The sequence below is a fragment of the Podarcis melisellensis genome (assembly GCF_964234715.1).
Source record: "Podarcis melisellensis genome assembly, chromosome: 3".
Taxonomy (NCBI): Eukaryota; Metazoa; Chordata; class Lepidosauria; order Squamata; family Lacertidae; genus Podarcis; species Podarcis melisellensis.
Window position 1 is genome coordinate 76470896 of NC_138530.1, and position 72089 is coordinate 76542984.

General features: G+C 39.7%; 1 protein-coding gene across 2 annotated transcripts; it reads right to left on the minus strand.

Moving 5' to 3' along the window:
- Positions 1 to 7549: 7549 nt before the first annotated feature.
- On the minus strand, positions 7550 to 55369 carry FUT9 (fucosyltransferase 9). 2 transcript variants are annotated; one of them, XM_081907009.1, is made up of 2 exons: positions 54737 to 55369; positions 7550 to 11555 (listed from the first exon to the last, which is right to left on the minus strand). In XM_081907009.1, the coding sequence occupies exons 1-2, from the start codon at positions 54876 to 54878 to the stop codon at positions 10471 to 10473; spliced, it is 1227 nt and encodes a 408-aa protein (XP_081763135.1). In that variant the 5' UTR covers positions 54879 to 55369; the 3' UTR covers positions 7550 to 10470. The 2 variants fall into 2 exon arrangements, with proteins under 2 accessions (XP_081763135.1, XP_081763136.1); XM_081907010.1 differs by lacking the exon at positions 54737 to 55369 and adding an exon at positions 53940 to 54363.
- Between the last annotated feature and the right edge of the window lie 16720 nt (positions 55370 to 72089).

The window sequence follows — 72089 nt, forward strand, 5'->3', positions numbered from 1 at the left end:
TATTGATAATTTAACCAACACATATTTATTAAATGTCAACATTATTCACTATCAGAATGAAAGAACAGCAAGACTAATAGCACCCTTTTTTCATTTTGTAAGACATTTCAAGTAATTTGGCAAGCTAGTGATTGCGTAATTCAAAAGCATCTTGGCTCACAGTTTCAATTGCTGATCTGTATCTTAAGATAGTCTCTAGCAACCTGCTATTCTACATTAATGTTAGCTAAGGGTTATATATTTCACAGACATGGAAAAATACAAAAATAAGTAGAAAAAGTGATTTATGAAAGTAGCTAATATAAAAATTAAAACAATCCATTGGTGTGTTGGGTGTGGTCACTGTTGCTTGAGTCAAAATAGTTAATTATACATCACATTAACACTCAGAAAAACAAGATAATTAGATAAAGTCAGCAAAATATTTTACATACTGTACATTTGGCATGTTTTAGATTTTTAAAGTTTTTTTACAAAGTAGTGCAAAATTACAGTGCATTAATACAAGATATAAGAAGTCCTATATAACAAATATTTTCCCCATTTTTAACCTTTGTGCTCATTCACTGGAAACAAGTTTGCACATTAAGACTAACAGCACAAACCTATGCATGTTTACGAAAAAGTGAATCCGGCTGAGTTCAGTAAGTTATAGGTAAATATGCATAGGTTTACAGCAGTTGTCACAGAGAACATCCATTAATTGGCCCTTGAAAGATTTAAAATGTGTAAAAGGATGTAACATTTCAATACTGACTTTCTGGTTGCATGTTGACATAATACAGAAACGTTGGAATGACCCAGCAATTCCTTCTGCAATCCCTGTCAGAGAAGAACAAAGGAAGTCCCCCCCACCCCATTTGCTATTGAAGGCTTGATGGATTTTCCATTTGGTTTACTAAAGGTGTTGCCTTCACCCATTTGTAAGTGCTCCTGACATTTGCATTCTTTTGCCTCCCTTGGATTAAAAATTGATCATTTTTTTCTTTTATTGTCTAGAAAAGTAAGTTGGAGGTTTAACTTGTAGAATTAATCACAAGAAGCATGATCAACCAGAAATTAAGAACTTTTAAGTCTCTCTCATTTCAGTAGTAGAATTATGCCAGTACTAATATTGGCTCAGTCACTGTCAAAATCCTTTGCGTACATCTAATACATAGTGAATGATTTCACTGACTAAAACTACTTAAACCTCTGCACTTTAAAAATTGCCAGTGCTGCTAATAACATCCTTAGGAAAGCTCATGTTTTCGCAATTCATTCTTACTACACTGTGTTACTCCAGGATGGAAAAATTATGGCTGTGATATAAAAAGACCAGTGTGCATGGACTTGAGAGAAGACTTTTTAGGGTAAGTGAGAGACAAAACGTGGTGTAAAGGGGAAGTGAAAAATCTCCATGAGCAGAAGACCATAGGTAGCTTTTCAGGCGCTAGTTTATAGTCTTCCAAAAATGGGATAATTTGTTGAAAGTAGGAAAGCTGCCAGCAGTATGTTATAGTGCACATCCTCCATTTTTGGCACACATGCTCAGTGTGTATAATATCTATCCCCCATATAAATACATTTTTTTGGCATGTGCAATAGTGATTCTGATATGCTTTAATTAACACTATAATGTTAATTCTGATCTGCTCACTTATATCTGTGCATCCAAAACAAAGGTATGGCCCTTCTGATTGCCCTCAGTGAACGAACAGTTTGCAATCAGATCTTTAGCCACTAAAGACTGAAGTTATATATTTATAGTTCACATGAAACAGCTATCAAAACCATTTTGGTTTCAATTTGATTATCAGCCAAAAAACAAAAGGCTTTGTATAGCTTTGTCACATCACTATGCTGACCGCCTCTCCATGACTACACGCAAATGGTACTTTGAGTTAGCTGTAAAAAAAGAATAAAGGGACACAAGCTCCCAATGAATTTAATATAACATAATGAAAAGAACGTATGAAGGAGGCTGTTTTCCTGAGGAATTATTTCTATAGGAGCATGTATTGTGTAAAGTCATGCTTTAAAATTGTCCTAGTTTGCATGTGAGCATTCAGTACCAGTTGCACCACTTAAAGGCAATTTAGGATTACAGGTTTAAAGGTTGTATGGGGAAAGTAGTCCTCTTGGAAACACAAATTCAAAGCCCGTAATAGAAGGAAAAATTAAGTCGTATGAAGATTTTGTTAGGAAAATAAAAAAAAGAGTGATTCTCTTATTTTGATTGACAAACTAGATAAATTAATGGAGAAGTGCTTGAGGAAAGAAACAGAATTTAAGAATATAAATGATGAGTATAAATAAAGGCATGTTATCTACAGTAAGGGACGCAGGTGGCGCTGTGGGTTAAAGCCTCAGCGCCTAGGACTTGCCGATCAAAAGGTCGGCGGTTCGAATCCCTGCAGCAGGGTGCGCTCCCGCTGCTCGGTCCCAGCGCCTGCCAACCTAGCAGTTCGAAAGCACCTCCGGGTGCAAGTAGATAAATAGGGACCGCTTACCAGCGGGAAGGTAAACGGCGTTTCTGTGTGCAGCTCTGGCTCGCCAGAGCAGCGATGTCACGCTGGCCACGTGACCCGGAAGTGTCTTCGGACAGCGCTGGCCCCTGGCCTCTTGAGTGAGATGGGCGCACAACCCCAGAGTCTGTCAAGACTGGCCCGTACGGGCAGGGGTACCTTTACCTTTACTATCTACAGTATATCAGATACTGATAGAAAGTAGAAGTTTAAAAGAAGAATTGCTCAGGATGGAACAAGAATAGGAATATAATGGATAACATTTTGTGGTATTTATGGACAAAAGGAATGAAAATGTCACACTGCATTAAGCCTAACTGAAGAAGTGTTTATATAATGGCATTTAACTCCATGGCATCTGATTCCATAGAGGCTAAAATAAATGTATTCAAATATATCTGTTACCTGTTGGCACTGTGGTTGTACAGTAGCAAGTATAGTTTGAAAAGTTGTGCTTAGGACAACTGATTTAACATCTCTTAATGGATAGCAGTGTTTTAATAACCCAATATTCGTGGGAAAGGAGGTTTCCATCAATAAAGCAGTAGAAGAAAAATGCTGGTTATTATTAAGTTGTTTAAAACTCATTTATGCATTGCAATACAGTGAAGGTAGAATTTAATATATTGGAAATGTTGAGATGATATACGTTGTTTTTTTCCAAAACAGGAAAAATAATGATTTACAAATGTGTAATTGAGTTAAGATAATGGCATACTGTGGTACCCCAGTGAATACCTGGTTCAGATATAACAACCTAGGATATCAAAGCATGGTTTCATCCCAACTTGTTTTAGCTGCTCGTAATACAACAGATCCTACCTCAGAATAGGGTTTTGATTGAATTAAATGCATGGTCTCTATATCACCATAATATGATATCATTTTACAATTGTAGTTTATGGATTTGTGGTTTATTTCTTGGATGAAAACCTGAAAGGATGAAAGGAAAAGAAAAAGGTGAATATACTAGAAAATATTCCAGGAAAATGCAACTGGCAGATGAAAAAGGTGGAAGTGAAGCAGGAGCCTTCCATATGGAACAGGATTAGCCCTACCATGTAAAGAACCCCTAATGAAGAACCTCCAAACCTTAAAAACAAATCTCTTTAGAATAGTTTTCTTGGGACTGAACTAGATTTTTCAGGAGATCTGCAGCTACCACAACTGTACATCTCTTCCCCCCTCTTGGTCACATGTCATTGTTAACACACCTGTGAGTTCCTAGAAGAGCATGCTGAGTGAAGAGGTGGATTGTTTCATCTGGCAAGCCAAAATGTTTACACTGACAAGAATGATCAAAAGAGCATGCAATTGAATTCCTCCCGCATATGATAATACTGTAATAATAATTATAGTGTTATTTGCTCCCTAGGAAGGGTACTCTGTGGGATTTTTGTTTTCACATAAACTGCCAATATGGGTACTATGCACCTATGGGTGGGGAGGACATTGCCAGTTCTGCTTCAGGTGATAAAGTATTTCGGGCCAGCAGTGCTTATAATTACACAGTGAAATTATGTCACAGCAGGCACTGGATCTAGATAAGGAAGAAAGGGTAGAAGCTGTGTCAGGAAATTATCAACACACTTGAAAAATTGCCTTAGATGCCAGCATCCTTCAGGGTTGAGATTGGTCTGCTGTAGTTTCACGCATTCTAGCAATCAACAGTGTTGAAATTATCATAATTTTAACATGTGTGACCTTGTCCATCATAACTTATGACTGTAGTTTTTTGCTGCGCCTGTTTTTGCTGGTCTTGAGAGAACTAGAGTGACATCACAAACAGGACTTCCATTCCTCTCATCACCCTTGTACCCCACAAATCTGCTCTGGAGAGTTCCCCTAACCCTCTGTAGCAGATTTAGGGGGCATGCAGGGAGAGGGGGATTTGTTCAACCTGTGATATCTGCTCTTAGGCTTTTGCTATTTGTTTTTATTTTATGCTATACACCAGAAAGGTACAGCCTGTACGCAATTATACAATTTCAAACCTACTTTAACGTTTTGAACAAGCAAAAGGAATTCATCTTGTTTATCAATTCAGATATATGTTCTTCAGTACAGAGACAGATTCAGTTGCCATTGAAAACAATACAATGCCAATATGACTCAAAAGAAGAGAGCTCAGGTTCTAAATTACTTTGACATGGTATGCTCTTTTGGATTCATTTCCCCAACACAAAATAACACAGTTTTGATAATACAACCTTCAGTTTGCTTTGCAGCATATTGCTTTCCAAAAAGCAAAACAAAACACATAAAACATACAAACATTGCCCATATATTTGATTACACACATACACATTCAAAGAAAATTTGTCCTAAGGACTGAGAACAATGTTTCACTCACAGGACAGGGCTTTTCAACTCCAACCTCCTCACTCCAGCTTCCAGCACCACTGAAAGCCAATTTTGAGGTTTGTGAATGCTGTAGAATATGGCACAGGGCACAGCGCATGGAACAGGGAATCTACATAAATCATGGGTCTCCCTTATGTGAGCAGAAATGCCATTCAGCTCACAGTAGCTACCTCTGAATCCAAGCCAGGATTTCCCTTTTAGATAACGAAGGTTAAGATTTCATTCTATCACATTCATGCATATTATCAGTTTTCTCTTGTAGTGTAACAGTGTTAATGCTGGTGAACAGCGGAGATTCACAGTTTCCCTGCAATAGAGCTTTTTTGAAACAGTGGTAATACCTACACAGATGATACAAATGTGTGTGTGCATAGGGGAAGTATCAAAGTTTCACTTGGAAATAAAGGTGTCAGCTTTTGTTCTTAAATGTCACATTTTTCAAACCTTTGAAGATACTGTCCCGATAAAGAGTTCCATGCTTCCTGTAGTACAGGAATTCCCAAACTGTGGTCCGTAGACTCCTAGTGGTCTGCGACCTTCACTTGGGTGGTCTGTAGCATGCCCACATTGAATATTCATACTGATTTTTAATTGTATTTTTGTTGCTTCTTTTATTTTTATTGTACGGAATGCAAACTGTAATACAATAAAATACAATAGAAGCAATAAAATGCAATTAAAAATCAAAGAGCACCTAGCACAGCATGGCACAATGGCTACAACAGATTGAAAAATCATTAAGTACCTGTAGTCTGCTAAGACAATCTGCAACTTTTAAGTCTTCTGTGGGAAAACAAGTTTGGGAACTACTGCTGTAGCATACAAACAGAGCTCTAATGAACGGAATACTTCCTCATTCAGAAAAGAACACCAAGATCTGTTTCCTCCATTGAAATAAATGGGGAAGCTGTTGCAGCCATGTCTTATCACTTAGATATTAGGTAAACAATTACCATCTTCTCAAACAAAGAAAATGGAAAAGATCGATGCATTATAGAACCATTTGCCTAAATGCTCTGGGGAACATGCAAATCATTTTGAAAGTCCAAAGTTCACACAAAAATGAGCTCAATTTACATACGATTAACGGACACATTTCATTACAACCCCACGTTATATTTCAGATAACAAAGGTTCATTTGTACAATATCTATCACTTAAAAATTATCCATCATTCATTATCCTTATTGCCCAGAGGTCACATAAGAATAAAGCACTAAGGACATATTTACATAAGTTGCTAGACTGGGTATGGATGAAAATAAAACAAATACAGGGGGAAAGAATTTTGAATCACAGATAGAGTTATCACAATGCATAGTTGTACAAACACTGTAGCCCTATTTGGGTGCTCCAAATACTCGTTTAAAAAGAATGGGGCTATGTCTGCTGATCCTGCCCTTGCTGGCTACGCCCTGATACACTGTAGAAAGGTGCCTGTTCTACGTACAGTATGTAGGGTTCTCCTGCAATGTGGAACCCAGATCTCCCCTCATCATGGGGAGAATCCATGTGTCTAGAGGGTGTGTCCTCTGCAGACATGCTCTCACATGCATGCATGGTAAAGGGCAAGGACACGATAGGAGGATTTGAAGGTAGCTCTCCCTCTCATGATTGCTAATTTTGTTGATGAGCAGACATCAAATAGGGCTTGACAGAAAATGAATTCCAAATGTTTGCCCCAAAACTCTTTTTTTTTGCTGAGAAATATGAGAAAGGTAATGCTTCATTTTGAATTCTACTGACTAGTAAACGTATCACATACTGAAATGTGAGCCTTAGAGTTCCAAGCACAACTTTTGTGCGCAAAGACATATTAGTTCCGTAGATGGGTGCAGGTTCAAATTCAACTGCATCCGTCTCTGGGGCCTGTGGCTGTTGTAAAACATTTTTAAAATTGGATTTAAAATATGTGCCAGCCTTCACTGTTGCACCACTATAAATAATATCCAAGCAGCACTCATTTAAAAGCTACTATTTTCAGGTCATGTATTGAGCTGTTGGATATTATCTATGTTACACTGTATTCTAACACAAGGCTCCCCAGCTTTTTTTTTCTTTCTAAAAAAAGCATATTTGGAAATCTACTAAACTGTTCTGGGCATCACAAAATACCAGGGGTGTGCACGTGCCCCAAGATTCAGCTTGTAACCAGTGGTGGAGCTTCAAGTTCTGGCGGAGGGTGGGGACGGTTCGGCGGAGAGCAGGTGGGGGTGTGGCTGGCATGCCCCCCAGGGCATGGCACGCCTCCTGCGGGGGCGTGGCACGAGTCCTGGGGGCGTGGTGTACTGCCTGCGGAGACATGGTGCCCAGCACGGGGGGTGGGCAGCTGTGATGGCACCCCACCGGGATCGTGCCGCTGGGGACGGTGTGCTCCCCCGGCACCCCTGTTCCTTCGCCAGTGTTTGTATCATCTTGTAGTTGTGCATTTTAAAAAAAAAAAGTTTCTGAGTTGTTCTGTGCACCTTTTCAATCTGATTTCTGAGCAACTTTATATAAAATTGAGCTTTGTGTGCCCCATTCACTATCATGGGGAGTTTAAGAACAGCTATAACATTTTCTCCTTTCTGCCAAAGTAGATGGAATTTACAGGAACAGGAGCCACCCCAACACCCCCCAATGCAAAAAACCTCTTTGTACAATAGGATGGGCAGGGGGTCCTGCTGAGCACCAAGAGAGTGTGTGTCTGAGGGCACCACACCAGGGACCCCAGTTCTAATACCTACAATTTTTACCTTTTTAATAAAATACATTTAAGCAAACAGCTTAGTCCTTCTCTCAGGGGAAGTGTCTACTTTCAGTGCCTAAAAGGCTGTTCTTTTTTTATTGCATTGATTTAGTGTTAACGAAACCCTCGATTCATACATTCATAAAAGGACAGGAATAGATTTTAGCCACAAAGTACTGAGACAATGTAAAACCCTTTGAAACAGAAGGATGGGTGCTTCTCCCCAAACACATTAAGAAACACATGGATTGGACTTGCTATATATAGGTAGATGAATGTATCTTGGGAGCAATAATATTCTGCAAGTAGAAAGCCATCACCTAATATTCAATATCATATGTGCCAATAGTTCACACAATGCGGGGCATTTATAAATGTGATCAAAATAAATCAAAATGTTTTACTGCCATTGCCCATCAAAATAAACCACCATTATAATCAGGTTTCTTCTCACTGACAATAGTGGCCAGTGTGGTGGGGCAGTGCCACAAATTTGCATCCAAACACCAGTGTTGCTACAGGTTACTTGGCTAGTGCTGGGGCAGGGACGGAGCAAGGTTAGGGCTGTGCAGGTGTGCTGGTGGAAGTGCTGGATTGGCTCTGCCAGCCCCTATCTTCCCACTGCTCTGCCCCAGAGCTATTCAGGTAAGCTCCTTCACCTCATTGGCTGCTACTGCTCATTGCTTCTGGAAGTATGGAGAACTGGGAGCACCACATCTTTCATCAGCTCCCAAACTGTATGCACAACCCCTTTGGAAGATAATGAACACTGACAACTCTGAAGACATCAACAGCCTTCTAGTCGCTGTCCTGCTTTCTCTTCTTTCACTTTCCCAGCAGATGAAAGGTTCTGTCAGCCTTCATGATTCATTCTGGAGCCTTCTGTTGTGCTGTGGTCTTGATAATCATGCTTTTATGCTTATTGTTAAAACATGAAGTAATCAAAAGCATTTGTATTCATCAATTTAGAAAGAAATATGAACTGAAATGTTTACTTAGATCTCTCACCTTAAAATATTTGTGCCCCAATAAAAGGCTGCAGTATCATCACAACATAATGACATAGGAGAGGTGCATTAATATCACCACTGAGAAACTCTATTCTATGGGCTTAAATTCAAGCCCCAAACAGCTGTAGCCTGATCCAGCAATTTTCAAACATTTCCCACCAGTAAGTGTCCCAGTGCTGTCTTAATTGTGCACACAGCTCAGGGATCACTTCTGAGACTGAATATTCCTATCATAGCAGCCTGCTAATGGCTGAATCATTGTCAGATGATTACATCTGAGAAGTAGATGATTTGCAACTGTCATAAATACAAGAATTTGTACAATAGAATCCTATGCACCCAGCTACCCAGACGTCCCACTGAGTTCAGTGGTGATTACTCCCAGATATAAGATTGTCACCTAACTGATAAATCATTTACTCTTTTCAAGGCATTAGACAAAATATCTACCTACTGTTGAAACAGTGGTCCTATCAGATAAACAACAACAAAAAAGATTGATTATTGCTTATGGGAGGGACCAAGCTCAGAAGTGGAGCATGAGCTTTGTTATGCAGAAGGCCCCAGACTGAACTGGTGGGATCTCCAGTTAAAAGCATCAGGTAGCAGTTGATGTGGAAATATTTCTGCATCCTGAAATGATGAACAGCCTCTGCTAGATGGACAAATAGTCTTACCTGGTATAAAGCTGCTTCCTTTGTCCCCAAATGGAAACAGACTTTCATTTGCTGCCTTCTGAATCTTCATTTCAACAAAGCACTCAGTTCGCATTTAATTCTAAGCATGCCACTTAATACTTCGCCAAGGATAGAAAATGTTCACTTTGTCAATCAACTAGCATGGAGGAAGATGGAGGAAAATGCACATTTTTTTTAAAAAAATGTATTTGTTTACCAAGGCCAGAGTTCAAATAATTAGGAAACTAGTTCCATGAGCTGAACGGGTCTTTAGACTTATTTTTACTCAGTAGAAGCCTTCCATGCTTCATAGAAAACTGCTTTTGGAACTGTACCTTGTACGCAGTATATAAAATGGCATAGAAGGTCACATGTGTATTTCACTAAAGAGTTGAACTCACAAATATTTTTTCATTGAATCCTATATTGAATCTTAGCTAGAAATTTTAATTTTTTTCTAAGCCTGTTTTCTCCCAGAAAGAAACTATCTGAGCCAATGTAAACACCATTACTCTATGTATTGGCCAGTGACTGCTGTATTACAAACAAATAAAAAATGGGGGGAAGTTTTAAAAAGAAATGGTAAACAATAAATTACTATTCAGTGCACATAACCAGCTATATACATAGCAGGATTTCCAACAAAATATAAATAAGATAGCATGCCAGTGGCTCAGGAGGAATAATTTGTGCAACCATGGTGCACCAGTTTCACATACAGATCTCTAAAAAGTGTCCACATAAGTTACTTCTCAGTTTTTCTCAGTACACATTGCAAAAAATGATATTTGTGTTTGCATTTGATGAAAATATAACAAGAAGTCACCATAGCGCTGATTGCTTTAACAAAATAATTAAACTTCTGTTCAGGCTGCCAGCTCTTAACTCCTTTTCAAAGTCACATCTATATAAAATAAAATGATCACCTCTCCAAATAAGTCAACAACACAGAACATGGCCAATGTCCGTGACATCATTAGTCTTTTTTAATGAGATACCTTTCTGTGGAAAGTAAGGAGAGTTTTGGATGAATGATCCAGAGATAGTGTAACTGGAATATGTTGTATCCAGGAAACAAAGATGTCACATATTCTGGAGGGATTCCCCCCACCATCTTCACTTGGAATAATGGTTTTGTTAGATTTTAAAAATATATATGTAAAGTGCAAGTAAGGGATAGGAGTTTAATTCCAAAACCATTTTTCTAAATTGCCAACCGACCTGTATTCCTGGTGTCTTTTTACATGGTCACAGGCAAGGCATGCATGTGATTCCCAAAATCGAGGAAGGTGCACTGAAAAATCCTTCCTCCAGTCAAAGTAGCTAACATACAGTTTATCATTTTTGTCGAGCAAAAGAAGATACTCTGAGAGGTCCCTTGGAGAGAGAAAATCCTCCACGTGAATGAAAGAACTAGCAGGGATGTAATTCTCATAGTTTTCTCTAGGAGGACCTAGAACGACTGGCACAGATCCAGCAAGAAAAGCATTGTAAAGCTTCTCTGTGATATAGTCTCTGTGGATAGAATTCTCAAAGGAAAGGTAAAACTTACAAGCGGAGATGGTTGGGATCAAATTTTTATCACTCACATAGTCTCCAAATGCTTGCCCATAGGTATGGATCTCAAGGTATTTACTTAGTTCATTATAATATTTGACCCTAGCATGCTCTGGGTTCCAGTTACTCACCACCCAACACACCAGTCTTTCTTTATTTGGCATTTCAAATGGAAAGGAGCTTGTGCTAACTACCATAAAGCCGTAAGGCACTTGAATGTCTGAATCTCGACGATAAGTGAGGGTCAAATTGAATAGATGCTCAATCCCACTCTTTTGTGGAGTATGTGTTGGTGATTCCAAGTTCATCCAGATCCATTTTTGAAATGGCGGCCTAGGTTGCTGAGGTAAATTAGTCAGATCCCAACTGATATCTCTGTGGTGAATAAGAACGGCATGAGACTGGTTATATAGTGTGCGGTCTGTAGTAAGATGGCACCCGTGGATGTTAAATGTTGGGCAGAATTTCAGATCAAATGTCTGGCCAAACGGCCATACCCATATCAGAATAGTTGTCTCATTGATATAATCATTTTTGGTGGAGAAGAAGTTCTTCATTTTTAGAACAGAGCTGGCTGATTCAATAGGACCAGATATCCAGCTGTTTGTCGGTTTGATATAAATAAGCAGACATGCCATGAAGCATCCCAGCACAATGAAGATAAATAGAAATGGCCGGAAAATTCCTTTGGGTGATGATGTCATAATTTGATCTGTGAAGGGAAGATGGAAATAGGAAGTCATCATCAAGCGTTAAATTATTGTAATGTTACCCCATGGTAACAATGTCATACATTATACATTATTGTTCCACTAAGTGGTTGAACAACACCATCTGAGAAAAATCTGCTTCAGGAATCCTATAAGTAAATAAATAGTTCACTGGTAGAGCAATTGTTCTGCATGCAGGATTTCCCAAGTTCAGTCACCAATATTTCCTAATGAGTTGTTGTTTTGTTGGCAAAATTTTTAAAATATCAGGAAAAAATCAGTTGAAATATTTGCTTGAGCTATACTTGCAATTGGTACATCTCTTTCCATAAGTGTAAATCAATACTTCAAGGGACACTGGAATCTAATTTACATCTCATCTAAGTTACTGTTACTTCTTCCCATATTCCCCCTTGGATAGAGAATATGTCAGATGGATGGAGTGATAAGCAAGGAAATCCTTTATCAAACATTATCTCCACAACCCCTCAATATTCCTGCAAGCAGCTGCCTTAGTAGAAATGAATTAAACTCTGCTGAAGTAGATGGGTGGACAACGATAGCATATCATGAAAGGCCAGTGTGCCAACAGTTTTCAGTATGTTGTCTCTCCCCTCCCCACCATAAACAAACTTTGTAAGGGAAGTGCATGCTCTTACATTTTTACATGTATTAAATATAATAGTAATAATAAGTTTAATATAATATTTTATGGAAAGATTTGAAGGAGAGTGAAATGACCTGATAGCAAATAAACAGTCTAATATTCTTTTTTCTTTTATTTATTTATTTTAGCAAAAACAATAGTCTTTCTGGCAGCTTAAAGACACAGTAAATTTTAGTCATAGTAAATTATTTTCCCAGGACACTCAAATCACAGTGATTGGGATTTTTTATTAAAATCTTATTGCTTATGTTTGATACATTTTGTATGTTCTTTTGATACAGAAGATCAATTTAATTAATAAATAAATTCTACAGAAAGGTTTAGTTCAATTTATGGAGATTTCTATCAACAGCTCTTAGCTATGATAGGTACATGGAGTCTTTAATTCAGAATACGAGAGACAAGTCCGGTTGGCTGCTGTTGGAAAGATATACTTGTTGCTTTGTGCAACACTTTGCTCTTTGTTTCTATACCTTACTACCACCCTTAATGTCCCAAACAAATTTTGATTGCTGCAAACTGGGAGCCCCAGTGAATGCTAACTTTGCACACCCACCATCATGTTAAACTGTGAAAATTTCTGCCATTGATGCAGGCCAACACAAGTTCTCATGGTTGTAATCCTCTTGCTAAGAATGAATCTCAATGAATGAAAAAAATGCCAAATTCCTCCACGAAGAGTTTCTGTCTTCTCTCATTCACCCTAACAACATAAACATTTGTGTTTCTTATACAGTGTGAATCATATAAGATATGCTAGTTAAGTTATTGAATATTTATGTTTTCCCAAAAAGATAATACAATCTGAGTAAAAAAAAAAAGGCAGAACTTCATTTTGTTCTGGCTAATTATTTTTAACAAGACACTCTATGAATTTAGTAAAGTGTATTGATTGCTGGAGAAAAGGCAATCCAGAAGAAGAAGAAAGAGAAAGAAAAATGTGTCTTTACATTCAGGAGAGAAGTCCCACAGAGAAAAATCAATAATGTTCTGTTATGAGAATGAGTCACACAAGTCAGATCATTCACTAGTGATTACAGTGAGAGAAATCAAACATTTGATTGAAGTCAATAGCATAGCTCTCATTGAATTTAATGGTGTTTGATTGCACCCAATAATGGTAGATTATGTCCAACAACTGTACATAAAGCTGAGTACCCCAACAGATCAAAGCAAACAAATATAATGAAAAGGTACCGCAGAAACTAGAAAACACGAACATATAATATTAAATGTCTTTACAAACATTTCTAATGAAAACTATAATATGTAAAATCTTCCCTTCCCCCTTAAAAAATACTATGAAAATGTGATCTACATCATTGTTTAATACATAAGGTTTAATTTACAAGCCACCATCATCTGTAAGGAAGCTAACTAAAATTTTCAGCATCGAATTATTTACTGCTCAGTAATACAGCTATTTTTATTGCAGCTCTTGAAAAACAAACAATACATTTATGTTATGAGTGTATAACAGACAATTGCCTTTGATTTGCTTGAGAATGTAGATCTTGCAAATAACATCAATGAATGTTGCAGTGACTGTAAATATGTGCAGAATAATCAAGTCCAAGGTAAGATTTCAATGGAAGCTGGGGCCAAACTAAATGGCTGGTGGTAGATACAGGGACAGGAAACACACATGTTGCGAGAGAAGTTGGGAAGAGGGTCGCAGGAGGAAAGAAGCATGAGAAAAGCTTTTCATGTTCTTAGCATCCATGGCCCAGTGCTACCTGCAGAGCACTCCCTTCTACTTTTACCTAACCCTCCCTCCAACCCGGCCTGAGCATATGGCTTTACCTTCACCTTCAGACTCAAGGGATGTAGCTTCACCTCCAGAAGCATGTAACTACAGAATTAACTATGGGTCCTTTAATGATTGCAGACAGCTATCCATTGTGGTTCTGGAAAAGAGGCTTAGGGATTCTATAGCAGGCAGGGTAATGTGGGAAATGTTTCCTAAAGGAAAAAAGTTTTTGGGGAAAACTCTCCCCTAAACATTTTAAAGAGCATAACAGATGGCTCAGCAGAGCTTCTATACTTCCAGTGTTCCAAAGATAGTAATACCTGACTGGAATTCTACATTATTTCAGATAACAAATAGAACAAAATGCTTTATCATCCAAATACGTTTTTTGGATGGATAATCCTTAGCTGATAAAGTTAAATGAAATGGAATAAATTCCAACTGTTCTGATACCAGCCTTGCAAACTGAACGTGCTTCTGTAGAAAAGTTCTAATACAATTTCAAAACCAGACTAAATATGATCAGTCTCCCATAAGTCAGTTGGAAAGGTACTTTAAATTTGAGTTTTGTGAAAGTCATGAATATGTAATTTGGAAACTGATGTTGTTTTACCACTCTAGCCATTTCTCCTTTTATTCCACCAGGATTACACACTGTTCCTTTCTTAGCTAAAATAGAGGGCTTTTCTTGGAAGGCATGCTGCCAAGGCAAATCTGTCATAAACTGTATTTTGTAATGTCATTTCTACAAATTCTAAGAATAATCAACACATTTCCATGGCAGTTATTTTAAGCACAAAGTTCTGATTAACCATTGTTTATTGAAGCAAGCCTACATCATAAGCAAAGGTTTGAAGTTGGCACGCTTGAGTAAATTGTAGTTAAAACTAACCACACTTTGGATAAACTGAAGTTGTGGCAAAAAGGGAATGGACAGCCTGCAGGCTGCATTTGATATAGTGTATCAGTGCTGTATCTGTGTAGAGGATTTGATAATATGTTTCACATATCAGTTTTACAGCCTCGGTTTTCTTCATATTTGTACTTTTGTCTCACATTTCAATGGCATCGAAGCCAATAAAAAGAGATCAGCAATGGTTTACAGTGGTACCTCGGGTTACATAGCCGTCAGGTTACATACGCTTCAGGTTACAGACTCCACTAACCCAGAAATAGTACCTTGGGTTAAGAACTTTGCTTCGGGATGAGAACAGAAATTGTGCTCCGGCAGCGCAGCAGCAGCAGCAGCAGGAGGCCCCATTAGCTAAAGTGGTGATTCAGGTTAAGAACGGACCTCCAGAATGAATTAAGTACTTAACTTGAGGTACCACTGTATTTAAGGTGTGACCATCAGCAATAAGGGTTGTTTCCTCAGAATGTACCTTATGCCAAAAGAAATCTTGTGATTTTGACACATGAGATCTACAATGGTCAGTGGATAGAGTTCACACTTGGCCATATAGTTTAGATCACCAGTTCAGTTGCTTTGGGAACTTGAGTATCAATCATAGTTTCCATTTTTTCACAGTTTCTGAATACCACTTGCTGGAAACCACAGGAGGGGATATCTCTTCCAGGTCCTACTTTCAGACTCTCTATAGACGTCTGGTTGGCCACTGTGAAAACAGTACACTAGACCAGTGTTTCCCAACCTTGTGCCTCCAGATGTTTTTGGCCTACAACTCCCATCATCCCTAGCTAGCAAGACCAGTGGTCAGGGATGATGGGAATTGTAGTTCAAAAACAGCTGGAGGCACAAGGTTGGGAAACACTGCACTAGACTAGATGAGCCACTGGACTATTCCAGTAGGTTCTTATGATCTTCTATTTATCATGGGAATGGTTCTATTTAATTGCCATCTTCAAATTTTACTTATGTTCATGTTTTCCTTGTCATGCCCACTGGCTTTTATATGTATTCATATTTTTATGTGTTCATCATTATATAGATATTTATTCTGTTTTTATTGTTTTGTAAATCTTATGACATTTTAGCCTCCTTATTGCAAGCCATATTGAAGCTATCTTGTGAAGGGCAAGGTGTAAATAATTTAAATGCAATGAATAAAATCACAAAACAATGGCAGGTTGGATTTTCCGGTCTTTTGCATGTGGTACACAACTGTACTAGCGTGGGTGTGGTGAGGAATTAGTGAGGCCATAAGCAGTGTAGGAGCCAGCTCAAATGAAAATCTTCCTTGCTTTTTTGGAAAATCTTCCTTGTTATTTCTTGCCGCTAAGAACCATTTCATAGTATCCTGCATCAATCCTAATTAATACAATTTTAGGATGAGGCATTCAATATTTTCTTGATTTCTTTCTCCCTTTCTATAAGCCCCGTCTCTCACAAAAGACTGACATTTCCAAATCAATCCTATTCTGCTACTGTGTTATGTGTGCTGCATCACTGATCAGGCATGTAGGTAGCCCATTACCACTGTACATTGTTTTCTTCTATAGCAATTTAGAAATCCTCCATTGTAAAGCTAAGGAAACATACTCTCAGTGGATTCATCATATTGTTTAATGTCCTTTTTTAGAATGACAATATGGAGGAGGCATCTTTGATGAATTTCAGTAAAGGGGTAATTTTCATTTTCCTTCTGAATCCCTCTGGTACTGGAGCTAAAAAAAGAAAAGTACTAAGAAGAAAATATGATGATGTGCAACCAGAAGATTAAATATTAAAGGTCAGCAAGTGCTTGCTTTATACTTCTTGCAGCACAAAATCATACATAAAATTAATTTTTAAAAGCTGCTTATAGAACTGTTGTGCAGTGTATTACGAAGCTACTGAATTTTAGACAGAGATTTGAATTTTAATGTAAAGCCATGGGGAAGCTGTCAACATCTAAAAATCTGCACATCATAATAAAACACACATTTAAATCTTAGGATGGACTCAATTGATTTTTCTTCTTCTTCTTATCACCATGAAGTTGTTCCCCTCCCCATTGCCTTGTAATGAGATCTACTTCACACAAAGGATCATAACAAAAAAGTTTCAGCTGCAAGACTTGCATTTGACAAAGCTTATTCAAGACCCAAACTTGTGTAGAATTTATCTATGACTCAATTCCATCCAGAACACATTGTGTAGGCAGTTAGAAAAGCCCTTCCTAAGCGTTTAGGGCAAACAATTATGTCTATAGTCTCTTTTTTTCATAATCAGGGCTGGTCCTGACATGCAGCAAGGTGAAGTGACATTTTTGAAGTTGGGGGCAGGCAGAGGAGAGTAGATAAAAGCTTAAGCTGGTTTCTGCAGGGTGCAAATAAGACTTTTAAAGCATTGGCTAGGTGGAGAGGCACTTGCATTTCTGCTTGAGGCAGCAGAATGTCTTGGGACAGCAGTATTCAGAAAGCTTGACAGCACTATATATGTCAGCTACCACATTGCTTTATTATCTTTTATTTTAATCAATTTTAGTCAAATTTTCTTCCTCACCTGACTTGACAAGGCTCAGTAGGACAAAATTTGAGAACTTCAGCAACAGAAAAATGTGTCAAATTCAACTTTCCAACTTGTTTAATAGCAAACAGCTTTTACTAGATTCCACAGCTACCTGAGTTCCACAGCTTGGGCAGCTAATGTGGTGCTTTCCTGATATTGTGGACTACAACTCCCATCATCCATAGATAGCACAGTCAAGGGTCAGGGATGGTAAAAAGTAAAAGGTAAAGGACCATTGGATGGTTAAGTCCAGTCAAAGGTGACTATGGGGTGTGGCACTTATATTGTTTCAGGTCGATGGAGCAGGCGTTTGTCCACAGACAACTTCTCTGGAACATGTGGCCAGCATGACTAAACCTCTTTTGGTGCAATGGGACACCGTGACAAGTGCTAGAGTGCACAGAAATGCCGTTTACCTTCCCCCCACTGCAGTACCTATTTATCTACTCAGATTGATATGCTTTCAAACTGCTAGGTTGGCAGAAGCTGGGAAAGAGCAATAGGAGCTCACCCCATCACATGGATTCTAACCACTGACCTTTTGATCGGCAAGCCCAAGAAGCTCAGTTTAGACCACAGCGCCACTTGCTTCCTATAAGTCAAGGAAGATGACATAGAGGAACAGCATATGTAGGAACCATGTTGAATACCCCTGTTCAATAGGAGATCTATATTGTAAATAGGAATCTTTTGTAGCAGCTTTCTCCAAAGCACCACTGTTGCATTTCTAATACAGAAATTTTCAGAATGAGACATAATAAATAAGGATTGTAAGAGGTTTTCCCCTGAAAGACTATGAAAGTAAAGAAAAATGGTTGTATGACAGCTTGGATAGGGTGGCCGCCACAAGCAGCAATAGCACTGCTATTTTTCTAGAAAAAGATCTGCCAAAACTCACCATGAACACATCCTTTGTTTTCTTATAATAGCAATGGCACCCACCTGAGAGGTGCCATAACTGAGTTCTGTTGAGTTCTGGCTGGAAAAACAAGCCCTCAGCAATAGGAACGTGTATGAGAGATGTAGTAAATTAAAATGCCTATGTATTTTAGGAAAGTAGGTATAGCATTATCAACTCCCAGAAAAGAAAAGATGTGCATTTTATATTGATATGACTGCAATTCTAAAAATATGTCAAGTGTATCGGAAGCCTAAGGCTATTTAAAAAAGTATTTGAAACACTATCATACAAATAAATCACAGCAGCAACTACAATCTGAAGATCAATAGATATCTAGAAAAACATTCTGCCTGCTCCAAACAGCTACCCTTCATTAGATGAGTTTGCAGTTTCCTTCAGGAAAGCAGTACTGTTTTCACCTAGCTATGTGTCTGATAAAAGCCAGTCCCAATAAATATGCCAAGTATTGGTTGCTCTTCTTTGGTTAGTTAATTTACGGAAAAACAGTTCATAATTATACACTATGTTCCTCTCTAGTTTTAAATCGCCCCCAAACAATAAAAGCAATTTATATCCTCCTTTTCATTAAGTTTTGCTAGACCAACTCAAAAATTATTATCCTTCAGGAAAAAAATAGTACCTGGTTTTCTTAATTGCCTGGAAATTTTCAACTATAGAAACGCCAACTGGATCATATAATTTGTAGTGTTAAATTCAGTTACTCTTAACAAAGTGTTTAGGATTAGAGTTGAGGCAGTTATGGCTGCTTTAGGATTAGATGTTCTCTTTCAAACTGCCATTTTTGGGAGTCAGTGAAGCAGAAACAAATGGCTATTGTCAGGGATATAAATGTTGAGGCTGCAGGCATATTTCACACAACTCGATTAAAGAGTCTCAATCATTCTTAAAGCCAGCCAATAACAGGTACAACTTTCAATAAAATGCCACTGTATTCTTGATATTAACTGGAACAATGCTTGTTAAATAATCAGAATAGCAAGCTAGGTTGCAATCTGCTCAACATACAGCAGATGAAATCAAGCCATTGAAGCAATCAGGGCCAAAACGATCTGTAAAGAGACTATCCTGAAAGTGGTTCACCTGCTATTTTATTTGTTTATTTAGGATATTTATAGACCACTTGATCAAAAAGCTTTCCATTTATGAGTGATCTGAGGAATAGGGTAATCTCAATCTGTGCACTGGTCGGGTTGCATTGTTTCACAAGCAGCTCTAGAAACAAATGGCTGTTTGTGGTAAAATCAATGTGAAATAACAGTGATTGCATAAAATGTACATGAACCATTTCCCCACAAATCTAATTTAGGTGTGCAGGTCTCACTTTTGCCTTTTGGTTGCTTGGAAGTGCCAGGGCAAAACTGTGGCATGACTGATTGGGGTTAGGCATGTGACACAGAAAGTATAAGCGTGGAAGTAAATTTTGATAGAAAACAAATATTTAAGTAGATCTGCAGTTTATATGTGAACTCTATTTTGAAACATATGGAATATGAAATTTTTGACTCTGGATTCATTTATTTTAATGTTGTGTTGAGGTTGCTGCAGTTTGGGCATTGTGTATCTTTGATATTTCTGTGTTTTATTTTTTCTTATTGTGAGTTTTTAAAGTTCTTTATTTTATTTTTTTAATACAATTTTTAGCCCAGATGCTGCCTTTACAAGGAAGCTTAGAAGACTCTAAAACACATGAAAGTAAAATTACAACACACACACAAAATGGCAGCTACTAAATATTTTATTTCCAAGTAGGTCAAACTTCAGGAAAACACACTTAAAAAAAATGTATCTTCTAATAACTGACATATATTCAGAGGTTTAGAACTTGGTTTACCAATCTCAGAAATAAAACTTCTAAAAACCACAGTCTCATGTTTCGAAAAATTGACTCAATTTCAATTCATGCAACATTTAAATTGTGTTCTGTTCTAGAATTACATGCGGTTTTAAAAATGTAAACCATGGTGCTTAAAGGATTACTGGTAGATTGTTAAAGGACAATGTCAACTTCACTGTAAATGGAAAGAAAATGCTGCAGATACACTTGTGACATAATTTGAAATGTTGGTATACTTTGAATATCCAATTTGCTTATCTCTTCAGTATCATATTCATTCCACTTTCATGGCTGAAGAGATCTCAATCCCCCTTCTTTGTAAAAGCCTGTATTCAATTTAAAAAGTATTTCCTTCTACAACTTTCTATATTGGTTCTTAAAAGATCAAATGCTTTCCTTCATCTCTTGTGTATACACTTGAACCTGCACTCATTGTCCCATCAAGAGTTTCCTTTAATTTGATCTTCAGAAAGATTCTATCCCTCAAAGGATTTTATCAGTGCCAGTTCCTTTGTCTACAGACAAGCCTTTATGAGAATAATGGGCTGTTTCCCCACTCCCTTGGAACAGGGGGTTCTTTTCACTAATTTTAATAACTATTGTAAAAAACACAGGGACACATTTTTATGTTTGATGTCTACATTTTTTTCTATTCCCATTTACAACTACATTTTTATTTCCATAATATTATGTTTTCTGGCAAAAGTCATTATAAAATGCAAAACATTTTGATAGTGCATTATGTTAAAAACAAGGTGAATATGCTTTTGAATATAACCACACAGTTTCCTTTTCCAAAGGAAGAGGAGTTGCCATTATTTCCCTTTATGCTGCAGGCGCCTGAGCCTTATTGAATGCTGCTCCAGAGGCTTCTCAACATAAGGCTGTTGGGTTCTGGTGCTGAAGATGGAGTCTGAAAATTCTTAATGCACTCATGGATGATGAGGTACAGCCTTTCAATCCCAGCCATGCAGTATCAAGTTCCAAGGTCATATTCCACACAGCACATGCCTAGACCCCTAGTGCTGTATCATGTTCTGATATGATCAGCCCCACTTTTTAAATCTTGAAAATATTCTGTATTTCATTCACACAGAGCCCACAGCACATAGCTCCGCACACAGCACTAAGCTATGGTTTTTTTATCATTATATTTGCTTATTTGTTTTAGAATATACTCTACATCTGAATAAAAAAGAGTTTTAAATAATCTTCAATGCATGTACAACAATGAGACCCTTTTATCTTTCCATTGAAATAAGGGTGTACATTAACTGGTCCCATCCTCTGCAACTGAGTATAAATAGTTCTTAAGTGGCACAATTGCAGCCTCATGTAGACCAGTTCAATGTAATATGGAAAGGTAAGTATCTTTACTTAAAGGAGAGCAATAACTGTTCACTTTGCTCATTAAAAAAAAGGTTTAATGAATGTACATCCTTGTGTACTGGAAAAAATATAAGACACCTGAGGATCTAGGAGCATGCAAAGGGAATTCTTAAGACTTTATATACAAAAGTAGTGCGAAACAGGAAAGAAGTGATGCAATCACCACTACTATTGCCGCCGCCACACATGTGTGTGCAGTTTCCAGTGGTTACGAACACACTCTTTCAGTAACAGGCCTGGGCCACTATACATCATTTCGAGTCCTCAGAATCTGGAAATACTATACTTGACTACCTGATTATGCCTTCTACACCAGGAAGATTCATCACACTGCCTCCATGGATATTCAGCGTTACCAATAGTAAACTCCCTCTAGGATGTGCCTAGCAAGAAAGCCAGTCCCTTCCACCCTCACATTCTTCTCTCCTAGACACATACAATTTCACATCTGACATTATGCTCACCACTGGTCCCGATATGCTCCTTCCCTGCTCCAATTTCAAAGCCACGTAAACCATTTGCTTCTCTCACACTCAGCACACACACACACACACACACACACTCTTCCCTAGCCCTTTACAAACTCAAACGTCCTCTGACTTTCTCACCCCGGCAGGCAGGCAAGCCGTGTCCTCCCTCTCCCTGGCTCAGTGTCCCCAGTTATTGACTCTGATCTTCTGCTTGTACCGGTTGGTGAGCACGCTGGTGAGCAAATTGGGCACTGAGCTATGTTCTGATCAAGCAGTTCTCTGATATCAGCATTGCTTTCCAAATCTTAAGGCGGTGCCTTGTATTGCACTCCTTTGAAAGCAGCCACCAATGCATATTTCAGTTTTAAGAAGGGTTTGAAGTGCATCTCATGTACATCCAACTATAGAAGTTACACCATCTGAATTCTCTACCCCCGCCCCAAATGTCTGCTTTGTTGACAGTTATGGGCTCCAAACTAATCTAACCTGTTGTTTTGAAACTGTGACGAGTACATTTGCTACACAGTGGCTTCTGTCCCACTAAAATTAAAGTATCAAAGAAATAGCTCACTGCCCTTTTTACAGAGATGCAATCTGAATTGCAACTACCGGTAATTATCCTTTTATGGGAACATGCAAGTTTTCCTGGCCTTGGTGATGGAGCTATACCTTTTCTTCAAGTCACCAATGCCTCATCCTTCATTATAAACCCACTCAGTTTTCTTCATCTCTCTATTTATTAATACTATTTTGGTTTTCTTGGTGATTTCATTTTAACTATGTAGAGCAGCTCCCCCCCCAAATAGAAATAATTATAAACTGCTAAACATTTAGATAATATCACAGCTGGGTGCAACAATAAAACAAAACGAATAAAATACAGTACTTGAAAAAATAGCAAATGCTATCAGTTAATAGGCTCATCATTCTGAGAAAAACCTCTAAAAATAAATGTGGAGTGCAGGTTGGCATTCACAATCTTGGCGTCTTTCTAATCTCAGTGGGTGGTGTGTTCCACAAGATGGCAGCCAATAAGACATGGAGTGAACCTCTGGTTCAAGTCACACTGTAAGGAAGTCCCCCACTGATGACCATAGTGAGTTATTTGAATTTGCACTTGGCAAATCTGTGATTTTGGATCAAATATGTTTCACACATGCATATTATCTGTATTTTTGATCTTAGTAATTTACGAATAAGAGTTCAAAACATAAAGGTCTTTTTCTAAGGCTGCCTCTTTGCATAAATAGTACATAATCTTCTCTGCAATTTTATGAAAGAGCATAGATAAGTATTGCCCTTCTTCTGAGAGCATTAGTGTCAATGAATTTGGTCCCCTTGGCCAATGTGCTATGCAAATTGTAGCATATTATAATGCTTTCTATGATTAATCCCTCTCACTGTATTCAGAATGTGATGTACAGAATGGAAGTGGGACTGTCAAGAAAATTTTGCAGTATGGAGTACTACAGTTCACTGCTCCAGTTAGTTAGCCAGAATGTTTTTCATCATCTATGAGTCCCCCTTGCCCCCCCATGCAAAAAAATTTTTTTGTACTTCCACAAACCTTTGGGTCCCCCAAAGCAAAATGGTATCTCATGTGGGTGTAGTACCATTTTGGCTACACACGGCAGAACACACATTTAATTTTAGCAGTACTAAAACCCATCAGCTTTGATTTCATGTAATATAGTGATTGTGCTATTGAGAGACTAAAATGACATGTGATGGTCATCTACCAAATTATTACTTATCATTAATCTGCATGTAGCTTTTACTTGAGCAATACATGTTGTTATCGTACTGAGTCATTTGAGAAAGCAAGTAAATTGCACTAAAGCAGCTGATAACACAAAGGAATTGACAAACATCATTTCCTCAGGCTTTATTGTATTTCTAATTCACTTACTTGAAAAGTGCAGCATTGTGCTGCTTCATACAATGTGTGTGTGTGTGTGTGTGTGTGTGTGTGTGTGTAAGAGTTTAAGTGTCCTACCAGTTAGCATATCTTCCTGGTTCAGCTTATGCCAAAGGTAGTAACAGTAACAACAACAACTGCTACTACTTTTTATTCTTCATATTTCACCCATCTGACTGGGTTGCCCCATCCATTCTGGGCAGCTTTAATCAGTATGCCTATACATTCTCCACAGCAGTTCTTTGTTTCTCTGGTTTTTCATAGTAAATTTATGGTTGCATATTCAGTATTGAACTATTGCAACAGCAAGTGTTAGCTTGTATGTGTGAATGAATTTACTAGATCAGTTTACTAGACTCTAGAATTTACTAGACTCACAGAACAAATAGCAGAACTTTCAAAGCCTTTTCCTTTTAGATACAATGTCCATGGATTCAGCTAGTCAATGGATTCAGTTCACATACTCAACTGAGAATTATCAAGCACTGCATAATCAAGAAAGGAGAAATTATGCTGCGTACATGCATTTGTGAATCAGGCTGCCCCTTGCAACTCATTGTGTATTCTCTGTACATATTCTCACACCCTCTTGGTTCGTTGGATGGGCTTGCATTTGAAAAAGGCAGAAGTGCCTGCTGTGGTCTAAAAACAAGCAAACCACAAGCAAAACATTGAGGAAGGGAGGGAGGGAGGAAGGACAGAGACCTTGAAATATCTTTCTGGATTTATCAAGAGTCATGAACTGTGTACATATAGAGTGAACAAGAAAACAAAAAGGTGAAGGAAAGGGAACAATGGCTGATATGAAACTATTGCAAAAATCATTTGTCCAAATGACAACAAAACATAGTGGTAAGATTAGTATCCTTTGTCCCTCAGTCTGAAGCTCAGGGGGGTAGCCATTTTAGAGTGGGCCTTTTCAGTGGTGAATCCCTGGCTATGGAATGCCTAAGGAAGCCTGCCTGGCTCCTGTTTAAGAATTATAAGTTCTGGTTTTAAATCCCTGTGGTATGGTGGGTGGTTTTAATTTACATATTTAATGATATGCGCTAAACATGGTATTTTATTATGCTCATTTTGTATTTGAGTTTTTATGCTGATTGTCTATTAAGCTTATTGTGGTTTTATTATAATATGGTTTTATTCTTATATTTTATTCTTTGATTCTGCATGACAATGAGAAAATGTATTTTATGAGGCATCTCACAAATCTGATTAATAAAAATAAAATGAAATGAAAGCCAGTAGAAGGAGGCATCTAACTAAAAGGGATTCACATCTGTGAAAACCTATGTATGCTTTGGAAAAAAGAAATCCTTTGCATACTTACTTGGATGTTAAGTCCCACTGTATATCTGGGACTGACTTCTGGATAAAGGTGAAGGTGAACAGGTCTGGTTTGCAAATCCAGTTCAAAATAGCCAGAACATTTGCAACAATGCCTAGTTGCTTTTCATCTCTGTCAATAACCACATATTGGCCACAGATATGACAGCTAAGTGGCTGTTCTTTTCTTCAGTTTGTGCTTTTCTGGTCCCTTCCCACTCCTTCTCCTCCTCTCCCGAATATTATGCTGTTGTGTATGGCCCATTCCTCCTTTTAAAAGTGAAAAAAAAATCTTTTCAGACCTCTGCAGTCTATTTTTACACACAATCTAAATTTAGATGGCTTTCCTCTCCCTCTGTTTCTGTCACTGTTTTTCTCCTTCCTACTTCAAACCAGGGTTGATGCATCTTCCCTTTGCACCACTGTGTGTGGGAAGAAAATGTGTTAAAATTTGAAAAGTGCCTTGGAGATAAAAATTCAAGTAAGCACTGCACTGTCTGCCCCTGGCTAAGGATAAAATGGATCTGAAAGAGCACAAGAGATGGGCTGAGGGGTGATGCAGTGTCAAGACAGAGTAGGTCAAGTAAAGAAGCCTGTGTGTCTAGGGTATTAACAATGTGTGCTTAAAGAAAATAAGCTTGATGGGAAATATTGTGGCTTTCCCTACAAATCTTCATTAAGAAGAACCAAGGATGGGAGCTCATTAAAGACATGGCAAGAATACAAGCGAAAGAAAATGGGTCTATAATATAAAATGATAGTCGCTTAAGGGATTACTAATGGGATGTATTATTAAGACATAGAATTACATTCCATATGAGCCCTCATTACAGATGAGATCTTCCAGAGTAGCATTGCTCCATGTCACAGAACCAATTCATGGGCCACTGGAGCAACACAAGAACCATTCTGCCAGGCTGAATCTTACATTGCTCTGTAAAGAAATACCAGATGGCTTGGATAAACAATGTAACCTCTAGTGGGAAAGGGAAAGAAATCCGATTCAATTCACTTTTAAAGGTGGATCAATTGAATTTGCACCCTCCAAAATAATTAACACCTTCTAAAACACAACCATCCTTCAAAATTTGCATGTATCCAAATTTTGAAATGCAGTTTCCCAACCAATGTTTATGAAAGTGCTTATATTAGGTAACACTGTGCATAGAAATGAATACATTGGTGAAAATAACATACAAAATGCAGTCCACTAAGAGAAATTGTTTGCATTCATTCTATTAGATGTATGTATGCATATGAAAGGATAAAGTCTCATGCCACCCCACCTCTCTCTCTGTACCCAGCATCTAGGCCTGATCATGTAATAACTGCTACCGGATTGGGTCCATGCAATGACAATAAGACAGAAATAATGCATGTTATGGATTCATGGAATTGTTGTTTCCAGCTGTGTGGTCCTGTTAGCATAAAACTCCTTTATTGCATTTGAATAAAATTCAGCAAACAAACAGAACAAAACCCAATCCTGTAGCTATCAGCATACTTCAATTTTCACCGAAACATAATTCCTCTCTGCAACAGTCACTTCTGTTGCAAAAGGAACAAAATACTGAATTTATTAAAACTGAAATTAATTGCATATTTTTAAGGGATGGAACTTAGTCTCTTATGACCAAGCTCTAAAGAGCTGTGTAGTTTTGTAATTGCTGCCATAACTTTTGGCTTTTAAGAAATGGTCTGCCAAAGGAATTAATGATAACATGAGGAACTTTATTAAATTAGCTGTATTTCTAGATACTTATTATTAAATGAGTGTTCAGCACTTGAAATAGCATCACAAAATCTTAGTCTCAGGGTGTGTGTGTGTGTGTGTGTGTGCGCGCCCCTATACATAATAAAGACAAATTAATCACTCTGGAATTCATAATATTTCAGCAATTTATAACAGGGTACGGCAATGTCACTTATGAAGTGTCATAAAATTCAGGGAACATTTTTCTTTGAAGATAACATTTTCCTGTATTGGTAAGCTCTTATAATTTCAAGTATCAGGGTAAGTTTTATTTCTAACATTAAATCAAAGACATTGTTACAGTTATTTCCTAGCAGCTATAGTAAACATGGTTGGAATAGATGCTCACTCAGATCCTGAGAAGTTTTGACACAGAATGGCTGTAGAACCATGCAAACATCAAAAAGCAAATAATTTCTGAAATCCAAGCCACTTCATATGTCCATGTTACACTAGATAAAAAGAGACAGAAAGCTGGATTCTTCCCACATCCATTTCTGCGTCTCATGCAACGTATGGGGAAATGTGATTATTATCCCAGCTGCCTACAGCTAATCTCCTAAAGAAGTCAGCATGTCCAAATTTTGCATGGAAGTCAGGAAGGATGTCATATAGGGAAACAACCTTTTCATTCCTCTTATTTGTGGAATGCATGCAAAGTAGATATTTAAAAATATGAATCTTGAAACTACACAGAAAAGTTCAAATGGTCAATTTAATTTTGGCTTCTACTGCAATATACATATTTCCAGCACCCCCAAAGTGATATCATACAACTTTTTGTAAACTGCTTTGAGGTTGTTCCCCACCTCCAGTGATATATAAGTTTATGAAATAAAATAAACAGCACATGTTGAGCAGTTCTCTAGACTTTGTGATCTTTGGGTAGCTTATCCCATTTTTTGTTCCCAAATGAGACTAGTACTTTTTATCCTACATCAAGCTTAAGAAAATTTCAGCTCAACAATGAATAAACAAATAGTACATCAATGGAACACCTATATGGTATTCAGCAGAGAAAGAAACCAATCACCCTGTAAAATTAAATCTAGGTGTAATTTAATGCATTCTATCTATGTCGCTGCTCTCTCCCACCTATTTTTGATGTTTTATTCCAGTGTAGTGAAAAAAAAAGCTCTCAGCACAGCTGATGTTATCTGCTTTTGCTATCTTGAGCGGAACCTATTTTGAAAAGGTTTTTTATTATTATAGATAGCTAGAAACTGCAGTCCAGAGCACATCTAAATAGGTAGACTTCCATTTCATGACGGGGACAGTCATATGTTCACAGATGCCTGAGGATGTCTTGCATAGGACTGCATTGTTTCAAAAGATTCAGCGAAGGACATTCAATTGAAAACAGCCACCACACCATTATTCTTATCTGTGCAAGCTATAGTGTCAATGAGAAGACTATTATCCCTCATGTAGTAGCTGTACATAGGTGTAGAGCTTTCACATGGGGCAGACAGATCCTAATACTGTATAGTTTCCAGAGAGTTTGACAGGGGAACAGCATATGTGAATTGTGAACAGGATAATACCACATGAAATTTTTGAACTTGTCTCTGAAAACACTCCTATTGATTTAAACAAAATTTGCCCAATTGAAATGCCATTGTGCTTCTGTTTAAGTAGTCTGTGAACAGCTGTGAGATATATTTTTAGTAGTAATCATGTTTAACTGCTTGCATAACATAAAACTAATGTACAATTAAATTTATATTTAATTTCAGACTAATTTTAAAGACCATGAATATCCAGTGTTTATGAATGGCAATGGACATGCCAGTATGCCATAATGATGCATCAAAAATTACTATACTGTGCAGTGCAAATTGATGGTTTTTTAAAAAATAAAAATCTAATCAATTTGAGTCCTTTTGAGATGTGGGTATAGGGATGGAAATAAGACAAACAATTATCAGAATGCTTCTTCAGCAAGGTAAGTGATGAAGTCCATTTTCTTGTTTTATGGAATAAGAATAACTGAATAATAATTCTGAATCCTTTTGCTTTCATAAAGTGAAAATCAAAAAATTATAAAATAAAGGTTTGTGTTTAATAACATGGAACACCGAAAGGTCATGTATGTGACTGTTAACGATTTATAGTCATTCTTTGTCTCACTAGAAGCAACTGCAAGTTGTCAGATTTCTATGTCTGATTACCAAACATGCTTCTGAAGACTGAAAATGGAATTTGCTTTCTAGCATGCCACTGCAAGTGAAACATTTGCTAACTTCTCCAGACCACCTAGCAGCAAAATTCACATTGGCAGAGAAACAAGTAATTATTTGTATGGAATTGTCAAATGTAAACTTTTGGTAATCTTTGAGATGCTATTGAAGAATTGCTTTTTGCTAAATCAGCCCTTCCATCCATCTTTCCATTCTGCCCATATCAGGGTTTATTCTAACCTGCAGTGCCTTTTTGTGCACTGTCAAAAATAAAAAATAAAAAATTGCAGTGTGAAATAAGGTTTTTGTGCAGTTGGGCATAAGGATATTAAATAAGGATCTGGGTAGCTTCTAAAAAGAAGAAGAAATAAATGAGAAAATATAAAAAGAAATAGAAAATGTCACCAACTTTGTGCTTGTCCTAGATAGCAAGGAGCACTTTCCAAAAGCAAAGCAGTGTGGTTTAGCGTTCATATGCCTGTGTCCCAGAAGCTACAGTTCTACCCAAGCCTTGAAGCTATGCTTCTTGCTCAACCCTTCAGTAGAACTTAGGCCTTGAACCACAGTTAGTTTTCTCTCTTTCAACAGGCACCTTGGCAAATAACAGGAAAGCCCTCCAACTGTCCTTTCAGCTCTTTGTGCAGGTTTTTTCACCTTCTTCCTCCAGCCTTCCTGCTTTTATTTTGTCAATTGTAACAGCAACTGCAACATAGGACAGGTCTCTGCTATGCAATGCTACAGTTGCCAGGATTCCTGGAGCTTTATTCCTGTTTGAAAGTATTGTTTTTGTCTTTCATCTAACCTGGAAAAGTAATTATTGAAGAAGACTAGTATCAAATAACTAGTCTCCCGGAAAGTTCAGAAGGCCACATCTCAGGGAGACTCTCAGAAAGAGACAAGGCCACTATGCTCAACAGATTGCAAGGCTTTATAAGCCAAACAAGGTAGTCTAAGAAGAATAAGGTCCCCAGATAAACTGAAGGACTAGCATATATATACTGAGGTACTCTATGATACATAGCAATAGAGCTAATAAGAAATAAACTGTTGTTAAATGGAAACTTGTCCTCTCTACAGATTTGCTTCTGCATATCTTTGTGTAAAGGACATTTACACCCTTTATTTGTTTTCACCTATGCATTATTGTAGATGCTTTACTGGGTCAAATTTTGTTTCACACAGAACAACACTGGCTGGACCTCAAAGAATTACATAAATAAGAGCTGCTTACAAGGGTGCTGGGTGAATGTAATGTCTCATCAGCAACCATCAATTGTAAATATATATATATTCCAAGAAAGGAAGAACAATATAAAAAGGAAAAGGCGTTTATTGGTGGCAGACCAAAAAGAAAGAGAAAGAGAGATTTTAAAAGTGCTATCAACTAATTTTTATCTACATTCCCTCTGTTTTCTGCTTAAATTGTCTACAATCCAGGTGCTTAACAACAATTAAAATATTGTAAATATTAAACACACACACGAATAAAGAATAGAAAAATGAAAGGGATAAAATGAATAGAAAAAATGCCTTATCTAAACCCCTACTAGGGAAATTATTGAAAGTTCTTTTTTTAGCCTTTCATTCTATAGGCAAGAATCCTAAGCTCAAGAAGTGTGTCTCTGTTCCAGCCCCTCTCACACCCACAAACCTTACTGAAGTTTCTCCAGGGTCAGCTGGAGTTCTGGAGTCCCAAATTCTATCATATGTTTGATTTTGCTGGCCCTGTGCTGTGATGTTTTTTTCCTGTCTGAAGCAATTTGTGTCCTAAGTTTACATCTTTAGATACACAATGTTGCATCCAACTAAATTTTACTCAGACCTCAATGGACCTAAAATAATCATATTAATTTCAGTGGGTTTACTCTGAGTAGGACTAACAGTAGCTAAAACCCAAATATTTTTGTATTTTGCCTAGGAATCAGATTATACCAGAATTCAGCTAAGTCATGTAGAAGTACCTCTGAGAGGTTAAATTCTATAAATAAAACATGGATGGAATGTCACAATTGATCTAAATATCAGTCTAAAATGTGTTACACACTGTTCCTAAGATAAAGTGACAGTTTGATTAGTGGATTTTGTCAGAAACCTACCTGAAGTATTTTTTTCTTTATCTAAAAATTCTTTAGTTGCTTTTCTAAATACAAAGCATGCCAAACAGCTTACAATTAAATTATGAACAACAATGTAAAATGCATTTTTCTCCATGTTCTTGCTCAGTATTGTAATATCAGCAGAGATCTGCTGCATCAGAACAAAGGTAAGTATCTTGTTACTGTTCATGGAAGGTGTGGATGCCAGGGGTTTTTTTGGGGGGGGGATCCTGCACCATGACTCCTTAATTATGTTACTGTGTGCCCATAGCCTTCATATTTCAGTTCAGGGCCACATTTTATCATGCCCCTTCAGATTAAGAGGCTTTTCATATTGGGTTCCACTGGGCACAGGTGTGGGTGGATATGTCTATCTGCTGCCATTCACTAACCATACATGTGAACTTTCGTCTTCTTTGTGCCTTCATTTACATGAGTCAGGCAGCTTCTCTTAAATTCTAGTTCCTTTTGCAAAGAGACAATTGATCTTATGACTCAACAGAAACCAGATAATTTTTAAAAATATTAGGAAATTTCTATTTTACTGTGTATGTATAAAAGTGTTAATTACCTTAGGAGTTACAATTTATTTCCCCTTGTTCTCTCTTTAAACTTTAAAAATATAATAATTATACATTGTCACAGATGTACCTCTGAGCAGCCTGCTCTGAAAGCATTTAAATGAATTCTTTGCTGGCAAAATCTATTAAGAGGTTCAGCATTCAGTGACATGTCATGAGAAATAAACTGTCTATTTTTATTTTGCTAGAAGGAGCTCAGTATTTTATTTACCAACATTAATATCAAAAACCCTCATGCTTACTTCCACAAAACAAGCTTTTGATCTCCTGCTATGTACCATATGCTCACATGCTCATCCTTTGTTGCAAATTTCCTGCTCAGAATGCTGCCATAAAATTAATCTTATATAAGCAAATACCAAAGCAATGCTTTCATAATGTAGAAGTCAAATATTGTGCCTAAGAAGTTAAATCAAGATCACTTGATTACTGCTGAACCCTTGATAGCGCTCTGCCGAATGTGTCAAATATCAACTCAAGATGTAATTATTTGAGGTGGAAACACTGGCTGATAATGGAAATCCTGTCTGTGCTGATTGATCTTTGATAGCTCATTCACCCATGCAAGTCATCACTTTATGCGATAGGCAGTGAATGATGAACATACACATGGTAACCATACTCTACAGCTCATTGAACTCCACACCATTTGGGAAGGGTAAATAAAAGTGGCAGGTTGTCACAAGGTTACCATTGCTGGACTGGATTTTTTTTCTTTTTCAAAACATAGCTTCTTGAAACATTTTATTTCCACTCCAGATGCAATGGCTACATTGAATAACCCTGTTCAATAACCCGTTCTGCAGAAAAGTCAGAGAATAACAGAGAATAAAATTATTCTACAGAGAATAACCCTGTTCAATAACCAGTTCTGCTGAAATGTCATTTTGAGAGGAAGAAGGGGATGATACATACTTCGTACTAGCCAAGTGGGATTCTTGGAAGGCTAGTTGCCACAGCTGCCACTCCCTTCATATCTTCCCTCCTCTACTTTTGTGGAAGCAACTGGTGGACAAGCAGCACCTCACAGGGAAAGTATAACCCAAGGGCAGCCAGTTGTTGACTCCTTTTGTATATATATTATGAAATACTACACTGAAGGCTTGGACACCATGAATGCAATGCCCATCCTAAACTGTTGACATGAAGCTCCAGTCTTCAATCAAGTATAAACACAGTCGGTCTGGAAATTGGCTGGCATAGTGACAAGACAGGAATGGGTGCATCAGTGCCACCCCAATCAGTAGACAAAGGATAAGGCAAATAGGGAGAGGGAAGCAACAGCCCTATACTTTGGAAGCTCCACAGCTTGCAGAAGCCAACATCTGGAAATTTCACCACCCTGGAGCAGGAAAGCTAAAGAAAAGAAATAAGTATCCTGGACTCTGGGGAAAGAAGCCAGGCAGAGACTGTGATTCACAGAACTCTTCAGATCTATGAAGGGGTGGGAGAGAATAAGACAGAAACTAAACTTAGGGACTGTATAATAACTAATTAAATGAGATGGCCAAACAATAGCACTTCAAGTTTAAGATCTTGATAAGAAGAGCTTAGGGCCTCCATTAGGGATAACAGCCTCACCACGTCTTCTCTTTTTAATTTTTTATGCATTTTTCTGCTTGCAGAATAACTCCTAGTAACTCCCGAGTGGTTTCCCCTTTCTGATTTATTTTCTTTTAAACTTTTTTGCCACTGATAACCACAGCAATGTTAGCAACAGAAGCAGAGGGTTCATTCTGCTGGAGCAGGAAGTTAAGATTTCAAATAATTTCTATAGCTCACTTTTTCACACATACTAAAGGCAAAATATTATCCTGATGTTGCATGCTATGAAGCTTTAAAATGCCATCCCTCCGTACGCAAGAGGGGGATGGATTTATTCTGTTCTGGTTGAAGTCAGGCTGGAGATACATGACTATGGAACATAAGAGCATTAATTCCCTGCCACATGGGGCATACTGGCCAATCAGGTAGGCAGCAGTGATTAGCTATTTAACCCTCTTTAGACCTTCTGGTGTGGTTGGAGCCAACTAGTGCCTCCTTGCCTTGTTTTGCATCATGCAGGTTATGATATGCATGGATCAGAGATGGGTTTGCCCATTAATAGGGCTATCCTACATTACGGTTTCACTTTTAGTCTGCTAGCTCTTTGGTTTTGCTCACTGCTTGTTGCAGACCTTTGTAATATATCAGAGTTACCTTTAGTCCAAAATAATGTTTTGTGTCTATCACCTAAAGCTATTTCTGTCAAATACTGCAAAATGGACTGCCATTGTAATTTGAAGCATATGTTGTGTTTATTGTATTATGGTTTATTTTTTGTAAGCTGCTTTGAATTTAATCTAAATTTAATTTAAATTTAATCTAAAAAGAAAAGCAAGGTATAAAATTTTAAATTATTAGATGGTGGAAATGTTTTAAAATAAGGGTATACCACTGTGAACGCAGACAAAATATTATAGTGTGTATTTAAAATATTTAGTTTTTTTACATTCACTGTAAATTATTATTTCTAATTATAAAGCCCAAACACTATGTAATTACAAAATGTAATTAAGGACTATCTCACTGTCTACATTACAGCCTCCTTAATCAAACTAAGGAAAATGAAAATTGTGTTATTCAGTAAATTAAATTTCACTGTTTTCTTTGGAACTTATCTCTTGTCTGTCCATTATAGTATCAGCTGCTGTTCAGTATATATGTAAAGTTTTGAGATGTGTTCTATCTAAAGAAATGAAAGGCAGTTCAATCACATCATATTTGATCAAAGTGCAGCTGACAGACATCATGGCCCTCAGCCAAACAATTGCTTACTATGTCTGCTGTTGCTTACTATTCTTACAGAGAGCAATCTACCAAGGATTCTTCAGAAGGCAGGGGATGCCAAGAAAAAACGCAACTGGAGGACGGAACACATTGGAAGCAGAACCACAAAGTGAACAGCGCTGAATTTTAAATGTCAATTGACTGCAATTTTGCCAAATGAATGCGTAGTGTGATGATACTACGTAATACTGGCAGCCACAGCAAATGGCATTGATTACAATGTTCCAGAATTTTACAGTGGAATAGAACTGTGCATCATTTATCCTGGAATGAGATGAAAGGTCCATTCTGAAGATGAGTACTGTGTAACTCACATCTATTTCAGATGAATTAACTTTCTCAGTTACTCTATACAACCTACAATGTTTGATGTTGTTTGTGTGAGCAATTGTGGAATGTCAGTGTCTGCTTTAAAAGACCATTGGATATAACATTGTAAATTAGCATAATATTTCCATCTCTGACCTTTTAATATGATATTTAATTCCCAATTAAGAAAGGAAGGACATTCTTAAAACAGTTGTTGGCACACCTGGGTGTTAAATGCAGGCAATGACAACCACCAATGATAATGACTTGGCTGGCATTGTAAGGCTCCAATCATGAACATTTACTTGTTAAGTAGGGTTTATTTATTACATTTATTATCACTCACTTCTGAACAAAGATGTGTAGAATTGGATTCTCACCTGGTTGTGGACTATTACAGTTGTGTACACAATGGAAAATAGTAGAGAAAGAACCAATTTCTGTGAAAAACAACTGACTTGTTGCCTGAATACAATGCTCTCAGAACTGCACCCTAAACACGTCTATAAGTTAGCAGGTTTGCTGGGATAGTAGTCATCAGGTTAAGACGCATGCTACCTTTACAAGAAAAACAATATGCCAGATTGGCATAGGCAGAGGATAATTTGAAAATATAGCACCCTATTTTAGGTTCTTCCAGAAATATTCATTTAAAATATATTTTAAAAAGGAGAAATACAGATTACTCTATTAGTAAATACAAGTTACTACTGGTTTTTCGACATTTACTGCTGCAGTATTTTGTAAGCCAAGCAAATGGCTATGGTCTTCCCAAATAAAATAAAAAAACTCTCAGATGTCTGACTAACATCAATTATTACTCTAATAGACATGATCTTTTCCTTTCAAGGCACTTCCCAAATATTGATGATTAGTTAATCAGGAGGGGTTAAAGCAACAGCTCTGAATTGACGGATGACTTCCTGGTGAGGTTTGAGATGCTGGTGACATTTTCCCTCCTTCACAGTTGAGAAACTGATATAGATGATCTGTCCTTAGAAACTTGTGGAATCTCACTGATGATTTGTTAATTATTCTATATGTTTTATCCTGTATTTGTGATGTTCTATTACAATCTATCATGTTATTGTTATTTATTGTTTGTAAGCTGCTTTGGGATTCATTTGAATGAAAAGTGGCAGAGAAATATAATAAAACAAAATATGCCCATGCCCATGCGATCCATAAAAATGACTCTGGGTGGGGTGGGGTAGGGAGAAACCTTAGAACAGCACATGGCAGGAGGGGGATTGTTCTGTTTGACAAGCTGATATGCTGCAGAAGACAGAACTTTTGTAATAGCATGATGTTGAATGCCTTGGTTTTTGCCTCTTGAACTCTGTTTAGTATCTCCTTTCTATCTTGGCCCATCAAGCCTTTCCTCCTAAGTTTTACCCCCATCCTCCAATAAGTTCATTTATTTTATTTAAATGCAAACTTCTACCCCACTATTCTAATGCATGCACTTCATTCAGGGTGGTTTACAAGTATAATTAAAACCATAACTTCTAATGAAATAGCAATATACAAAGCAAGCACTGAGTTCAGTAGATACAAATAAGAATAAACAGATTCTTCTGACTCTGTCCTCTGAATTGGTGTGTCCTGGCTCTGGTCTGACATAACCATAATTTGACAGTTCCATTATAGTTAGGTGAATAAGGAGCATTTGCATGTTCTAAACAGAAGTGACAGTTTCAACCTGCCTAGGACATAGGGAAATAATTAGCAGTCATTTTCTGATGGACTTAGATGCGTAATAAGAGCAAGTCTTAGTGGCTACTGATTTAACAAAAGCAAGGTACGAAGAAAAATGGATTCAAAATACCACTGTGGGAAACTACATGTCCTAATTTGATGAAATGCAAAAGGCATCTTGCACAATTTTTTGATCTCAGGAAAATGACACTCCAGCCAAATTAACTGAAGGTAACTAGAAGCATAAGCCTTTTGCAAATGTTCTGTTCATGTCAGCTGTACGTGTGGTATGCAGGCCATTGGAGTATATGAATTACAGGCCACTGTGCGGGCAGTCATTAAACACATGGAGGTTTCTGTGTTGCAAAATGGATCTTCAGACTCTGCAAACTAGATGTGCAGAGCAAATTAACATGAATCTTAAAACACGTACTTGTATTGTTAATATATAAAGCAGGGATAGGGGTCTACTCTATACTGCAAAATGAGCATGTGAGAAAACAGAGTTAAATTTGTTCCTTCTTTCACCACACCTTGCTGTGCTGTGTCGATTTATGGCATTTTCTCCTTGCCTGGCTCACTTCCAGTACTGAAGGTAGGCTGGGGAAAATATGACTTAAAAGAGCACAACTTAGCTAGGCAAGACGGAGGAAGGCTGGATTTTGTTTCTTTCCTTGTGAACTCCTTTGATTGTGCAGCAACTAGACCCTCATCTTTGTTTTATACTACATTAATAAGGCAAACTCATACAAAAACGAGACACAACTGCCCCACACATTGAGTTTGACTGTAAAGGCCACTACATGGGGGAAATATACTCAATCCTTTCAATTTCTGCCATTTTTCTACTAAAAGATGAGTTCAAATCACTTAACTTCCCCTAAAATAAACATATATGGGTATCTGAGAACAAAAAGGGTGGGTGGTGACTTCTGCTTTAATCTGCAGTCTCTATATGGTTCAGCACTAAGTGCTGACTCAGAGAACACAGAGCTACTGGGTGACAGGGATTTAAATCCCAATCATGTAAACCTTTATTTCTAAATAAATTATACTATAGCTTTAGGGTGCTAATGAGTCCTTAGCACAAATTATTTCCCCCTCCTTATGACAGTGATATTGTTTTACTTTCTCTTTTAGTTTAATGTAGGAAAGTCCCTGAAACTTTGCACATCATAGGAAAATGTTCTGCAATGTATATTATTCCTCATCATTATATTTATACACCCCACAAAACCAACAAAATATTAGATGTCATACCATTACATTTAGGTTTTCTTTTTTAAAAAAAAAAAAATGTGCCTCCCTTGTATTATATGGAGTTTTTGGTATTGCTGCAGAGCTAGAGAAGATGTATTAATTCAGCCACCAATGTTTTGGACAAAGCGTTGTGCTCCATTGTATTGAATTTAATGTCTATATGTTTGTTACTTGTTCAGTGGAACTTCCATAGTGCTCAATTGCTTTACTCAAAGTAGTTTTGTCCTTTGCTTCAAAGCCTGACCATTTCCCACTATTGCACTTCATGTTATCAAACTTCCAGTGCTCATGAATAGAGTTCTCCTTTCATAACTCTTGTGATTGCTCCTCTCATTTCAGCAAAAGGAAATCCAGCATTTTTACTGAAAATTAAGCTGACATGTTCATTATACCACCCTTTTCACTGAATGAAACATATTCACACAAAAGAAAGCTTGTCTAGGTCATCTGTTCATAAGGAGGTACTGTTTTCCTGGGAACTTGAAAAGTTTTACCTATTGACAAACGGGAGAAGCAAAATGGAACAAAACTGAATGCAACTAAATGTGCCTCAGATTTCCAAAGGTGAAATCAAGGGTGATCAGTTACATTCTCCACTACCACTGACCCTTTAAAGCTATTGAAAAGAATGTTTAAATATTAGACAAATGGGAAGTAAGAACTTCACAATGGAGATCTGACATTTCCTTATCTTCTAATAATAGTTTAGAAGATATTACACAAAGGAGAATTTCTTAATCGCTTCATAGCCAAAAATTTGAAAAGAGATGTGCAAAAAGTCATTGAGGTTTGTATAAGATTGTTGATGCTAAAGATTTGAAAGGTATTGAGGCTACAGACATACCCAGTTCCAGTTACTGGGACTCCATCAGACTGTTAGAGAGCAAAATTAGGAAAGAACTGTTTTTTGCTGTATTGCAGCAAGAGCCACCCAAAAAGGTACAATTTTTAAATTATCACTGCTAAAATATATGTTAGGCTGCATTAATCTAATAACAATTTTCTAATATATTTTTTCTGCTGCATTCATATGCCAAGATTCAAGCCCATAAAAGTGTTGTTTTTTTAAATGAAAGCCTAACTTTAATTCAGTGGTTTAGCTGTCTTCAACGATTATAATTCAACTTGATATAATTAGAATTAAGGATCTGCTTAGAGCCCGACACAGTTGCATGTTATTTACAACAAATCTACTTATTTATGGAATAATTCAGTTTAATATTGCATCTTTTATTATTGTTGTGTAGACAGAAGGCATCTACTTGTGATTTAATGAAATTGCATACAGAGGGGTTTCTGTCGTTTGCTACACTTAGGTTTAATCATCATCCTGTTCTGTATAGTCTAAATAAAACCTTCCACATTCTAGAACCTGCAAGTGAATATGCCGCAGGCTACATACATACAAAATATGTATGACAGAAAGAAACTCATTTGCTGCTTTTCAATTATGTTAGTGTGTAGAACAGTGGGCCACAACCAGCCCAAAGGTCTAATAGCCGCACCAAACCTCAAAGATTGGCCTGTCAAGCTATTGTTAGTGAGCCACACCCACATTTACAGTGCCTGATAACTCCAGGTATGGGCAAGTTCAAACTGCAGGTCCTGCAATGTGCACTCATGATTCAGTGCTTCTTGAGTTTCTGCACATTTTTCTGTTGCCCTGATACTTCTTTTATAGCTGCAACTTGAAGACAAGTCACAGATAAAATTAACAATCTCCTGATGTTATATGATGCTTTGTGATTATCAGGTGGGTGGCCCTTTCCATATGCCAAAGTGATCCGTGAAAGGCTGGTAATTTCTGGCTGGTTGCATTTCCCCACCTCTCACATAAAACACAGGACAAATGCTAAGTATTGCAGGTTTGTAATGTCAAATAATTTTGGAAAAGAAAAAAGAAGGAGCCCTGCAATTATTTATTTTAAATTGGGATGCTCAAATGCTTACCAGCCACCACAGAATATTAAACTCCAACCTTTGCCAGTGGCTTAGCAACAAACTAGATGATTACACAGGAACATGCTGAAAATGAGTACCCCTATGTAAAAAGAGGGAAAAGCCCTTCCCAGTTAGGACAGCAAGCCATGTCAAACAATACGCATCTTTTCCTGTGTCCCTCCATGTACTTTTGGTATGCAAATATTACCAAAATAAGGAAAACAATGACAAGATAATATGTGGTATGAATGGAATTAATGGAATGCCTTCGGTGAGCAACAAACACTCTGACCATGGCTCCCTTAAAGCTCTACAATTTCACATCACAGTTTGCAAATAATAATATGGGCACAGCATATTTTAGAGGGCAAGGAAAACATTAATTGTATAATTAATTATTATGAGGGGAAAATAAATATTTTACAAAGCTGCACAGCAAGGGGAAAAATCATAATTGCTGAGTGCAATAAACACTCAAGGAAAGCAAAAGAAAATTATATCACTGTGACATTTTCAAATTAAAAGCAAAAAAGTCAAAATTGCATCCCCTAGTTCAGTCATGAACCTTTTATTATAATGTAATGTAGAAATGCTGGTTGAGGTGGCCAAGTAGATGACATCCCTTCTAGAAAGCGCTGTCAAAAGTGGGTCTACTTCACATTGCTACATAAGAAGCCATGATAGCCCTATTAAAAAACAAAACAGTCAATGGAGCAAAGGTATATTAGTCTCATGTTCACCTGGATCCTGTCCTAATATATGCTCTCAAAATAATAAAGGTAAAGGGACTCCTGACCATTAGGTCCAGTCATGACCAACTCTGGGGTTGTGGCGCTCATCTCGCTTTATTGGCCAAGGGAGCCAGCATAAAGCTTCTGGGTCATGTGGCCAGCATGACTAAGCAGCTTCTGGAGAACCAGAGCAGCGCACGGAAACGCCATTTGCCTTCCCGCTAGAGCAGTACCTATTTATCTACTTGCACTTTGATGTGCTTTCGAACTGCTAGGTTGGCAGAAGCGGGGACTCAGCAACGGGAGCTCACCCCGTTGCTCTTGTTTAACCCACAGCGCCACCTGCGTCCCCCTCAAAACAATATATCTGCATTAATAGGTTCTCTGAAACTTTCCAAATTCAGACACTATTTGTGGACTGTTATATGGATCCTAATGTCTATAGGTGACTTGCTAGTCTTAGAGTGAAATATAGAGCCCATGATAATAAATACATAATCTATATTTCATTTGCTATACATAATCTATTTCTAATGGGTTAGCCTTTGCTTGTTATACAAGAAAATTTCTGATTTCAACAGAGATTAAAACTGCATGTTATCACTGATTTAAATGCTTCTTTGTGTTAACAATTATCTGCAGCGTATTCTTCTCTGTTCAGAGAACGTCTTATAAATTTTACTTTTAAAATAAATAGATTTTACCCCTACTGTGGGATTTATTTATTTAAAATGTTTCTGCTATAAAGAAGTCTGCATCAGACCAAATAAAATGACAACCATCCTAAACAGTTTATGAAGTAGTTTGAGGAAAAGGTCAAATGCCAGGCATGCTACAGAAAGATGAACTGAAGGGAAGCATGTATGCGAATTAAAGAGCTTCAGTTTCCAATGGATTAAGGACTGCTGAAATGCCCCTGGGGTAATTTACAGATGGTAGTGCTACCACTACCTGTATTTTAATACTTTACTCTGAGCACATAGAATCCAGACCTATAGTATCTCAAAGGGAACAGCCAGAGAACAGCTTTTCTCTTAGTAATTAATTGCCTTGAGGCAGAATAGTCAGTGTGGGCAAGACTGCCCAAGCAAAGGCTCAGTACTCAATCTCAGGTCTCTAAGATAGTTATTAAAGCAAAAGAAATACTAGCTGCATTTAAATAAAACAAACAGTGTTTCTGAACTGGTCCTAACACTGGATATAAATCCTAAAAATCAGTCTCAGTAACTTACACATGAGAGCAAGTCATTCTTCTGCATGCCTAATAGGATGGGTTCTGGAAGATAAGAGGCAGAGCTTCCCCAGACCAAAAAAGCATGTTCAAAACCATTTATTTTTTAACTTGTGATTCAGCAATAGGAAGGTTAGCATGAGAGAAAGCCAGCATTGAAATGGGACTTTGGGTTTCTAAGGTTTAATATGTACATGATATATTGGTCATGGAAAAAAACAACCTTATGAGGTGCAACCTGAGAAGATATTTCATTTTGTAAACCTGACAAGATATTTCATTTTGATCCAGATATTTCATCTGGATCAACTCAGTGAAACCACTTTCTTTTGGATTTATGCACACCTCAGGTGATGTTTCTGTTCCTTGCTGTTATGGAGGAACAAAGCCCCTAGCAAACATAGTGACAAGAGGGTTGAGGCTTTGGGTACTGTTACAATGTTTAAAAGAGTGAAATGTGTAACTTACTCTCTGTGGGTTGTGTGCAACTAAGCGATACTCAGAGTCGATGCATTGAAATCAAAGGACTCAAGTTAGTTGTGACTGCCGTGGTCGCGCTGGTTGATGATCTCCGGCGGGCTAGGGACAAAGGTGAGAGCTGTTTCCTAGTTCTGCTGGATCTCTCAGCGGCCTTTGACACCATCGACCATAACATCCTTCTGGACCGTCTAGAGGGGCTGGGAGCTGGGGGCACTGTTATACAGTGGTTCCACTCCTTCCTCCTGGGCCGTGTCCAGAAGGTGGTGGTGGGGGGTGAGTGTTCAGACCCCTGGGCTCTCACTTGTGGGGTGCCTCAGGGTTCTGTCCTCTCCCCCATGCTTTTTAATATCTATATGAAGCCGCTGGGAGAGATCATCAGGGGGTTTGGACTGGGTGTTCATCAGTATGCAGATGACACCCAGCTCTACCTCTCCTTTAAATCAGAACCAGTGAAGGCGGTGAAGGTCCTGTGTGAGTGCCTGGAGGCGGTTGGAGGTTGGATGGCGGCTAACAGATTGAGGTTGAATCCTGACAAGACAGAAGTACTGTTTTTGGGGGACAGGAGGCGGGCAGGTGTGGAGGATTCCCTGGTCCTGAATGGGGTAACTGTGCCCCTGAAGGACCAGGTGCGCAGCCTGGGAGTCATTTTGGACTCACAGCTGTCCATGGAGGCGCAGATTAACTCTGTGTCCAGGGCAGCTGTCTACCAGCTCCACCTGGTACGCAGGCTTAGACCCTACCTCCCCGCAGACTGTCTCGCCAGAGTGGTGCATGCTCTAGTTATCTCCCGCTTGGACTACTGCAATGCACTCTACGTGGGGCTACCTTTGAAGGTGACCCGGAAACTGCAATTAATCCAGAATGCGGCAGCTAGACTGGTAACTGGGAGTGGCCGCCGGGACCACATAACACCGGTTCTGAGAGATCTGCATTGGCTCCCAGTACGTTTCCGAGCACAATTCAAAGTGTTGGTGCTGACCTTTAAAGCCCTAAACGGCCTCGGTCCTGTATACCTGAAGGAGCGTCTCCACCCCCATCGTTCAGCCCGGACACTGAGATCCAGCGCCGAGGGCCTTCTGGCGGTTCCCTCATTGCGAGAAGTGAGGTTACAGGGAACCAGACAGAGGGCCTTCTCGGTAGTGGCGCCCGCCCTGTGGAACGCCCTCCCATCAGATGTCAAAGAGATAAAGAATTACCTGACGTTCAGAAGACATCTTAAGGCAGCCCTGTTTAGGGATGTTTTTAATATGTAATGCTGTATTGTTTTTAATACTGATTGGGAGCCGCCCAGAGTGGCTGGGGAAACTCAGCCAGATGGGCGGGGTATAAATAATAAATTATTATTATTATAAATTATTATTACTAACAAGGCCATTGATTTTAAAGGGACTTAGTTGGGTATAGCATTGTGTTTGAACATTAACAATAATCAATTCCTTTGGCGAAGATTCCTACCTTGATAGCATCTAGTAGTGCAGATGGAGAAGCAGGAGCTCAGCAAAATATTTTTCAAACTTGTTGCTGCTGTTGTGGCTCTCAAATAATACTGAGTAAACATGTGAAGAATAGTACAGTAGCAAGGCAATTCTACCATGCATGTATGACGTGGAATGGGTGGTGGCAGGTAATCTAACATAGAAATTGCCAGATCCACTGCCGGGCAATTTTGCTTTGGGCAAGGCAGAAGGTGAGTACATAGAATTTTTTTATCCCCTGACACACCTGTGACTCTTCACCAGTCTGACTCATCTTTGCCTCTTGCCTTCCCTCCTACCCTGTTTCAGTTTTTTCCTCGGATTCTGGACTTCTCTGCCACAGACATTCGCAGCTCACTAAGCCCTGTTACCTCTTCAGCTTCCAAAACCTCCTCTTCCAATTCTTCTCCCTCTTCTCCCTCTGCCCACACATCATTGTCCCACCAAGACAACTTGGGTTCTAAGCCATCTTTCCTTCCACCACCTCTCTGCATCCAACTAGTTCATGACAAGCAATGGATATGTTATACTGCTTAATAATAATGCTCTTAAAATATAACAGGTACCCCCCCAAAAAATACTCTTATCGTATAGAATAATGTTAAACAGTGCAATACCAAAAATGATGTGACCTAAACTGTGGCCAATAGTCCATGTGCCAATTTTGGAATTAATTTTAGGAATTTCCTATATTAAATTAGATAAGAGCAGAACAAACTCCCAAAACAAGAAAGAAAGAAAGAAAGAAAGAAAGAAAGAAAGAAAGAGGAATATAAATAGGGAAATCTGCTCATTCTTATCTGAATATGCATATGCTGCAGTCAATGTCTAAATTTGGGTATTCACAAAATTCACCCAGTATTGTCAGTATTTACATGTGCCTGCCAACATTCATAACATTTTGAACGTTTACTATAACATAAATCACAATAATTTCATCAGTATAAATTCCTCTTTTGCATTTTTTATGGCTTCCTGTAACAAGTAATGCAATCCATATATATATATAAACCCAACAACTGCTAATTGTGTGTGAATATGTTAATAAGTATTTAAGAGATTGCAATTTCCTGATTCAAATATTGAAGATCACACTATTATATTTGTGTTGCTAATGCCTATACTGAAAACATTCAATGGCATTTTAAAGAATCAAAGTATATAGATATGTGTTCAAAAATTGTAACTGAGCAAAAAGTTTCTCCAATTATCTTATCCTTAACTGTCTCAACTCCTGAAGCTCAAGGTGATGAAGGCAAAACTCTAGCTCCACTCACATGCTTTCAACAGCACTTAAAAACACTAATGAGGGAAGGAATGCTCTAGAAAGCTGGAAAGAACATACGATGCCCACCAAAATTCTCTTTATTGTGCTGTAGGGGAGAAAAAGCATAACTTGTACCCTCTGATTTGTGTCTTCTCCAAATACTAGAGTGTATATCATGTTTCAAGTAAAGAACTTATATGATATAACTCTGCTTTTGGATAATACCTTGTGCCCAAGGGACACGTAGCTAGACAACTCTCATATTAGGAATACTGTGAGTATTCACAGCCTTGTGAGTCATACCAAGCTGAGAATGGTACCCAAGATTCTACTTGCTCCCAAACTACCATTCCTATTCCCCTAAGGCATAGCAATTTACCTATGGCAACAGGAAAGACAGAAGGTGGTCTTAGAGGTGTCATCTCCAGCTGGGGATGGACTGGAGCCACTAATCTCATAAACCTGTGGTGGGTGGGCATTATTTCTGGCATAAATTGTGCCAATAGGATGGTCTCAGTCCCATCCCTGGCATGAGAATATGCTCTGTCGGTATTTGCTGCTGCCTCCAACACTATCACCAGTAAGTTTCTGGGTCCATGGGGACAGGAAAAAGGGACAGAAGGTGGTTGCTCCATGAACTTGAATTGCACTGACAAATCTTTAATCTTTTTGGGTTGAACCAGCATAAGGAAGAAATTTGGTCCGGTTCACATTTCAGTGCAAAACTCTTTAATTAATATGAAAAAATACACAAACTGAAATGCAGCTATGCTTTGAAATTCACGCTTCTTTCTGAACAAGCAATGTTTAAAAAAAATGTGTATCAGGAGAAATTTGCATTAAAATGCTGGTGAATTTTAATGAGAACTTCTTTTTTTTAACATCACAATGATGTGGGAATGTGGAGAAGCGGACCTAAGATTGGAAATATAACAATGTGAGAGAAACCAAAATTCACAGATTTGTCCTTCCTTAGTTGAACCTTGGCATCCTTATGTAGTACTAGTCAACAGCAAGTGAAAACCTTTTCTACCCGACTACTTCTGTGAGTGTTTTAAATTAGGGGAGGGAGGAGTTTGCTGCTGCTTCTGCTTTTGTGATTGTACTATATTGGCACGTTCTTTTGATGTATTTTTTATTTGATTATTTTCTTGTCTTGTTGAAATTTTAACTTGCTTTTATCTGTGTATTCTAACCTATGTGCAGCTACTTTTTCTGAGACAGTAGAAAATCCTTAACACATCTAAGTAGGCATCTTGCCAGAGCTGCCTGACCATCCTCCAGAAGCAGTTCAAGACATATTTATTAGAACTGGCTTCTGGTGGCCAGGACAATATGGGATGAGGGTTTAATCCTTGGAGACTCCGGATCTAGCATAGGTGGGTCTTGAAACTACATGTTGTAGTAGTTTTCCCCTCAGAACAAGAATGCTCCTGTTCAGGATTTCTGCTAGCCAACCATGAATTCATCCAGGATACTATACGACTGGGTTAAGGAACTGGACTTGGCCAGGAGGTCACATTATTATCTTCCCCAGCCCTCGAAATCCTAGACTGACAGGTGGCTGGAGTCACCCACCCACTGATCACCTGATCTCACAATGGTATCAGGTAGCCCACAGAACCTCCATTCAAAGCACTATTGAGTCTTCAAAAGTCTCTTAAAGTTCTGGGCAAAATAGTGTTCATTTGCTTTGGAATTTGGACAAATTGGTTGCACTGGTCGAGCTGGTACCTTCCCTTTGTTTCCCCATTTGGGTTACAATCCTGTTGGCACTCACTACCTGAGTTCATTATTAAAGCAAGTGACACTCTTACTTATTCTAATTCTGGGAAAAGTTGCTAGAAAGGACTGGAAATGAATCTGTAAACATTAGAAAACTCAGTTTGCAAAAGTTGTTCCTAACTTGCCATTACATTTCCGTAAGAAGTCTGGTTTAATGTTGGGTAACATAGCAGAATAATAAGTCCTGATCAGATCCTGGTTTATTACACGGGTTTGTTAATCAACATTAAGCTAGAGTTCCTAAGTTTGGATGCAATGAAGAATTTGGGGTTAATGTAAGCAATGATCTCTATCCTGAAGCTGATGTACTAGTAGAGGAGGGGAGGGAGGAGTGTGGAGCCATGGCACTAGTTCACAGGCTGCAGATGAAATTGAAATGAATATCTGAACACAGCCAATTAATGCCTATATAATAAAACTGTCACTGCATAACTGGTACATTTATTCTCATAACATTACATCAGTCTGCAGGGCTGCCATATTTTATTCCCCATGATTTTAACAGCTGAACAGGCAGAATTCACAGATGATCATGTCCCCATCAGTGCACTTGTTGAATTTCTGTCTGCCATGCAGAAGGTATAGACACAGAAGCTGTCTTAAGGGAGGCATCAATGCTTTCATGACATCCACATGAATTACTCTAAGGCTGCTCGGCAGTGTGTGAAGTAGACCTCACTTGCAAATTGGGTGGTAGTCTTTAGGGAAAATAAGGGAAGAAACACTAGTGTTGTTCTGCCACACTTGCACATAACTTTGCACAAGAATTCACACAGTGTAAGTTTTTGTTGCAGGTGCCACTTGTTACATTCTATTTTAAAACGCTCAAAATGCAGGTTTTGAATTATTTAACTTATCAATGCATGCTTCAAAGAACTGATTTTTTTATTTCATCATTCTCTGTGAAAACTGGTTATGTAAAAGTACATTCAAAATGAAAAAATACAAAGAGGAAAAAAGGAGAAGCAATGGAAACAGCAAACGTATATTGACCTTGGTAAGGTAAAAGTAAAGGACCCCTGATAGTTAAGTCCAGTTGCAGGGGACTCTGGGGTTGCGGTGCTCGTCTCACTTTACAGGCCAAGGGAGTTGGCGTTTGTTCACAGACAGTTTTTCCGGGTCATGTGGCCAGCATGACTAAGTCGCTTCTGGAGCAATGGAACACCGAGACCAGAGCGTTGCACAGAAACACCGTTTACCTTCCCACCAGAGCGGTGCCAATTTATCTACTTGCACTTTTTGGCGTGCTTTCAAACTGCTAGGTTGGCAGGAGCTGGGACCGAGCAACAGGAACTCACCCCATCACAGGAATTCGAACTGCCGACCTTCTGATCAGCAATCCCCAAGAGACTCAGTGGTTTGGACCACAGTGCCACCCACATCCCTGACCTTGGTAAGAGTACATACCAAATTTGTGATTTTCACCAAGACCTCTTCAGATTCATGAAATTAATGATGTGCTTCATCATCTTACTTAGCCTATGCAATAATAATAATTTTAAAATGCTGCAATGGTGTCTTCATTTACTCACTGTAGTAAGATTATCCATTTATTTAACAATCAGCTGAAATAATCCCCAGTGATTTCAGAGCAACTTACTTTCAAAAAAGTTTGTTTAGAATGAAGGTGTTGCAGGACGGAGTTATTAAATCATCAAGCATAAGTCAAGGACAATAGTATTCATGAGTAATTCCTAATGGACATGGATAATATTGCTACTAGATTCCTTATGTCTGTGCATGATGTAGTCGATTAATACTGTCATAACATTGTCATTGTGCAGACTTTATGAAATGCCACTGTAATTGCTTATAGTACATTGCCAGAATAAGAAACAAAAATGGTTGGAGTTGGGGAGTAGTGGCAAGGGAGATGCCAAACCTTTTTGATCTTATACTCTCCTCAATTACAATGTAATGTGACAAACCAACAGTAAATTTGGGCTAAATTAAAACACTCCCACTGAAACCAATGTGATACCAATGTGAATGTCTCCATCACATCATCAGCTCTCAACACTTTGCCTTCTTGTTTACATGAGAAAAGAGGATCCCAAATAACTAATCAAATAATCCTGACAAAATACCAGGAGTATATAAGTCCAGCAAAGCAAAACAGCTCATTTATGATAGCACAGGGCTACACCATGCCTGGGAAGTGGGTCTTGGCTATGGATTTATTTATTTATTTAACAAGTTTTATATACAAAGTGATTGTAGTAAAACCCCAAAACAGTTTACAAATAGAATAAAATAACAGAATTAGCAGCAAAAAAATCCAACTATGTAAAACACTCAAAAACAATTAAAATCAGCAATAAACCAAAAACCAGATTGAAACAACATGCCCACAATCTACATGTTTGTATAGGCTTGCCAAAACAAAAACATTTTTAGCAAGTGTCGAAAGGAGTACACTGAAGGTGCCTGCCCAATCCCATTAGTGACAGAAACTACTCTACATGAACACAACGGACACTGCACAGACAGGATCTGCAAAGTCACAAGAAATGTATCTCACATTAAACCACATTCCAGTACCACTGAAAGACCCGAAGATGATAACTTCATAGAAAGGGACAATGTCATCCTGCTCACCACTCCTGCTGCATCAAATCCAGCACTCCATGGCCAATGCTACCAAGCAAGGACCAGACATCATGCTCCAAGCTATTTGCAGGATTATGTTAAATGAAGGAATCTGTTCTTCTGAATCATAGGTGAATTTTCCAGTTTTATTCCATTGCTTTATTTGTTTAGTTTTATTATTTTAGTTGCAGTTTTTATTGTACAGTTGTAAAGGTGTTGTCAAGTGTTTTAGGATTTCTCAACTGTTCTGCGGTTTTATATTTAGGGAAAAGGAAGGGTGTAACCTTTATGGAAAATGTAGGGTACATTTGTAAGCTTGGGATAATGGACTGAGCAGGGAGGGGGAGACCATGCTCCAGAGCATTATATCTGCATTTCTTCCTTAAGCACCCAAAGAAAAGAGATGGAACTCCCAAGCACTCTTAACACATGACCATGGAGGGTCTCCATATCCCAGGTATGTCCAAAGTCCATTTTGGGGGCGTAATCCGGCCTGCCGGTCGGTTTAATCCGGCCTCTGTGGTAGTTTATTTCCTGGGGTAAAATCCTAAAAAAACTTCAGTAACTTCTGCTAAAAGAAGCTCAACAACTCCAACCCTACAAGAAGTTCAACAACTTCAATCCTAAAAAATCCTACCTTCACTTCATCAAATCTGGCCCTCTTTGAAAAAAGTTTGGACACCACTGCCATATCCCATAAATTCTGTCCTGAAACATGGGGGATTCAGTGTCCTAGCTTACAAAGTCTCCCTTATTTAACAGGTTGAATCAATGCCTCTCAAACAGGGGATATATGCACTTTGCATATACAGTACAGGGAGATCATTGGCCACAAAACCCCAAACCAGCTCCATTATAAGTAAGTGATGTCCACCTGATTGTGTTATTAATTTCTGTTTGTGCAACATGACTTCCCCTACACTTTCCCCTCCCTATAATCCCTCATGTGTCCCCCATATGTGTTTCAGGGGGTCCCCACAAACACTACCAAGCAGATTTGGGGAGTGTGCAGGGGGGCTACAGAGAGCAAGAGAGGAAGGGAAAATCCAATTGTATTAGGCACAACGTTGGCTGCCACCCATTCTATAAATCCCAAGTCATTTGAAATTGGTTATTTTGAAAGAGATGCTTAATGTGATATAAATGTTTAAGGTTTATGATTTAAGTAGAAAAAATATATATGCATGTTTTAAAGAAAACTTTCTTGTTATCCTCTCTGGGTACAGAGAGAAAAAACACAGAGAGGGGGGAAAAACCCCACAGCCAAATAATTTGTGAAAATTCATGTAATCTTTAAAAAGAATTTGTATTAACTGCAATCATTCTAGAGATAAGGGTTGCTGAAACAAAACCTGAGAAGAGCCTTAAACACTTGAAAGTTCTAAATATTATATAGTATTACAGTGTTGTTATTTTCATTATATTCTTTATTGTTGTCTGTTCTGGTTATCACATTAATACTTTCCATGCCCTTGGAACCTCGAAAGGACTTTTTCTTTCCATTGCCTCTTTTTCAGTGAAGAATTTCAGCCACTGTTCTCTAATTCTTTACCTGTATCACACCATTTTAATGTTTTCAATAATGTTTCCAATATAATATCTTCTTCAGTTGTTCCAACCAACTGACTGCATATGATTAACACAGAATCACAGTTTAGAATTCAGTGGCATTTTCCAAACGCACCCCCCAAATCAACATTTGGACTCAGCTGCATTCTAGTTTTTTAAAACACAGTAAATTCTCATAGTATTATTTTAAATATACATTTTGCTATATAACCCACTGTACTTAAAACATTATTTCATGAAATAATATAATTCATATATTTCAGATATATGAAACTATCATTTAAGAGCATTAGTAGTGGAAAGCTCTTTTATCCAGCATATTTCCTCCTCCCCCCCACCCTTGCAGGTAAAATTAACCAATTTAGTCATACACATTTATAAACCAGTGAGATGATTGAACACGCCCCCCCCCCCACTACTTCAGCCATCCACTCAGCTATAATGCTTAGCCATTGGCCTTGGACGACTTAACTTCTTACCTTGACAGAGCTGTTACAAAGACAAAGCGAGATAAGCATATACTGTTGAACTTTGATATTTTGTTTTAATAAATCAGAGTCCAAGGTATATAAATAAAACACACACAGAGAAGTACGAATTGCCAGCCCAATCCTTCTTAAAAATCAATAAGCCCCAAGTATCTTCCATATACCTGTGTTGAAGTATTATCCTAAACTCAGTCTAAGCTAAAATTCACCTTCACCCCGTCAGTGATTATTCTGGTGCAGATATTCCCCAGGTGTAGATGCGATACTAGAATTTCATGCTGATTGGCAAAACCAATCTGGGTGCAGGTCACCATAATGAGTGCATCTCATATACCTAAAATGTGCTTGTGGATGGGGGCTAAACCTTTCTATTCAGCATCCAAGGCTGTTCCGTCATATTAGTGATCTTTGCAGAATTAAGCCTGCGTATGTTAATCTCTTAACAGTAGGTTGGCTGGCATTTGCTTGAAGAAGTGGGATCAATGAATTAAAATTGTTTCCCCTAGTCCTGCCTTAGTCTCACTCCAATGGAGCTAACTATCTTTATGGTGGGTGCAAATAGAGACCCCTCATGTACAACAGCATGCAGGCATGCAGCCACCTGTCACACACAGAGGATCTCTAGATTGGGTTCAGTGCCTGGAGTTTTCCTAACTAAGCACCGTCATCAGAGTTTTATTGAACCAGCAGCAACAGGCTTATGTCAAACTGTAAGGTATCTGAAGCAACTGCTGCTACACAGATCATGGTGCCTGTTCATGATGTTGGTTCAGTTTAAGGGATAAAAGATCCAGCTGATATTTCCTTTAATGTAATGTACAATCCAATAACAAATGTTTCAATTAATTCCAATTTCTTAATAAATTACTTTGCCTAACCAGTGTTTGTACGAAGGCAAGTCTGCAGAATTCTTCTTTGTCTATAGATGCAATTATTTCTTATTTTATTCCCTTTATTACTAGTGCATAGCAATTATTCTATTTAATTTTTCATTCCCTATATTAGGGTGAACATATTGGACACTTATTTTATTTTTGCAAACAAAGGCACTGTGTTGCATTTTCCATTTTATTTCTTCCTCTAGTTATTTTATTCTACTGTAGTCCTTTCCTATTCTCCATAGAACAAAGGTTTCTAAATATATGGAGGTAAACTTCTCATAGGTCTAGGCTGAAGTGGTACAAATGCAAAAGCCTTTAAAACGAGGGGGAGGTAGAATTCTATGTTTAAGTTACAACCCTTCACATGTGGCTAATGAGATAATGCTTACCTTAAAAGGGCGGGGGAAGGTGAAGGTTAAGATGAAACAAGGTACCACAAATGTAGCATTTGTATACATATGCATACAATGATGTCGCATGTGAAAAAAGAGAGAACAAGGAACCACTTCTCTCTTTTTTCACATGTGACACCATTGTATGCATATATATATATATATACAAATGCTATATTTTTTCTGAAAATACTTTTTGGGGGAAGAGAAATCAGAGCAATAGCTTTTGAGCTACAGCTTAATATGGTGATAGAAAAGCAAACCCTCCATGACATAACCATTACTAGTAATGACAGACTGACTCATTGCCATAAAAACCCATGGAACTGATAGTTCTGAACTACCAACAACGTTTCAACTATTAGCAATCACTACCTAGTTTTCAGCAATCCAGCAGCTCTCAAAAGTTACTGTCAATGCTCACAAATCAAGTGCAGGTTCACAAATCAAGTGCTACAACCTTGGTTTCTAGGTAGATACCAGTATTCAAAAAGACATTTCACTGTGCCTGTGAAACTTACTGTGTGTGAATGTGGTGTGTGTGTGCTTTTAAAGCATTCCGTCCTATAATCCAAAATATATGCTGCTGCAGTATAAACGAAGAAAAGTCCCTTTGTCATATTTGACAGACACACATGCACTGAAAACCGAAAACCCAAATAGGAATTATAGTAGGATTACTACTACATGCTCCAATTTCTTCAGTTCAGCAGAACCCTTATTACAATAAACACTGACTCAGGTGTATGTGTGTGCTCATATTTCCAAGATTACAAGATTGCAGAGTTACTTCAGCAACAGGCTCAAAAACCTATGTTTCTAATGTAGCCAGCGATGCTGTCTATAAAGTAATGATGGGGTGTTGGGGGGGGTGAGTGGAGAGAGAAACTGCTGTCATAACAACCCTTCCACAGAGCACTACTGAAATACTGAAAATAGTCTGAAAATACTACACAGCCTACAGCGATATAAAGGGAGGGGGGAGAGGAAAAAGGCATTTCAGTAATGCAACGTCCCCATTCTCCCATCTGGAAGGAGACCTAAGAAGAGGGGTGGGGTGCTTTGGCCATTCATTCTTGGCGTCTCCTTCCTGCCTTCGCCCTGAGAGCATCCTAACGGCTTACCTATGGCCCCCAATCACATCACCGCAGCCCTGGGGAGCCAGGTGTGCAGGGTGCCCTCTTCTTCTGCATAGATGGCATTCTTTGCTCAGTCGCGAGGAATGGTCCAGCGCTCCCGTGGAGAAGTCCTGGCGCGAGCCCAGCCAGCTAGCGGGCAAGCAGGAATCTCTTTTAAAGACTTCATTGTACGGCAAGGAGCAGCAGGAGGAGGAGGAGGAGGGAAAGGAGAGAAGCCTGCAAGGGCATGAAGGGACTGTCGAGGGGGAAAACCTCCACAGCTCCTCTTCACCCACTTCTCTCTTTCGAAACAAGCACCAAAAAAATCAGGAAAAGTTAATAGCTACTCGGAAAGGAGCAGCTCTCAGAGAAAGGTCTCTTCGGCTGGGCTGAGGACTCAAAATGGGTAAAAAAAGGATGAGCGAGAGGAAGAAGGTGCCCAGTGATCCCAGAGGCCAAGAGGGACACGTGCTATTCAAAAACCACGCTGGAGGGTTCTGGACCCGAGATTGGGAAGCCGTTGTTTCTATCCTCGTCCCAAGAACAGGCTCCCTTTCTCGCTCTCCTTCCCTCAGACGGTCTCCTCAGCTATGAGGGGCTGCCCAGAGGCGAGCCTGCTCCCTTTCCCTGCGGGGCAGGAATGCCGCTGACTGACTGGCTGACTTGTCCCCCTCAGGCAGCCGCCCGCCACTTGCCCCGAAGACCGAGAGCGCGCCAAAATTCACCCCTCGCCCGCCCCCCGCCGCCACCCCCTTCGCCGGCTAGAGCAGGTGCTCCGAGGGAGGAGCCACTCCTTCACTCACCCGTCCTCGGTGGGAAAAGGCGGGAGCGCAGCCGAGGCGCCGCCCTGGGGGCAGCGGGGCAAGAGGAGCAGCACGAGCAAGAGCGGGCGCAGGGGGGAGCGGCCGAGCCGGGGCTGCTCCTGCGCGCGCTCTCGCTGCCCATCCTCGGCGCCGGTGCTGGATGGAGGAGGCTCGGAGAAAGACAGAGAGAGAAGCAGGAGAGGGAGACACGGAGAGAGAAAGGACTCAGCCTGGGGCTCGCGCACGCGCGCGACCGGCGGGCGCGCGACCGAGCGAGGTGGGGGGGGGAGAGGGTGGCTGGGCTGCTGGTGGCGATGTGAGGCGCGCGCGGGGTCGCTGCTGCTGCTGTGGAAGACGCCGGCTGGTGTCGCCGCGGTCTTCCCGCTTCGCCTCCCCCCCCCCCCTGCAGCGAAGCCTCGCGGTTTCGACCCGCTCGCCGAGGAAGTCGGAGCCGCTCGGCCGGGTTGGGGTGGGCGAGAAGGAGAGCCGAGGCTGACGGAGCGCGCAGGCAGAGGGGTCTCCTGTTGTGAGGGACCGCCACCCCCCTCGGTTTCTCGCGGCCCCCTCTTGGCGCCGCGCACCCACAGCAGCGCCTTCCGCGGGGAAGGTCGTTCTGTGGGAGAAGGGCAGCGAGAGCCCCCGGCCGCCCCCTCGCTCGCTCGCTCGCTCTCGGCTCTCCGTCTTCTTCCCCTCCCGCTCGGCGCCCCCCCCCCCCCCGTTCTCCAGCGCTGCCTCCTTCGGAAAAGGAGGAGAAAAAGAGGCAGGCAAACCAGGGTTATGCAAAAGCCAGGCAGAAGCATCCCCTCATGCATGTGTGACACATCGCAAGACGGGCTTTTCCTTCCTCGCTGCTATGATCATTTGTCCCCCTTGTGTGCGGTTTTGCCACATCGCCTTTGTTGGCAACAACGTAACGCGCGTGCAACAATGAGGAGGCGAGGAAAGCGGATGGCCAAAGACATGCCCGTTTCAGATCGGAGAGGGGGGTGGGGGTGGGTAGGCTGGATCTGCCTCTTCGCCTTTGCAAATAAAGGTATCATCCAAACACGGCGGGGGGCGCACGTCCGAGCTGGGCAGCCGAGCGTAAAGGCAGATCCAGCAGCAGCACCCGACGCTTGCGCACGTGCTGCTCTCAGTATTTGTTTTCTTGTCTAGCTGGGAAGGAAGAAAGGAGTTCGGGACACAGAAAGGATGCTCTGTTCTGAGCACTTGCTTCTAGCCAGCCAAACAGACTCAGGAAGGAGACCTTCTGAAAATAGAAACAGCCTTACGCTGGGATCAGGAAGAAGTTTGCGATGCAGAGCTTTGCAGGAATGCAAGGGATTTGTTAAAACTAACAAATAGTGCCATCAAGTAAATTTACGTTTAAGCCTATCGAAACGTATTTTGACGTGCAAGGCCCAAGGGGGCGGGTGTAACTATATGGAAATTAGGCAAGCAGGTGCCAACAACAGATACTGGACTGTCAGCAACTACCTAAGCCATACTTTTTCAACCAAGTGTAATTCTGAACACTGAATGCCTACAGCTCATACATATAGGAAGCTGTAATCCACACTGGTTTCTCGCTGCTCTAATTGGCTGAAAAGAACCACCTATGATGCACACAGAGTGAATGATATCTGGGAGGAAAGTATCTGCTTTGTTTTCTCTGTGGCACTTCTTGAACTCTCTGCTCCACTCAGGTTCTGGTGTTCTGCCTCATCCTAATTAAGGACTAGGTAAGACACACAACAGCAATGAGACAGAATTGAGTGGCACTGCAAAGTGCTTTGAAGCACAGATTTTTAAAACAAATCAAAATCGAAATGGCACAAAAAGATAAAATTGATATATTGGCTAATAACAACAAAATAAAGACAGAACACATTTGAATACAGTAGAAGGTATATTTCAAAATACCATATGCTTGGACATGAATGTGGGTAGCATTGCTGTTTTCTTACCCTACCAGTATTCAGCTGGAAACTGAATACTATGATGATGATGATGATTGATTGCTGCTCCTCTCCCTCAGGTCCCAAGATGTGTTACACATTAACACAATACTAAAAACAACATAAAACAACTTACTAGACCAGATGAACATCTGGACTGGCCTACCATAGCTCCTCTTAGATTCTACAGTGTTACAACACAAAGGGGTCAAATGCAAAAACGTGGGGGGAGATTGAGGAGACAAGAAGAACATATGGACATAGACTGCAGGGAGCAGCTCATCTGCTCTGCTCTGCAGCTGATCTTTGCAGAGCATGGCATAAATGCCTTCACTAAATGGCTAAATGCTGGCACAGAAGCAGAAGGTGAAAGAGGATATAGGAATTACCTGAACATGAGCCAATAGTATAATACCTCTTTTCAATGGCCTCTGCGTGTGATATGTGCCAGAGGTGTGTATTCAGTCTAGGTGAATCCAAGAACTGAAGCAAGCTGCCTCAGAAAGATTCAGGAGTCATCCAAGCCAAATTGGGCTGTTCAGAAACCCATTTGAGACCAATTCAGAGATTTGGAAGGGCACAGAGACACAGGCAGCAAATGTGTGAAAATTGATAGATTTTCCTGCAAGCTCTCTATGTAAGGAAAGCACCAGAGAGTAGGAGGGAGAAAGGTATAATTTTATGGTTGACAGCTCTGCTTCCAAGCAAGGGATCGTTTTACCTGGACACTCCTTTTCCCCTCTGCTTTCAGTAATGCAATGTAGAAGGAAATGGCTGGCTAGCATCAGCTGAGCAGGAACAAATATCTAACCCCTTCTTCCACCCCCACTCCAAATTTCTTCGAATTCTGATGAAAAATTCAAAAGGTTATAGGCAATCCTTAAAAAAACAAAACACCTCAAAATGTAAAGCTTGCTTACATTAAAAACCCCTGCATCTATTTGTCTGAAACTTGATAGGTTTCAATCTACTGTATGTGCCTGCATATTTCATTCAATTTGGTTAAACAGCAGAAAGGTTGCTGCCAATTGTTGATTTCCCTTGATATTCAGTGTGGAGGTTAAGAAGCTTCAGATATTCTGTGTACACACATTTAAAGAATTATTGCATACCTGAGCCTCTTGCCTCTTGCCAATTTATCCATCTCTTTGACCTCCCTTCCTTTGCTTTATAATCACTGTCCATACACTGTTCTAATGAGGCTCTTGTGTACTGCAGGTTTGTACTGGACTGGGCTAATGGATCCACTCAGAAAACTACTGCTGGAAACCTGGTAAAATGGCCTAGTAGTATGCTTTTTACACAAATTGCAGGAAACGCATCTCCATAGGAACTAATTGTTAGGACATTCCTGAAAGAGGACATGCCTTTCTCTTCAGTTCGCTCAGCTGGGGCTTTTATAACCTGAGCCTGTCTGCCTGGAAAGACTGCAGTTTGAGTCAGAGGCTGAACAGAATTTTGGGGTGCTTGCTGTCTTTCCCAGGATATTGATGTGGGAGCAGTGGACATTTAAGCTGTGCATTTCCCTATGTTCAATCTGTATATTTGAAAATAAAGCCAAATATGGGAAATATCAACAATTTCCGGTGACCTTTGAAAAGTTGTCTAGGTAAAAGCAGAGTTCCTGGAACTTCTCACGTCTCAGAGAAGTGGGGCAAGCATAACTGTATGATGCTCAAACTGCTGCCATATGGACCTTTATAAAGTTAATGGGTATCATCGGATGAAAAAGCACTGGTCTTCTGCTCTCTGTTAATCCTAAGCAAGGCAAGTCCTTCCCTCCATTAAAACTGAGCGAGCCAAACATATAATATCTGCAATGTCTCCAAGTCCACAAGTTATAGATTAGCAGGGAGATGGAAAGATCTGGGTGAGAATTTTCACCAGCACTTTCCTCTACCCCAGATGGTATCTAACATCTTTCCCAAGTCCCAGCCAGGTGTGGGTTCCAGTTGGTCACTCAACAGCAGTTGTCAATCCAATATGGGGAATAGAATCCTTAAAAGTGGTCTATGCCATCTTGGTTCATCATCCCTCAAGAGCTAACCATCTACATTCTGTTACTCATCAGTCAACTGAGAACCTGTTTTCAACTTTCGAGGCCAGCATAGATAGATCTACAGCACTCCTGTTACTTTAAACCTGCTTTGTGCACTTGCCTTCTTACCTTCCTTCTTAATAAAATTTCATAAAACTTGGCTGCTGGGTGTCAAGAGTGTGTGCACTTGCCAATCTCAAGGATTCTTGTAGTCTCCCTCATGCCAGTAGGTTGCTTGGGTTCCATGATGTAGAGTTAACCATTATGCTGCTAATTCAGCTATAGGTGGCACTGTGTGAGTCAAGCTGCGGTTTAGACTGTTCATTGTGCAATGAAGCTGTTCCACTATTCAGCATCCATTTTGGCCTGGCCTCTTCTCTGAAATCACCTGTAAGGTTCATGCTATAGAAGTATGCTATATGGGGGGGGGGGTTACTAAAGATCAGCAAGTTGTGTGATCCCTGGGAGAGGCAGCTTTCACTTCCTACTGTAGGTAATAGTAGAGGGATCTGGCTGAGAAACACGGGTCATATTGCATCAGGATCCTGTGATCTAGTATTTCCTTGGATGTCCCAGTATTTTTTCCCTTCTGATGTGCTGTGAGTTGAGAGTGAAGTGGAATCCTAAAGCACAGAAAACCAAACAACATCAAACTGTCCTAAAATGATTTAATATGTAAGATGCAGAATTTAGCATGTCATTGAGTGGAAAGTGAGGGTGGGGGGAAGAATCATGGAGAAAGGAGGTTTGAAACTATCAGCCTCCAAATTATGGGAGGAGTCTTTTGTAAAACTCTTTTAAACAAACTTTTAAATAAACAACAAGTGCTTTTTCTTAGGTTTGACTCTTGTCAGAGCAATGGACTGGGTTGTAGTTATACACACACAATCCATTTCTGCTACAACACCATATTTACTATTATCCATTTTCCTGGAAACATTCCAGTATCATGAATTTTCAAATGCAATTTCTGCATTTGAAATATTATCTTGTAAATAATAATGCCAAAGAAGCACCAAGTTATTTAGCCTTCTCTGCATCATCTGCCAGTATCCATCTTTCTGAGATGAGGAGTGGTGTCAGCCTTCCTTATATATTATGAAGTGTTTGCTTAGAGGTTTTTCTAAAGTTATTCATTGAAAAAATTAACTGAGTTTGGTCATTAAATCAAACAGGAGACCAGTGTCCCTACACTTCTACATTAGAACTAGTGATGGTTTCAGATGTTTTGGGTAAACTATTACCAATTTGGCAAATAGCATCACTCATCCCTTCGCAAATGTGGAACGCTTGTTTGATGGTGTAGAATTATATAGGAACAGAGCAAGCCATCTGATTTATTCATGTTTTCAAAATCCTGCCTTTGCATTAGCATTCTCAAGATAGCTAACAAAATTAAATTCCACAAAGAAAATATACTAAATCAATGGAAAAACATTATAACAGTTCTGCAAAGTGTGTGATTCCCCAATCCAAAAATAGCTTACCAGCCATTAATTGTGGTCTGCCAAGTGCTTGACAACCTGTGAGTGTGCATGGGCATTTTGCAGCAAGCAAAACAGGGGCTTCATTGAGGCCCTGGTGGATAGGGTTAGGGTTGCATGACCTGTGGGTTACACTTGCTATATAGTTTACAAGTTCTGCAAGTGTGCAATATATCAAACATGAGAATATAGTAATTGCGGGGGAGGGAATGGATGCTTGGTTTTTGGCCACTCTTTCTGCTTCTGTTATTTGATGTTATTCAATAGCTTCCTTTGTAAAATTTTGAAAGCGGGGGCTTCAGCAGACTATCCAAACAGTTAAGACAGCCTAAGGCCACCCTCCCCATGAGGCGAGATGAGGAGGTCACCTCAGGTGGCAGATCTGGGCCCGAGGAGTGCATTGTTCACCACCACATCTCCTACTCAGACATGTTACACCCTTGCCATGCCTGCGATGTGGACAAGCTTTCCCGTCCTGTGGATACCTGCCCCCCCAGCAACAGTGGGGTGTGTGTGCCCACATCATCAGCCACAGGGTTCACCAGAGGATGAGGAGGCAGGGGTGAGGCATCCATGCCAGAAGGCAGAACGGATTGTCAGCCCTGGAAGAATTGCTGGTGAAACTCACTCCATGGGAAAGGCAGTTAGATAAAGTACTTTGACAAATTGAGGAACTGCAGCCTATAGAAGTAACCCTTCTACAGAAGTATAGAAGTAACCCTTCTGCAGCTCTCTCTCTCTCTCTCTCTCTCTCTCTCTCTCTCTCTCTCTCTCTCTCTCTCTCTCTCTCTCATCTACTGGGAAGCTACTGTAGCAGTTCTGTGCCACCCAGAGAGTCACTTCACAGAGGTTCTTCTTATATACAGTGGTATCTCTGGTTACAAACTTAATTTGTTCCACAGGTCCGTTCTTAACCTGAAACTGTTCTTAACCTGAGGTGCCACTTTGGCTAGTGGGGCCTCCCACTGCTGCCGTGCTGCCGCTGCATGATTTCTGTTCTCATCCTGAGGCAAAGTTCTTAACCCAAGGTACTACTTCCGGGTTAGCGGAGTCTGTAATCCGAAGTGTTTGTAACCCAAGATGTTTGTAACCCGAGGTACCACTGTATATTATGTCTAAGTGCAGATGACAGACAAACCCCTCTAATAATTTGTCTAATCCCTTTTTAAACCCATCCTTTAAAGCTGTGTACTGGCCATCAGTATATCTTGTGGCAGTGAATTCCACAAGTTATCTATAGATGTGTATAGATGCACTTTCTTTAGTTTGTCCCAAAGCTAGTGATCATCAATTTCATTTCATGAGAGCCAAACAAAAAGGCTCTTCCTCTCCTTTCTTCATACATCATGCATAATTGTGCAAACCCCTTCACTCTCCCACCCTGTGAATCCTTATTTTTCTAAACTCACAAAGCTAGAGCACTCTAAGCTATACTCATGGGTAAGATTTCCTTTGCTCTTTTCTTCACAACTCTGCAACATACTTTTTGAAATGGGCCAACCAGAAGTGTCCAGAATATTTCAGATGCTGTTGCACCGCAGATTTATACAAAGCCATGGGAACTGACACTCTACATCTATGAGCAGATATTAATTCTTAATGATAATTAAATGATTGCGCGCCTATCCCCATTAGCTGATTAGAGTGCTACATTTAGGCAGCGAGATGGAAACGGCATTAGAAGCTTTCTTCTGTAATAATAGGCAAAGCTGTCTATTCATCTTGTCCTGAGCTGGCATGGATGAGAGGAGGCATTTTCTCAAAGTGGGGAGGAATGGGGAACTGAGCTGCCTTGGACCCAACAAGGAGCCCACAAGGCAGCAGTGAAGGCTGGTGGTTCAGTGCCACAGGTAGCTCTTAGTTAGGCCTGAAGGGGGACATCTGTTTCCAGTCCAACTCTCCTGTGCTCTGCCCTTTTTGCAGGACCACTAGACACTCTTCAAAGGCATGAAGATGGATACGCCTTCATTATGTGGCCTGCCTCCTGGTGCTATACCTGTGGCATGGCTGTGTGGTCCATAGGACTCAAGAAACAGCACCCGCTTGTCCTTTAAAGCAAGACAATTTAAAGAGGAATGGCGTGCTTTACAACACAACATTTGTTGAGAGGTGGACAATTTTTGTGAATTGCTGCAATGCAAATTTAGGAAATATTAGGGTGGCGCTGTGGGTAAAAGCCTCAGCGCCTAGGACTTGCCAATCGCATGGTCGGCGGTTCGAATCCCCGCGGCGGGGTGCACTCCCGTCGTTCGGTCCCAGCGCCTGCCAACCTAGCAGTTCGAAAGCACCTCCGGGTGCAAGTAGATAAATAGGGACCGCTTTCTAGCGGGAAGGTAAACGGCGTTTCCGTGTGCAGCTCTGGCTCGCCAGAGCAGCAATGTCACGCTGGCCACGTGACCCGGAAGTGTCTTCAGACAGCGCTGGCCCCTGGCCTCTTGAGTGAGATGGGCGCACAACCCCAGAGTCTGGCAAGACTGGCCCGTACGGGCAGGGGTACCTTTACCTTTACCTTTATGGGAAAAATGTCAACAACCTTAGCAAAGCTTTCTATGTTGGAAGAATTCTCTGTACTTGAATTTGGTCATTTATTGCTCTCTCCCAAAGTAGCCAAGAGGTGTTAATGAGGCTATGATATGCTTTGTATATAACAGGTAAACTGTAATGATGATTTTTGCCCTCATTTCAATTTGATGTATTTGCTTCATGTATGCAGATTTACAAATAGAGAGATATACATATGCTTTGCTTTTCATTTAAGATAGATGTGTCCATGCTAACCCAAAGAGTAGATTGAAACAAAACTAATGCTAAGGTCAGGATGCAAATAATGTAACTGAGAAGAGAAGCCAGACAATATGATCTAGTCCTTAATCATTTTCAATGTTTGAGGTGGAGAGATATCACTTATGGGAATGCTAATGTAATTATAATTTTCATCCAAGTTTCTTCATATATTATTAAAACGGGAAGATAGAAGTTATTGTGTTGCAATTACTTACCTGTCCTGAAGCAAAAAAACCCCGGTGACTAATTAGGGAACCTTTTTTTAGGATAAATGTTGAAGCCAGATGTGGTCTGCTGACAATACATAACTGAAATGTTGCTCATTACGACATGGGAAATGGTGAAAAGATTCAAGTAGAAATTTCAGGGTTTTCTAAATAACCCCTATATCACCAGCATCACTAGGTTAACAACTGCAGTGTTTAGATTAACACTGATTTATCCATTGGGAAAAATATTTTTGGATGACGCCTACTCAAAGGGGTTCTCCGAAGCACTGGAATAGTAATAATTACATAGGTATGTGATGTCCAGTTTTAATTATTATGGGTATCAGATGTAAGGAAAGGAATGGCAAGATCTAGATTGTGACAACAAATTAACTCCATCTGATCCTTACAGGAGACTGAGAGGCATGGCTTGCTCTGTGTGCTGTATCCAAAACTATGGCTTTGAGGATTCCCCTGGGAAAATCTGTTGGAGTGTTAATGCTGTTAGCCCTTCCATCTTATGCTCAATTGCATAGAGGTGTAAATAAAACTTTGTATCATAAAGATGCCACAGTCTCCCATGGTCTTCATTGCAAGGAAACTAAACCCAAGGTAAGTGCTTGAACCGATGAAGTCTTTTGCTGTTCAGAAATTGAGCGGCACGCAACATGCAACAGTCTGATTTTTCCATTTTTCTTTCACTTAGCAATCTTGTAGTACAGTTATGCAAAAGTTCTCTCCCCCCCTTACATGTAGTTTTGGCTTTATTTCTAAGTAAAATGCTATATTAAAATAGAGGAAGAAACAAGGAACAAGAGCATCTGGGATGGTCTGTGTGAACCTTCGGCAAAAGGTCTCTTGTTCAGTTCCTGGATTTCTGTATACTCTGATGCTTTATTTCCCTTGTTTCATTACCATCAGCAATAATAATCGCCACCCTTTTAATAATACAGAAGAGGATAAATCACAGACTACTCTATTGCAATCTAAATCACTGCATTCTTTCAATATTTGTTTACAATATGCCTGAAATGATGAATGGTTAAAACCCCTATTATGTGCGATGATCCATTCTGAAGGAGGTTCATTTTCCTGCTTTGTGGTGTGTTAATGCTCAGCCAGGGTGTACATCAAGGTGAAGCTCAGGCTGGGCACAAGAGAAGGCAGAGTTCAGGCTAGATACAGGTCAAGGCTTTGAGGAAATACAGATCTGTGAAGTTGTTCCAGCAAGGAAGAAGCTGAGATAGAACCCTTTCATAGCAGAAGCACCAGGCACACCCTAACCATCAGCGCCATATGTGCTGCAAGATGATGCTCCCCTTAAAGGCTCCTGCCCTTCTCTAGTTATCTGCGACTGCAATGAAGCCAGGAAGGCTCAGGTCTTCCAAGGTCTCCCACAGTGGAGCCCTCAAGGTAAGAGGACACTTGTGCCTCACCAGGGAAGAAGAAATTATTCAACAGAACAGGTGACAAAAGAGGGCAAAGACAACCACAGTATATGCATATGCTAACATCTATGCACAGATGCAAAGTTAATTTAGAAATAATTGATGCTGTTAAGAATTTTTTGTGCTTTTCAAGAGTCAGAGCAGGAGATGGACTGACTGCAATCTAGGAGCATTAGGGAGAAGGAAATAAGGTGACCAAAGGGGAAAAGCAAGGGGGAGAGAGGGAGAGAGCACCAAAGAGAGAAAAAGAGAAAGCACATAAGCATAAGATAGAACCGATAAAGCAGATCCGCTTCCAATTGCATAGCTTTTTCATTACCACTATCACTATCAAATGACAGATCACACCTGTCTCCATTGGCTAAACCCAAACAATCACTGATTTTGTGCTTTCCAGTAGTGCTATAGTGCAAAAACATGTTGGCACATGTTGCTATTTTTTTTAATTATTATTATTACAAGGGATCCCCTCAAAATGATCGATATCAGAGCATAGGTCAGTGATGCATTCTGTGATTTGTTGTTTTCTTTGTCATCCTATGTGAAAAATGTGAAGATCCATGAAGATCTGTTGTGGTGCTGGCAAGTACCACATCTATTGTTCTACTGTGCCCTCCCAACACTGTAAACTTTAATTTGATGGTGTTTGGGGGATTGACCCTGTATAAAATCATGCAGATTCAAGACGATGCATTTTAATTCTAGTAGATTGTCTGCCATGGAATAGCAAATAATGTGAGTGTGCATGTGTGCTCATGCGCTTTCTCTCTTTCTCACTGTTGGGAGGAGTGGGGGAAAGGGTGTCAGAAAAGGGTAGTGCCTATTATACTCTCAAAATTCCAAATGTGCCCGCAAACCCCTAAAAGGCTGGTATCTCTATGATATAGCCTTTCATAGGCTTAGCGGGCACACCTATAAGGAAACAACATGAGAATGCCATTGTCCCTCTTAGGAATGTAACAATTGACTGGATAGCCTTTACTGTATTCAGAATAAAGCTAAGCCCCATGTCACCAAGAGGCTAAACTATATAATTACCCTGTGGGCTCTTTTCATCAGCGGCTATCTTAGGCAAAGGTAATATATTTTCCCCAAGACTCTAAAGCTTGAAAGAAACAGAACCACATCAGAGAACTGGAAAGATTAAATAATTTGAGTAATCACTTTGCCACTCCATTACACTAGGAAATGACACGATGCACAATGCATTGCACAAGGGATGCTACCAGTAGTGGAGATATTCCCAAGAACTGTGCATCCCATTGAATGCAGTGATTGATTTTTACAAGTGCTGCATGCTGTTCTCCGTACCTCATTCTAAAAAGAGTCACTGTTTAAGTTGAAGGAGACAATCTGCCCAACCTGTGGTGTTATCAATATTATAAATTTTGGGAAAGGATGACCTGTGGAGGGCTAGATGTCTTCTACCTTCACTGCCACCTACAAGGTAAAGCCATCATATTAATACCATTGCCTTAATACGATCTCTTCCATTACTGTTACTATTTAACTGAGTGCCATTGCAGTGATTCCTCCAAGTCTATTTTGTGTGCCAACATTTTCTTTCACTGCTCCTTTTTACATTAGAATGACCAACTTAGCACCCAATATATAGGTCAGCAATACGTTGCACTAATTCCATCTGCCCTCCACCCCCTATATACCCACTGCATTTGACATCTGGCAAGGAAGGGTGCAGCCTACAAAATGCTTTTGAAATGCAGGATTTCTGATTATGTCATGTGTTCGTTCTGGCTATATCTTTGGGTAATAAGTGGCTAGGCTTATTTAGGAGAATCTCTGAAGTCACATGTTGGTGTGCCAGTTGTCTTTGTTTCAGCATCTTTAATTAATAAACTAATACTTCTTTTTATATACAGAACAACACTTTGATCTATCTTGTCATTGTTAACCCCAGGGATGCCATATTTTGGAGTGCATTCAAGCCTCAGTGTGAAAAAGATCCTAAAGGGAATATCAGAGTTGCATGTGAGAATGCAGGTTGTATGCAAGCTGCATACTTCAGAACTTTAAAAATAATGAATCTAGTCTCTTACTTTTAAAGTTCTGATGTGCTTTGCTAGTAAAAAGCTATGGTGACATTAGAGACACACTAATATAGACACAGAAAAGAAAACCCTTTGCTGCCATTTTGTTTGTTCGGCTTGGATGGAGCCCTGCCAAAATACTTTAGCTGAGATAATGAGCCAACAGTGAGAATAAATCATAGGGGGGAGAGGGAGAGAAAATGTACGAGAGCAATAGATTTCTCTAGGTCACCTTTAATCCTAGCCTCAAGTTCATTTCAATTTCCACACTGCATTTCTTTCTTTCAAGTATGTTTGCTAATTGTATTTAATTTCCCAATTATCTGGTGCTTTGGGCATGGGCTGGCATACATGGTCATTATGGTTTAGGGTGAAAAGAAAGTAATCATTCTTTGTGTCACACACTTTGGAAGATAATTATCTAGGAATGGGAGCACATGAATCTATTAAAATGTTCCTTACACAATATTCCTGGTACGAATGAATTTGATCCTTGTAGGGACCTGCTACCTTGTTTGCAATCAGACACAGTTGTCTGTTTTAAAGTCCCATCAATTTAAAAGGGATTTTATGATCCAGGAATGATTCAGAGGGATGTGCCTATTATTTATCACAGATAATAACAACTAATTTGGATGTTTATTTTATAATAAGCATTTGTGCACAATCATCAATGTTACAATATTCTGTAGAACAGAGGTGGAGTACCCTCTTCAGCCTTAAGACCACATTCCTTAATGAACCACCTGACAGTGGTGGGTGGGACCAGAAGCAAAAGTGGGCGGAGCAACCAAAGCAAATGTTTACCTTTGTAAAGAGGCTAGTTTATACGCAGACTCACATACCCCTCTCTATCCACCAGCCCTACCAGTTCCACTCCCAAGTTCTCTGCAATGAGTATGAAAATATGGAGGAATCTAAGTCTGGTTGGCATTTCCAGTCATGGGGAGTCTTCTAAATGCATTCACTAGAACATGCAAAGAATGTTCAGTCCTTCTACCCAATGGGCAAAGTTCTGAGGCTACACCTGGCAGGGGAAGAGATACTGGAGGCAGTCCTGCTCCTCCATTGACACATCTTTAGGCCGACACCTGAAAAGGGCTCATGGAGAACCAGAATATGGTTTAACCTAGGCTTCAGGCTTTCAGCTTGCTTCCCCGCTTGATACAAAGTATGCATTTGCATATTTTCAGGAAGATTATGTGTCAGCTGTTCCTGTGGTCCTATACTTACAGCTTTGCCAAATGAGCAAATTAATAGACATTCTGCTCTTAGCAAACATGTAGATTCTGAATGTGCAGTTCCATTTTAGGAAATGCAGTAAGGTTCAGGTGAGTTCATGCCTAGCTCAAATGGTCTACAAATAATACATGTCTCTAAGCCTTGTGATCTCTACCTCAATGAAACTCAAAAAGTAAGCCAACCATTGATTTCTGTACCTGAAGATCCCTTTTTTAAGGCTCAGGACAGGCAATATACACTAAAGCTACATGCATTAAGACCACATTCCTATTTCTAGCCATTAATGCCTGCTGAAAAGTTAGCATTGTGATTCATTTTAAGGATCTGCATATAAATTTTGGTGGACCCCTAAAAAGGGAGTTGCTGAGCTAAGGAGCAACATCTTTTTTTTCACTCCTTTGTGCCACCAACTGTGGTTGTGTTGATTGCCACTGTTTTTATTCTAAGTTTTAACACTGCTGTTAAGTACACTTCTGCTCCATCAGATTTCTTACACCAGATGTATCATGGGTGTATTTATTTCCTGATTGACACACAACACCTTCAACAGTTTCATGAAATGCATAGCAACAGTGCAAATTTCCCATCATGACATTTTCATGCCAGAAAAATCTGCACCTATTTGATTTATGTCACACAGCTGTTAAAAACAAATCTTTCTATCAAAAAGGATATTGCAGTCTGAAGCTTCAGATGAAAATAAAAGTCTCAGATGAATATATGTATGCATATATGTGTGTAAAATGTCTTCAGGGGTTGTCAACACAGTGCCCGTGGGTGCTCTTGTTCCCTCTAGTGCAGCCTTTCTCAACCTGTGGGTCCCCAGATGTTGTTGAACTACAACTCCCATCACCCCTAGCTAGCAAGGCCAGAGCTCAGGGATGATGGGAGTTGTAGTTCAACAACATCTGGGGACCCACAGGTTGAGAACCGCTGTGTCTAGTGCCTCCTATGGCACCTGCAAAAGGACTCACCAAATATCCCCTCAAAAAACCACAATGCATGAGAGACTGTTTGGTTTTCTTGCTCAACTTCTGTTTACACTGGCTCAGCCTTTCTGACATGCCTTCATGGCAGCCATTTTGTGTTATGCCACACCCCAATGGCAGCCATTAAACTTACTTTACTTTTGACAGAAATGGCACCTGCAGCCTGACCTTCCTGAAGTGATATGATTCATTCTACCACTTCAGGATTCTACCACTTCATTCAGCTAAACACCTAGCAGTCCAATATTTGTTGCCTCAGACATAGAATAGTGCCTCTCTTTTCCACTTGCAGAACCAACTGTTGTCTGAAGTCAACTTTGCTGCAGTAGCCCTTGGCCTTGACAACTTCCAGATTAAAAAAAAAGATAAAATTTACATTACATAAATGACTATAGAGGGGGGGGGGGAAATATAACTATTGTTATTTTAACCAGCCCAATATAATCTCCATTTAAACTTAATTAAAAAGATCTGTTATCTGCTGAGGAGTCTCCTACATGACCTGCCATGGTTCTTTCCATTTTGTTCACTTGGAGTTTCCATGTAACTGAAGCATACAGTACTATTTCATCGGCTACAAAAGGATGAAAATCTTCTGATAAAAAACAGAGGATTTCTCTATCAGAATAAGTTGTTAACCTAGACAAAATCTTTCTCAAGCATTTTTTTCTCTTGGCCCATCGTATAGCAGACATTTCAGTACATAATGACATTTCCCTTCCAATTCAAATTGCAGACACAAATCTGTTGGGTGACAGGAGCCTGTCTGCATATGCCATCCAACATGGCATGAATTATGATCTGTAAATGCAGTTTGAGAAAGACACTATGAAAGGGAAAGAATGCTAAGAATTCCTCAAGTTGTCAAATTTCCTTCCAGATACCTAGATTTTTGGATGGACCTTTGAAAAAAATATATGCTGCTGAGATAATTTAAATGGTCACAACCGCCTCACATCAGCCCCACTTTTTACTTCAGATAACCTTTTCTCAGTTTGTTTTTGCCTAAAGCTAGGTGATCCCAAAATATGATCAGACTATTATTTTCAACATCTGAGGGCTCTAGGCTTTTTTAAGGTGGACTGGGTAGGCTGCATGTCCATACACAAATATGTTCTCCAGCAGAGGGAAACAAGTCATGAGGAACAGCAGTTGGTCCTGCCCCCAGCCTGCCAGCACCTGGGACAGCAGTCTCACTCTGCTTAACAGTAGGGACAGCTCTGGAACTGAATAATGGGAAGTGAGAGAGAAAGAGAGAGAGCTTTACAAAAGCCACTTTGCATACTGAAAGAACAGGGAAAGGCGCAGCCCTTGGAAGCATCTGTAGAACAGCCTTTTGAGCCTTCTCCCCAGTCTGCCTGAGTTATCCCAGCGGTGAGCTCAGCCCATGCAGAAAGTAGGGTGCCTTTCAGCATAGCCATCTGCTCATCAGTCTGTTTGTTGGTTCAGGAAGGGTCATGAACTCAAAGCCAAAGTAGTTGTTCCTCTAAATGGCATGGCTGAAGGAAAAGAAAGGGTGCTCATTTATGATGCTCCCAGCACCCCAAACAAAATCAGTGGACACTTTCCCCTCCTGTTGTATAATTCCTGATGCACTTGCCATGTTTTCCAACCCCCTTCACTTCAAGCTGGTCTTTTCCCAGTGACCAGCTCTGTGCCAACGCTCAACAACTGCTTAAAACATTTACATTGCATATTCATATGACAGAGAATGTATTTTAGGCTACGACGCTCCATTTAAAGAAGAAGCGAGGCATGCTGCATTATCACTCTTGCTGGAAGAAAACAAAGCAAAACAAAAGCAAGAATGCCACCAAGGTCATTTCCTTTTATTTCCTTTTTTCTGTAGTCACTGCCATTTACAATTATCACTTAAGGTGCAGCCCTGGTCCAGTCATGACATCCATGTCACGAGCTGAAAGATCCCTCACCATTATTATGAGTGCCCTCTCTGCTATCCAAACACACACAGCTAATGCTGCTCATAGTGGAGTTAGCTGAGGGCAAAATTTATTTTTAGAAAAATGATACGTTTGAAGCAGCAGCCCTCCTGTTTAACAAATGAAAAGAGGAGTTGGCGAACTCATTTGAACTCTTCCTGCACATGAAATGGTGGACATATAAAGCGTTCTGACATTGATGCAGAAAACATAAGAGGAAAGGCTAAGGCTGTGTACGCATTACTGTTTATTCTGGCTCCGGTGCAATCCCACTGCTGGAGTCCAAAGCTGTGTGCACATGATGCTAGCCACAGTCCATATCTATGCTGTTGTTTCTTGAGAAATGCTGCTGTGTGGTGCATTTCCTCCCAAACCAGCTTCCAGCTGAAAGGAAAACATAAGCCACATACACTTGAGACAGTCAGTGTGGATGACAGCACATGCACAGATGGCAGCATCATGACTATGAGCTTAGGTACAGGGAAACCAAATAGGTAATGTGTATTGGCTGAAGATATCCCTACCCCTTCTCTGGTGTGTACAGTGGTACCTCGGGTTAAGTACTTAATTCTTTCTGGAGGTCCGTACTTAACCTGAAACTGTTCTTAACCTGAATCACCACTTTAGCTAATGGAGCCTCCTGCTGCTGCTGCCACGCCGCCAGAGGACGATTTCTGTTCTTATCCTGAAGCAAAGTTCTTAACCTGAAGCACTATTTCTGGGTTAGCGGAGTCTGTAACCTGAAGCGTATGGAAACTGAAGCGTATGTAACCTGAGGTACCACGGTATAGCAATGTGTAAATGTGACTTGAAAATCAGCTGGAGCGAATGGCCTCATTGTACTTTAAGCCACTAATGTTGCATGGGCCTCAAGGATACTGCTAAGGAAGGGTGACAGTGTGACCCTCTGCGTATTTACTGAGAAATAAGCGAGGCATAGGCTGTGTCCATGCTTCAGCCTCCCAATTTTGTATACACTGGGGGAAGGAAGCACTCTGGATTGTGGCCTACTAACATCTAGAGTAGATCCACTGTAATTAATGTGGTCCTGAGTTTGCCACATCTATTAATTTCAGTAGGTTTACTCTGAGCATGACTAATATTAGGTACAACCCTCTGTGCTGTATCCAGGGGTTTCCTTCCCTTGTACCCTGCAGGCAACTTAGTGACTAGAGACATCTTTTCTTTTGGAAGGGCACTCTGAGTATGCTCAGGTGTTGCTTGTTCTGGCACA

Excerpts from the sequence above, each read along its gene's own strand:
- FUT9 (XM_081907009.1), bottom strand. The coding sequence starts at position 54,878 with ATGGGCAGCGAGAGCGCGCGCAGGAGCAGCCCCGGCTCGGCCGCTCCC. Across the intron at positions 11,556-54,736 it reads CCTTTTCCCACCGAGGACGG|ATCAAATTATGACATCATCA; the intron begins GTGAGTGAAGGA and ends TTCCCTTCACAG.